Below are 72,089 nucleotides of genomic sequence, written 5' to 3' on the forward strand. Positions count from 1 at the left end.
CGAGTACTCCGATTACTCCCAACTCCCCAGTCGGCCGACTAGACACCACCGAGCGACTTTTACAACACTGATTGTGACTCCTCCATAAGATAGGTTTTGTCTACTGACATAAAGATATACCTGAAATTACATTTTTCCATCTTTGAATATTACAAAGTTAGAGTAATAAACCGGTTTTAGTTCTCACTTCTTCTTTAATTTATAGCCTCTCGTTTCTTTTAAAGATATTGTAATACTCTATTAGATGCTTCACATTAATCTAGACATATCTAGTGTGTTGCAAAGTGAGTAATATCTAAACGAGTATAGACTTGAACTTACATAAGGCTTCTAATTAATGAAGCGTAAGAAATAATCTCATTTATCCTATTATCCTCTAAAGGAGAGCAGTATTTTGTTACATATGTAAGGACCCATTTAATGTTAAACTTATGGAACGATACTATTGTCCCATTGGATCTATCTCGGTATGTCATGATATCTATTACATAAGAGATATCTCTGAGATCTGTTATATCAAAGTTTGTGTTAACAATGCTTTGACTTATGTAACATATACTTGTCAAAAGAATATAATCTATATAGACAAGTTTATCTTAGTTGCTCTCACTCATCTTGAGGTAGGTACATTAATCCACTTGGTTGTTGATGAAAATAATTACGTTAAGATTTCATCACATTATGATGTTTGCATTAACCCATACATAGATTTTATTGGCTTATAGACAAACTGTTCTTTAACCTTAAGTTTAGAACTTTCAGGTTGTTTTATGAACATGTAAATGTGTCATCCAATTATTAGAGAAAATTGTTTTAATGTTCATCTAATGTAGCTTTAAGCTATTATAAGCTACTAGAACAATGATGATCCTCAAAGAAATCTTTGATAATTTATCTCTTCCTAAGTATAACCTTTGACAATCAATCATGCTTCTTAGTGTCTTAACGTTTATATATTAGGATTTGGTTTAGTTATGAACACTTTTAAGTAATTCAATCAAATCACAAACGTTATATGAACACATAAAATCAGTTTTACTAGAAAACAGTTTTATTCCATTTAAAAGATTGATTGACGCTAATGGCTTAATTAGAAGAGATAGGATCGGTAAACTTTTCCAAAATCCATTTCAACTTCAATTAGGGAGGTTATGTAATCATCAAAGTTAGTAGGTTTTTAAACCTAGATGACCTCCTGAGTTGATTATTGGGTTTGTTAGAAGTTTCAGTTTTATGGATTAGCTCTTGGTTAGGTTGCTATCATTTTAGGATTCTAAGTTTGTAAGAGTTGGTGCAGTATGGTGTACAAGAGGTGTAATCGGAGTTAAATTCAAAGTAAAATTTAATGACACTCTTCCCCCCGCCTTTTGTATTCCTTGCAAGTCATGATAAGGACTTTGACTGCTCCCACTGACCTTAGAAATCTTTAGGAACTCAACATGCTTAGGGTTAATATTTAACGACCAAACAAATTCTAATAGAGAAAACATATTAATGACGTTAGTCATTGTAGTTTCTCTTGTTGAGGATTATGTTAGTTTAAGTAAGAAATCTAAGTGTGCCCACAATTGAGCAACAATGAAACTATTGTAAGAGTAGCATTAGATTGTAAGGAGACAAATTTTGATGAAACAGTGCCAAAATTAGCAGTGTCTTGTACAATAGGTGTAAATTGAAGTAACATGAAGTTTTCACTCCCCCACCTCTTGCAACTTTTTACAAGTTATAATTAAGACACCTAATGCTCCCACTAATCTTTAATATCTCTAGAACGCTACAAGAGAAGTTTCAATTAGGTATGTGACGTGGGAACCTATCATATATATGTTAGACTTTAATTGATTTCTTTAATGTCCAGTTGTTATAAGAAACTTTGGGACATTTTTAATAGAAATCTTACTAAGTATATATATGAATGGAAAAATTACAAGTTTTGTCCTTTATCTTTATACCATATTTCAGGCGGTGTCCTTTTCAACGAATTTTGACAGGTTTTGTCCTTTATAGGAAATTTTGTTGCATGTTTTGTCCTTTGACCCTAACCTAGTTAGATTTTCTTGTTAAATCTGGTCACATGCAAGTCACATAGGGGTATTTTTAGTCTTTATACATATAAAGGACAATTTTTGTAAATACATACAAGCCCTCAATTTTGTCTTTTCGCTATTTTTTATTCAACAATCCCCTTTTAACCTCCTTTAGCTTCACCTTAAAAAACCCTAACTCAAATTAATTCACACCAATCCATTCAACAAGTTTATAAATAATACAGTAAAAAACATAACAATTTTTAAGATCCGCAACGACGACGTATCCGGTTCCGTCCTTATCAATAACCTTGAAGGCGTCACGAAGCTTTCGATCAAAGGGCTCCGGTTTGAGGTGCTTGTTCATGAGCTCAATGAAACGGTTAAAGTCAAACGGAGATGTGAGTTTTTCTTCGGAGATGATGGGTTTCAACTGCGCTTGCGTAGGGTTTCCACCGAGTGAACGCATGAGGATTCCGAGCTCCGACGGGGCGATCTTGCCGTCGCCGTCGGTGTTGAAGAGTGTGAAGGCTTCTTTCATGGCGGAGGTTTGATCGGTGGCTGTATTTTTCCCCATTGCTGTGTTGAATCGGTGAATCGGTGACACGTGTTCTGTGTGTGAAACTCTAAATGAATGAATGTCTGGTGTCTGTATGAATGAATGTGTGTGGGGAGGATGATTAATGTTTGTCTGTCAACTGATTTGGGCCTCCAATGTGCGGCCCATTTGGGTAATCGATGAGGTGTACATATTGGTGGGTTACTAGTTGTTGCATTTGGTGGGTTCAGATCAAATATGAATCAAAGGTGTATTGGTAGGCGAGTTTGAATTGGGTGGTGGCAATGGCAGCTGAACATGGTGTGAAGGTGGTCGGAGTCGAAGCAGGTGACAGAGGTGGTGATTGTAGGTTGGTGGTGGTTCTATTGTGGTTTGGGTGGATGAATTTGATTAATTGAGGAGAAAAACTAGGTGGGTTTAAAGACAAAATTGAGGGCATGTATTTATACATCTATCAGTATTTACAACAATTGTCCTTTATATGTATAAAGACTAAACTACCCTCATGTGACTTGCATGTGACCAGATTTAACAAGAAAATCTAACTAGGTTAGGGTCAAAGGACAAAACGTGCAACAAAATTCCCTATAAAGGGCGATATCTGTCAAAATTTGTTGAAAAGGACACCGCCTGAAATATGGTATAAAGATAAAGGACAAAACTTGTAATTTTTCCCATATGAATAGATTTCTTCTAAGACCGTGGGCCATATGCGACAAAATTTAGATACAAGTTGATAGTCTTTTAAATGATAAATGAATTATGTCTGAATATTCCGTTTGGGATAAGTTCCACGAATGTCAATGAATGACTTATGATGGACCCATACTTATTCCTTAAGCCAAGTCATATTTTAGGGCTTTAACGTCATGATTTAAAATCACTTAGAATGAGATTAGATGAAAAAATCATCCTCATTAACCATGTCATGATTTTTGGTTATAATGGATGAAATTTATAAGTCTCAATTTCCTTTTTGTCAAATTCTCATTTACATGAGGACAAAAGTTGTGAAAGTGTAAGGTATCATCTAGTTTTATCTTAGTAATGTTTCAATCCAGATACTTAGAACAAATAAGATGAGAGTTTAAAGTAAGTGTGACTTTATGTTGACTATGCAAACCTCACAACCTTCATAACATTGCTTAATTATGATACTATATTCTGATTAATCTTCAGAATATATAAGGTATCGAAAGACGTTGTTAGAAGACTGCTTATTAAGGTTCTTATAGCCTTAACATTTAATTTTGTCACTAACTCTCATGTTAGTTATTTGTTGACTTCTGGTAAAGAAACGTTTAAAACTAAAGTCAACTAATCATGTGTTAATAGGAATATTAAAAATTATCAGACTTAAATATCATTAGTAAGTGACTACCTAATTAACTTATCCAACTGTTCCTTGGAATAATGGATAGTCTCGTTGCTTATGCCTAGTCTAATGGCATAATCATGTAGTGAGATTTTCCCTTGAAAAACCTTAGAGTTGGGATTTTGTACTTGTATTTTGAGTATGGACCTTAGAACAATCCTCTTTTAAGGTTTTAGTGGTTGTAAGGTGAATAACATCTTATTTTCCAGTTTCAAACATTTATTTCTTTGTACATATGTTGCTTATCAACACACTCATTATACTTTGGTACTTTTGAGTGTTATAGTTGATTTATAAGGCATCAAATTGTACAAGTGAAAATCTTAGTATGTAATGTACTGAAAATTGTACTTATTTCCATGCGTAAGCCCTTAACTTTATGGGTCATGGTATTGTACATTATTATGTATTCACATATACCACTTAACTTTATAGTTTAGAATTTTAAATGAAGGCATGCATCTTAGGAATTCTTGTTATTATTCCACAGATAATAGATTAGTCTTAGGAAAAACTTAATCTGCAATGACCTTTTAGTGACAACACTTATGTTAGAGAGTTCTCGATTATCATAAGACATCATGTTTGATTTGTCCTATTCATCATGCTCTACTTTTCTTCTGTAGTAATCATTATCAGAAGAGAGCAGTAGGATTATCGTGTCTTAAGGGATAATCAAGGATTCAATTTAAGAGCTAATTCTTATAGAAACTTTAAGTAAAGTAAAAACATATTAGGTTTAGAAATTAGAGTGGATGAGATATTGATTTATAGAAGAAAGTTATAGTGAGTAAAATTATGGGTACTAAAAATAAGGCAGACGAAATGATCATAAAATTAATGAAGGATCATTGATATAAGGATCATTATATGAAGAGGTTGTGATATGTCTATTACTAACATCAAAAATAATAGACTTAGTTAAAATTCTACTTAAACGAAGACAAATCAGCTTTGGCCAGAAGTGTAATCATTTAAGCATGTGTGCAAACTAATCGTGACAAATCAGCTTTGGCTAGAAATGAGACAATCACTTTAGTAATGCACTTGTTAAGTATGCTAGACATAAATGAATTAAATCAGCTTTGGCCAGAAGTAAGACATTCACGTTTGTAATGCATAATTAACATAGCTTCTATAATACTTGAACAATAAATAGCTGCATCAAATCAGCTTTGGCCAGAAGTAATACATCAGAAGCTCATTCAAGTGAAGCCATTTTGGTTTTGTAAAACATTATTTGATCCTTATTAATTAACTAAGTATTTACAAAACCAATTATTTAATAGCTAAGTCTTAGTTCACATTAAACAACCTAAAATAATGAGGTTTTGAGTGAGATCTTGACTCAGTTATGAGGTCTCAAGTGAGATCTCGAGTCAAGTCTCGACTCATCTGTAACATTATGAGGTCTCGACTCATTAAGGTCTCGAGTCGCAACCTCGTTGTTCCGAGTCGGAACCATGGTCTCAACTACTGTATTTTATGAGATCTTGACTCATAATGAGGTCTTGAGTCGCAACCACGGTCTCGAGTTTTGAAGATTGAAGCCTTTAATCGAAACCTTAGTGGTCTCGAGTTGAAACTTTATGGTCTCGAGTCGAGACCTTTGTCTCGAGTTGTAAAGATTTGAGGACCTTATAATTTCGAGTCGAGACCTTGTGGTCTCGAGTCGAGATCTGATGGTCTCGAGTCGTAATCTGATGGTCTCGAGTCCACTGTTAACAGCTGTTATTGTGATAAGTTTGATATTCGAATTTTAAGGGATTATGGGATTTAGTTTCCTATTTTAATGTTGATCTAAATTTATCAAAATATTTCAAAATAATATCCATTTAATTTTTACAACAGATTTCAAAATTCTAAGAGATGAATTTTAGATCAAAACTAGGAAAAACACCCAATAATCTAAATTTAATTCCAAAACTTAGGGAATTTTCGAATTTCTCATAAGAACATAAGAACATAAGATGAACCCTAAAACTAAAACATAATTCTGGAACCCGAAACTTGAAAATCAAGGCTTCTATAACAGATTTCGGACATGTTGATTTTAACCATTATGATTTCTAGTCACTGATTTAACATTCTTTTTCCGAAAACAATGATTTCGGGTCATGACTCGAAATCGGCTGATTGTGATTATGAAGTTCAAAATTTCTGTTATCATGATTTCCGAAACACTGACTCGAAACAGTAACTTGAGAACAGAGTTTCGAATTTTATTAAACTTTGAAAATTTATGTTTTCCAGATTTGAATCCCAGAATAATGGATAGGAAAACATAACTGATTAATCAACATATGCTCTGATACCACATGTTGATCAGTTCTGTTTTAAGTATAATGGAAAACATAAATAGCATACCTGATTGTATCAGTACAGGCCAGCAGAGAATCCAGTCAGAGACGCAGCCATGAAGTTCGACATTAGTTGTCAGCTTGATCTGGTTCCCCTTTAGGATGTATCTTCTTGATGGTAGTACCGAGTTCTTTAGGGTTGAAGAACTCGTAGTAATGGAGAGAGATGGGGGGCGATTTTTAGTGTGATGTTATGAATGTCTAACCCTAATCCCTCTCTAGTAATCTCCTTATATACACCCAAGGGGAAACCCAATTAGTTAATTAGGGTAATCTGGCCCATCAACAATTACCAACTAATTATATTATAGGTTTTATATATTTTGATCCAAATAATATAAATGATTATAATGGCTACACAATTAAATATAACCATAATAATTATATTTAATCTTACAGGACCTGCATCTTTTGTCGGGTTCATGGCGGGGAGGGTAGGTGTTAACAAATGATTGGTGAGATGGAGGGTATTAATGTAGGTTTATAGTGACTTCAAACACACAATTTCCTAAAAAAAATAAGTGTCACAATTAATTTTTATGGTTGATTTTTAGGGTTAAAATCTCTTATATAGATTTAACTTTGTAGATATACATGTGATGTATATTTTCAAGTAATACATCCAAAGATACCAATTATGAGAAGCATGGTTGCAGCATCCAAATATACCAATTATAGGAAGCATGGTTGTAGAAGTCCTTAGGCGTTCCTATATCGGCCGATTGGGGAGTTATGAGTACTCTGTAACACCCCGTGTTTCGAAAGTCAAACTCAAAGTCAACTTTGGCTTCTTCGACTCGTAGATAGTCTTTATTGTTTTTACGTTAGTTGTATTATGTGGAGTAATTATTACGAATCGCAATAATCGACGAGTATTTATCGATTAATCGCCTTACGACTGTGAACTATAGGAAGTAACAATGCGATAAAGTTAACTAAACGCTAATCAACCTAATCTAATCAACATCGAATCGCAGTCGAACTCGAAACTCGAATTATGTGTTCTGAATATTGTTTTACGTGTGTGTGCCACTTATGTGTTACTTGTGCATGTTTATTTTTTTTATGTTATATTGTGGTGATCAATTGAAGCGCAATCGAAACTCAATCAAAATCAAATCGCAAACGCTAAACGACGGTAATTTAGGATGATTGTATGTTAGATATAGTAGTTGGGATTAAAAGTAATTTGAATAGGAGAACTCTATAGCATTAGCATCACTCTCAATCGCAATCGAAACAACAAAACTCGCACCGAACACTTGAACCAAGGACCAATCGACCGAGCGACCAGCCGATCGACCAGCTATTCGATCGAGCTATCGTTCGATCGATCAGCCAGTCGATCAGGTTGCCACTCGATCGACCCACACCTTCTACTTTGGGAAACTCTATAAATACCTCCTGTCACCATCCAACTTTCCACTTTTGCTCTCTGACGTCCGACCAGCGCTCCAACCTTACTTTTTCTCCGATTTCTCTCCATTCCGGTAAGATCTCAACTTAAATCTTGTACATCTTTGATCTACACTCGATTCTACACCTTTCTATCTTTTGAATCTTAACTTTTAACCGTGAAATCACTAGATTCGAGGTGTCCTAGGATGATGTCATCATGGTGTTCTTGAGAACTTCATGTTTTGGCTTCAATCCTTCAAGAACAACTTGGATCTGACCGACTTCCACATAAACAAAAAAAGATCTTTCGTAGATCTAAACATTCACGGTGGAAAGGATTGAAATATGGTTTTCCAACTCTCTTTCAACTCTTTTACACTCAATGCACTCAAAACCGATAGAATCGTAACTTGTACCGACTTTCTACTCATTCTTGTGGTTGTGTTGGTTCAAGATTTGGATTCTATCCACGAGATTACCGATTTCGGGTTGAACGTGGAACACCGTCTCGAACAGTTTACTGGTTGGATTTGGGTGATTCCTGTCCGATCAGGAGTACCAAGTATTGACGAGGTTTCTGTTGCTTAACACGTTCTCAAGACGTCTCGATAAAACAACAAACTATCAAAACAACCAAGTGTAAGACGAACGGAACGACCAGGACGGAATGCCGTCCGATCGGACTGTCATCCGAACGGGTTGTCACCCGATCGATCTACACCTTGGTCCCACACTTAACTTTGTTTTCAAAACCCTGAAGGATGAACATTAAACGAAGGGCTGACCGATCAGATTACCATTCGATCGGGCTACCACTCAACCATGTAATGTTTAAACTTCAACACTTAAACAATTTTCAACATGATTCAATATCAGTGGATTGCCAGCCGATCGGACTACTATCCGATCGAATGGCAAACTGCGGTGAACTTGTTCTCACTAAAGTGTCCAACCAATCGGGTTATCGCCCGATCAAACGGTCGTTCGATCGATCGACCTGAAAGATAGTGATACTTCTATGTTTTCCAAATGCTACAACAAAAACTTCAAAAATCAAGCCATCATACACATTCTTCCCAAAGGAAGAAACAATCCACTAGAAGGGTCATCCGATCGGACGACCATTCGAGCGGATTGTCACTCGAACGACCAGCTGTCCGATTGGACTACCATCCGATCAAACTGCTGTCCGACCCACTTGCACTCTGTATCATTTTACGCGTCGCTTATCGTTATACTATCGTTCTGATCAGGCTAACCTTACTCTCTAGCGCTCCCTTTAATCAATCAATCAATCGCTGTGAGTATACTCGATCCCTTTTTGCTTTACGCACTTTTGGGTGTTACATACGTTACTTATTCCAAATCACATCGAACACATTACGCAATACTTTAAACGCTAACCGTTACCGCATGTTATACGTGACTTAACGAATGCTTGTTTGTTATGTTTACACATGGAATGCTGTCTACCTGCCTTAGCAACGATAGTACTATAGTTTGGACTCAGCACCTGTTCGCTCAGGGGTTGTTAAGGACAATTAGTTACATGGCTCACAGTGGTGAGTGTGTATCGCGAACTGCCTTGGGCAGTCAACCCGCAGTCATTGGTATCGATAGGTTCATGTCGATAACTAATATGCCTCATTTCACACTATGTACGTGCTGGTTATGCGTAATCGATTTCGAACTCTATTATATCTATCAAACTTGTATGCTCACCTTTACACATTGTGTATTGACTTTTACTTTAACGTATGTGGCAGGTGCTTAAGAGGCTTATTTGCTTGGCTTGCTGTGTGATGAAATCGAGGCTAGGAAAGAGTCCTATAAACAAATAAACAATTTGTCTAATTTGAAATCTGAGTAGTCAGATCAGTACTTGTTTGTGAGACAATTATTTGTAATAACTGTTTTATTTGATATGTTATGGTATGGGACATGACGTTTAAATATCCGGTAATTAATAGTTGTTATGGATACTCATGAACAATCTGTTTCGCTCAGTGCCACGCCCCGATAATTCCGCCATCGGTTGGGGTGTGACATAATCGGTCTAGGTGAAAAGTACTCAGGCATATTAAATTATTAGAAAATTTCATATAGCTTGTTTTACAACATTGATGAGAAGTAAAACCTCTTGTTTGATCCTTGGAAGTGTTTAAACCAAAATAAATCATCGTGTATTGTCAAGCTACCGAAATCAAGTGCTTGATTACCACTCGCAAGTTGCACCCGAGTTTATATTTTGTAAAATACATTTAGGTAACAACCTTCTTTACAAGTTTGTAGTATACACCCTTAAATTTTACTTCGCTACATTATAATCGATAATAAATAAGATGTTATTTACAAGAAAGAACATTAAAAAAAGTCCATCAAAAAATCATAACTAAATCCTATTCCCACTTGAGTAAACACAAGGTTATGCCAAAATCTTGCTTGAACCATTGGATCAACACTTAATTCCTTACTAAGTATCATCATCATATACATTTCTACAAGTTACTAACCATGTTTCAAACTACACACCAACCACATCCAAATTCCATAGGGTTATTATTGTCATTCCCAAAAAATATAGGGTCACAACCAAACACTCATAAACTTGGGGCGGCTTAATCGATTCTAAAAACCCCCCTTTCTAATCACACCATCAACGGTCTCAACATCTTCAACTTCTTCATCGAAATCAAACACAAAACTCTTCAAATTCATCAATTCATCCCAAAATTCCAACAATTTCCACATCATATCTTCGATCTCTGTTCTCAAATCTCTCTAATTCGTTAAAAAAAACTTCAAATTCACCGTAAATCGTCTCGATTTGAATCAATTTACGAATCGATTCACAAATTGATTCGCAAAATTGAAAATTAAAACCGTTGTCAAACGATTCGGTTATTGAATTTGAATATTGGAGAACGAAAAGGTGATTTGGTGAAGAGCGATGTGGACGTTGACCGCTAGGTTTATGATGTGATATGGCATTGGCGTTGATAATAATAACTTACGATGTCGTTTTACATAGGTCGTGAGGCTTCTAAGGTATTGTTTACTTTACACTAAGGTTGTTTCCTTGTATATGATTATTAGTTATGTGTAGTTTATGAGATTGATTTAATTTTGTGTTGTTTTGTTTATCTGTGTTTTGAGTAGCTTTGGAAGAGAATTTGTGCGGAAACTACAACAGAAATCAATCTTCTTTTGGAGAATTGGAAGTATATTTTAGGCGGTTTAATTTGTCAGGTTTTTTGTTTTCATGATCTTGTAGTTTTGAATGTGTGATGATGATTTTTTGTTCATAGATAGAAGTTGAGAGTAGTGATGAACAGTATTATATCATGGTTCATCAGTTAGGGATGAGCTCGGTATCGTACCGGTACTTTCAGTACCGATCACGAAAATCATAAAAAATAGGTATCGCTGTATTGGTACAGAAAGTGCTTGGTATGATATTGGTACGGTATTCGAAGGTAAATCATCCCAAAATACCGGTACCGTGTCAAACCGGTACTAAACCGAAAGCACTGATCCTGAAAATTGCAAAAAGTGTACCATGGCTTGGTACGGTACCGGTTAGGATTCGGTACCTGGTACCATTTGCTCATCCTTTTACCTAATCAGATTTTTTGTCTTCTTGTTTGAGTGAAGGGTTTAAAAGTTGTTTGATTTTGAAAAGTTGTTTGATTTTGAAAAGTTGTTTGTACTCACTTAATTTGCAGTTTTCTGGTAAATTAGATTTGAAAAGGTGACTATGTTTATTCCTTTTACAACAAGATTGTTTCAATACTGGTGATGTATTGGTTTAGCTAAATTATATGATTTTTTGCTAATTGTCTATGTATTTTAATCTTTTGTGCTAGTAAGTGTTTTTTTTTTTTTAATTTTAACTCAAGTTTTAATATGTTTTGTTCAGTACATTCATGGACTGGCAGCTAGAGGAGTCCATTATTTTCATCATCCGGGACCGATTCTTCAAGATACCGGGTTCTTTCTGCTTCCTGTACGTATAACTTAAAGTTCAAACTTTTTCTTATGTGTGTTAATGCTTACGGTTCACATGCATAAGGCTGAATTGTGGCTAAATGTCTCAGCGTTACACAGAAAAAAGTTGTTAATGGTTATATATGTAATTTTATGGCTTTTAGGAACTTGGGCAAGATAGAGCATACGTCAGTGAGAGCGTATTCACATTCGTCTTTCTGTCCTTTTTCCTGGTAATTATGCTTTCTATTTAATGTGTTGCAAATTTTTTATTAGTTATGATAACGTATTTTGGTTCTGCTTTACTCGGTACTCATTTTGGATTTACGATTGTTATGTGAAGATTGTACTGATTCAGTGTTTTGTACTGTACAGTGGACCTTCCATCCTTTCATATTCAAGAGTAAAAAGATCTACACAGTTCTAATATGGTGCAGAGTCCTCGCGTTTTTAGTTGTAAGTGGCAATTTGTACCAGCATATTTACCCATTTTCACGGTAAATGATTATGCTTTTGTGCTTTTGAATAAAGTGAGCTAAAGGTGTACTAGTCACAAGGACCTTTTTGTCAATAAAATAGTTCATGTCACAATTATCACTAGCATTTATCATGGCACACAGTCATACACATGTATATGGATGTAACTTGTATAAGTATATGTATATGGATGTAACTTGTATAAGTATATGTATATGGATGTAACTTGTATATGTATATGTAGACGCTAGTACGCTTGTACTTATGCGTATGTATGTGTCATGCAGGCTTGTCAAATTCTTCGTATCATAACATTTTATTCAACTATACTGCCTGGTCCAAACTACCATTGTCGCGAGGTATCTGAATTTTTTTCCATTTAGTTATTAAGTTGTTTGTTAACTCTGTAAACATCAAAATGTTTATACAGTCGAATGAAGCCTCAATTTACACCATGTATTTGAAATATTTTTTTGATGATTTGCAGGGTTCACGGCGTGCAACACTTCCTCGTCCAGATAATCTCTTTGAAGTTCTATTAATCAGTAAGTTCTATTTCTTTTCGAAAAATAATATCTTTGTGTCGCTGGTGCCTTTCGGTTAGTTTTTAACGTTGTTATCTGAGCTTGCAGTTCCTCGGGGCGTTCTTTATGGCTGTGGGGATTTAATATTCTCATCTCACATGATCTTTTCTCTTGTATTTGTTCGGACATATCAAAAATACGGTACACGGAGGTAATGTTATTCTATTAAATGTTATAGCAGTTGAGTTGGTATTTTTCTGGAATGACAACCTGTTTAAGATCTTATTTGGTGAAGAATCGGGTTTATAATCTTGTTTATAAAACATAAACAACATGATAATTGCATCTTGTCGAATGTGACATTTTATTTAACATATTTTTTTTATATGTAAACAACTTTTAAATTTTTCTTGCAGATTTATAAAACAGTGTGCTTGGTTAGTTGTTGTGGTTCAGAGTTTATTAATTATTGCATCTCGTAAGCATTACACAGTTGACGTTGTTGTGGCCTGGTACGATAATGCATTTCATATATCCTCAACACAAATGCAATATCTGTCATCGTGTAAGCTGACAAACTTATTTTATTATAATTTTAACCGCAGGTACACAGTTAATTTGGTCGTGTTCTTCGTTGACCACAAGTTACCAGGCTAGTTTCATACAAAGTTATAAATTATATTAAATCTACCACTTTTGACCCGTTAACGTGTCATACTAAAACATACAACTGTTACTTTACAGAGTTGCCTGATCGCAGTCTAGGCACAGTTTTGTTACCTGTGAGCAAAGACGGTCGAATGAAAGAAGAAAACACTAAACTTGTGAACGGAAACTCCGGAGAGCCTGTGGATCGGGTATATTTGTTACTAGTAACTTTCTTTGGATCCCATTATATAAAATAATAAAATTTGGATCTAAACATTAATGTTGGTGATATAATTACAGAGGATGAGAAGTCAGGCCAATGGGAAGGTGAATGAAGATGGTGATAATGTACACATTGAAGTAGTGGATGGTTCATAGCCGCTGCTGCTGATGATGATCAAACCGACTTTCGTTACATGTTATGTTGATTCAAATTCAAAGACCGCTGAACCCTGATTTGTATCTCTACGTAAGAACGAGGGTTTTGTTGCCGTGTTCATTTTGGTTTTGATTTTGATTTTGATTTTAAATCCGCCTTAGTTGTATTATGAACTTGGTTTTTTTCTTTTATTAGCATTTCTTATTTTTCAAACTGTTAAATTATATATATTTGCTTATTCAATGGAATGTCAAGTGTATATGGTTCCACTCTCTTGTTGCAACGCCAAGAATTGATAATAAGAACGAAAAGAATAACTCTTTGAGAAATTTTATTATAACCAAGAAGATACAACTCAAAAAACTTGATTACAATAACTCTTAAACCATAACTCGGTTTCTCTTTGTCTTTTCTCTAAATCTCTCAAACCATAACTCATCTTTTCTCTTGTCTTCTCTAAATAATATTAATGGGGGTGTTTGGGATTCCTTCTCAAAATGACTTATTAACTTATATAAGTCATAAGTGAGAAGTTAGAAATTCTGACTTCTCAAAAATGACTTCTTAAACACACAAAACCCTCTAGAATAAGCTAACCCAAACACTCAAAAGACAACTTATTAACTTTTATAAATCAATAAGTCATAAGTTGCTCCAAAATAAGCTAACCCAAACTAGGGCTGTTCAGGAGCCGAACCGAACCGATCAGAGCTTTGCTCGTGCTCGGTTCGTTTACAAACCGATCCGAACCGAGCGTTTTCAACCGAGCTAAAGTCGAGCGAGCGTCTTTCGATCCGAGCATTTTTCGAACGAACGTCGAGCGAGTATCGAGCGTCGCAGAACAAACAAGGAAAGTGTCGATGGGAGTGCTAGTTATTATAATAAAGTGCAGTTTTCATCCCTGACGTTTCGTCCAATAGAACACAAGTAAAAATTTAACAAATAACAAGGAATAAAAAACTCAACTAGTTATATCGAGATTAGCTAAGTAGGAAGATAAATTGTCGACCGATTGAAACATACCCTTGTTTTATCGGAAGTTTGAAATTGAATGAACAGATTGAAGCAAAACTGTAGCGAGTTGTCGTCTTGGTGAGTGGCGATGGAAAAGTCGAATAACGATGACCAATGGGGGGGGTTTTGATTAGGGTCTTGTACTTCTAATTAAGATTTTGATTGACGCTTCACATTTTAGTATTTGAAATTTTGACTCAATTACTCAAATGAACATCTAAGTATTGGACAATGGACTATTGATATCGGATTTCAATTCTAATTACTTAAATGAGCTCTATTTGGATCTTGGACCAAACATTGTTGATGTTGGTCTATAGTCATTTCATTTAAAATGACACGAGCGCGCGCGCGCGCGCACAGACACACATATGTATATATATTAAAAAATAAATCGAGCCAACCGAGCCGAACCGAACTGAGCGGACCTTTGCTCGTGCTCGGTTCGTTTACAAACCGAACCGATTCGAACCGAGCATTTTTTCAATCGAGCTGAATCGAACGAGCAAATTCCGAGCATTTTTCGAGCGAGCATCGAACGAGCATCGAGCGCCGAACAATTTGAACAGCCCTAACCCAAACACCCCCAATGTCTACCTCTAACACGGTTTATATAGGTTAACTTTAACTTGGTGACTAAGACGTTACCAAATATAATTGTGATGTAATTATATTCCTCGGTGGACCCATTTCATCTTTGGTTTGGTAAGTATACATATTCGGACAGTTTACCACTTTTACTCATTGTTCTATCAATTATGTGGTCGAGTGTACAAATAACTTTTCATATTTAGTTGAAATATGTGAGTCATTCCAATTCTTCGGTGTCGAGAGATATTTTTTTTTCTTCCAAATAAACCAAAAGTTAGCTATGATACATAAATTCACATCATTTACAATAAATAGCCCATATAATGTAACCGGTTATTGAGGAACCCGTTTTTAACTGGTAGGAAACGTAGGTTACAAACCGGTTTGGAGTTTTAGAGGAGAGAACTGTTTTTTTTTCCTAATCCAAAAATGACTGGTTATAGCAGTTGGCAAAAAAAAAAAAAAAAAAAAAAAAAAAAAAAAAAAGAAGAAGCTGTTTTTAAACGACTATAAATCCGTTTATTAAATGTATTATGCTTAGGATCAAGAACATATACAACCCATACTATTGATTGATAAAATTATGATCTAACCTTTTATATTATCCATGTATATTTTTAGAGGTGGCAATTTCTACCACCAACTAAAACAAGATACGGAAATAATTAGGTTTTGGTTTGTCAAAGCTAAATTGTTTAATATACATGTCGTGATTGGCTGACATGCTTATTTAAACGGGTCATGTTTAGGTTGACTTATTTAAATAAACAAATAGGTTGACCAATTAGCCCGTTTAATCCATTTTTATACAACCTGCCAACCCTTATTAACACATTTATACCTTATTACCCGAAAACCCATTCGACAATTTTAGATAAATGTGTTAAATGGTCAGTGTTTGGTTAATGTTTTTACACGAATAAAGATATGGGTTGTGTTCGGATTAAACAATTCAACCCGTAACTTGTCAACCTGACAAGATTGAAACTCTTGTTCCCTAGTGACCATCTATAGTTCCATGTTTTTGAATTGTGATTAGGCCCAGATGATTAACTCATTAATGAGGCCCAATGTTGATTCCAAAGAATATCTTCTTGTAATTCCTCTAGGAAGGATCACAAATGAGTGGTGGATACCTGGGACCCATCAGAATACACCCTCTTATCAGCCTTACATTTTCCATAACCCAATCTCATCTTTTAATAAAACATAATAATTTTACAAAACCAAAACAACACAAATCTAAAATCTCCTCCTTCCTTGCAACCATGGCAGCAACCACATCTTCAAACCTCCTTCACTTCTCAAGCTCCCACTCCATTTCACGTCTATCCCCACTCAAAACCACCCTCTTTACATGCTCTAAAAGACGGTCTGGTTCCGCCTCGGCCACCGCCACTACAGGAGGAATAGTACGATGCATGGCGGTGGCATCTGAGGCGGAATCCGTAAAGAAAACAAGTTCTTATCAAATAATGACATTAACAAACTGGTTGTTGAAGCAAGAGCAATCCGGAGTCATTGATGCTGAACTTACTATTGTGTTATCCAGCATTTCAATGGCTTGTAAACAGATTGCATCGTTGGTGCAACGTGCCAGCATCTCGAACCTCACCGGAGTCCAAGGAGCGGTGAATGTCCAGGGAGAGGATCAGAAGAAACTCGATGTTGTCTCCAATGAGGTTTGTTAATTATGTCAAGACTAGTTAAATTTATTAAATGGCGTAACCAGAACTTTTTTTTCTTTTTTTTAACACGGAGGGTCATGATACAATTAATGGTACAAGTCATGTTTTTCTTTAAGAAAAATCTATGAGACTTTATATATAAAAATATGTGGACCTTTTGTTCCCCTCTGGTTCTGCCCCTGAGTGTATAAAGTTTTATGTGTGAATTGAATAGGTGTTTTCGAATTGTTTGAGATCAAGTGGGCGAACCGGAATCATTGCGTCGGAAGAAGAGGATGTGCCGGTGGCGGTTGAAGAGAGTTACTCGGGTAACTACATTGTGGTGTTTGATCCTCTTGATGGGTCATCCAACATTGATGCTGCTGTTTCAACTGGTTCTATTTTTGGAATTTATAGCCCCAATGATGAGTGTCTTACTGATATTGGTGATGACTCTGCGGTAATTGATTTTCTTCAAATTTCATTTCACATGTTTCGTTGACCAAATATATATCAATTAAAAAATAAGGAAGAGAGACATTTTGACGGATGGTAATAACTTGTCCTTTTGGAAATAAAAAAATAACGGTTTGATTTTCTTATTTTTTTTTTATTATTTTAACATCCAATCATTTTCATCGTCACTAATGGATTAAATTAGGGTAGGGCTATAGGTAGAAAACCCTAAAAATTTGAGAAAACCTTAGAAAACCCAACATCCCGACTTTTTTTTTTTTGAAAAAAATAACACATGTAATATACATGTTTTTAAGAGTTTTGAGCCAAAAAAATCAAAAAAGCGCCGAGTGGTTTTTTTTTTTTTAAAAATAAACAAGTTTCAGCACTTTTTTGTCTAACACATGTTAGTGATGAAAGTTGCTGAAACTTGTTTATTTTTTTTAAAAACATCCAATCGGCGCTTTTTTGATTTTTTTCGCTCAAAACTCTTAAAAACATGTATGTTACATGTGTTATTTTTTTTCAAAAAAAAAAAAAAAAGGTCGGGAGGTTGGGTTTTCTAGGGTTTTCTCAAATTTTTTGGGTTTTCTATCTAGCATTGTCCGATTAAATTAAACCATGAATAAAATATCATGTGCCTAAGTGAAATTTCATTCCCCATTATTTAGTTGAAAAAGATCATTTTTTTTAATACGTGGGGCACGTCCCGTTTGCGGTGTATGCATATAATATTATATGTGGACCTTCGGGAGGCAAAAGTGAATTTGCACTAATTTTAACGTTATTTTTACTAACTTCGTGAAAATAATGTTAAAAGTGGCGGACGGTTAATCATGCATCATGTGGTGGCGTTGACAGCTGAAAGACAAGAAGATACATGCACTAATCGGCCATTGTCCCAATTGCTAAGTGTTATGTGCCGTATGTCCAAGGCTTGATGCAAAACTACTATTGAGCCTAGGGTTTCACTGGAAGCAACCTCTCTATTTCTATGAGATAGAGGTAAAGTTGTCTACATTTACCCTCCTCAGACCCTACCTTAGCTTTGCTATTGGTAGGATTTACTGAGTATGATGATGATGATGGTGATGATGATTTTAATATGTGGGGCCTCTGCCTAGCGTTATGGATCTGCTGCACCATGCATGGATCTCTGTAGTGTCAGAGTGAATTTGTTGTGTAGAATGCCGCGCCAAAGGATCCAATCTGTTAGCTCATATTGAAATATGTTGCGTAAAAAGACACTTGTTATACTCTAATTTATCAGTACTTACTGTCAACATGTATATTTTATTATGTGATCTTCCCATTAAAAAATCAACACACTTTATCAAGATTTTAAGAAATACTAGATTAATCAGTGGAGTTTCAACATTTATTACTCATCGAACTTAAAATTTTGAGTCCAATTGTTTGCTTCATTATATGTGAATTTTGAATTTAATTGACATATTGCAATTAAATGTTGAGTTAAAATGCAGCTAGACAGTGTGGAACAAAGGTGCATTGTCAATGTATGTCAACCCGGAAACAACCTCCTAGCAGCCGGTTACTGTATGTACTCAAGCTCCGTAATCTTCGTCCTCTCCATAGGAACTGGAGTTTATGCATTCACTTTAGACCCAATGTACGGCGAGTTTGTACTCACTCAAGAAAAGATTCAAATTCCGAAATCAGGAAAGATCTACTCATTTAACGAAGGAAACTACCAACTATGGGACGATAAGCTTAAGAAGTACATGGATGATCTAAAGGACCCCGGTCCTACAGGCAAGCCGTATTCGGCTAGGTATATTGGTAGTTTGGTTGGTGATTTTCATAGGACACTTTTGTATGGAGGGATTTATGGTTACCCGCGTGACAAAAAGAGCAAGAACGGGAAGCTTAGGCTGTTGTACGAGTGTGCACCGATGAGTTACCTTGTTGAACAAGCAGGTGGAAAGGGGTCGGATGGACATCAACGAGTGCTTGACATCCAGCCAACCGAGGTTCGTGAAGACTACAAGCTATTTAAATTGTTTTAGAAACCGTGGTTCGACTGCTAAAACTTAGAGGTGTTCATAGTCTGGTTTTAACGGTTTTTAAATCAAACAGTGAGCCAAACCACTAATAACAATTTTTTATTATCGAAAATCGAAACTGAACCGTTGAAAATTATAAGCTGAAGCTTGGGGCCCATATAAAATAGGCACCCGGTTTTTTAGGTTTAACTTCATTAACATTCCAGGTTTTGATTTAAAAAAAAACACTTTTCTATAAAAAAAACCCCGATTTTTTTTTAATATGCTTTAGGTCTCTGAAAAGGTTGAGTCGACTCTGTTTGATTATAGATTGGATGGATCTTATATAACTGAAACTGATTTGGAGTGTCGGTTTTTGTTTTTGCAGATTCATCAGCGAGTTCCTTTATACATTGGGAGCGCAGAAGAAGTGGAAAAATTGGAAAAGTATTTGGCTTAAATGTAAAATATGAAAGTAAATTAAGAGGTGGTGTTCGTGGGGATCTTTGTCATGTTCTATCTAGTTCGTGCAATAATGGTTATGACAACGTAAGTATAATCAGTCAAACACACTTATCGGTCAATAAACTGTAACTTTTCTAAGATTAACTAATACATTAAATTAAACTGTAATGTAAAAGAACAAATATAAACAGCTGAAAGGTATGAGTATAAATTCTGGAACACAATCTGCACTCTAGAGTTGTAGTTTTTTAGTATAGAAAACAAATGAGTATGTATAGATTCTGGGATTTAAAATTAAAGGATTTTTACATATTTCCCCCTCCTAACCTAACTTATTACGTATTTCTCCAGATAAAAAAACAATTACATATTTTCCTTCCCTAACCCATATATATTACATACTAGGTTATAACCCCGTGTATTACACGGGGTTGAATAAATGTAATTTTATATACCAAATAATAAAAAAATATATATCCTTAAAAAACCCCATGTATTACACGGGTTGAATAAATGTAATTTTATATACCAAATAATAAAAAAATTACATCTTTAAAAATATGCGCATTACACGGTTTGAATAAATGTAATTTTCTGTACTAAATAATAAAAAAATATACATTCTTAAAAAACCCCATGTATTGTACGAATTGAATAAATCTAATTTTATATATCAAATAATAAAAAAGTTATATCTCAAAAAACCTCATGTATTACATGGGTCGAGTAAATGCAATTTTGTATAGTGAAAATAAAAATAGTTAATATATTAATACAAAGTTTGGTTTTCGTGATAAAAATAGATTATTCTGTTGTTGCAAAATTTGTTGACGAAGTCTCAATAAATTTGACTCTTTATTTAAAACTACGTAAATGTATAGATGATAAATAATATTAGTTAATTTTATTTTAAGTTTCATAAAATCTATTTGATACCAAACTAAACAAAACGTTCAAATATAATTAATTCAAATAAATAATATTATAAAGAGTAAATTACGATTTTGGCCCCTGTGGTTATATCACTTTTACCCGTTTGGCCCAAAAAAGAATTTTTTTTAACATCTGAGCCCCCAACGTTTTTTTTTTCTAACCCTTTTGGCCCCTAAAAGTAAATGGATGAGGTTAGTGTTAGGGGCCAAAAGGGTTAGAAAAAAGACGTTGGGTGCTCAGATATTAAAAAATTTCTCTTTGGGCTAAAAGGGTAAAAGTGATATAACCATAGGGGTCAAAATCATAATTTACTCTATTATAAATGAGAAGGAGATTAAACTAAATAATAATTATTCATAAGATATTAAACTAATAATATTTAATAGGAGAGTTATCTATAATATAAGATATTAAATTAAATAATATTTAGTAGGGGGTTATCTATAATTAATTAGAAGAGATTAAATTAAAATAATAATTATCTATAAGAGATGACCTAATATGATGACAAATGTGCCGAAAGTGGTTTCTTTTATTATATAGTATAGAAGATTTCTCTTTTTCATTAAAAACTCTTATTAAATGATTATTTTACCCTTAATGAACTATTAAATGAATATTTACATATTTCTCATTTCTAATATCATCAATCAATTACATATCTCCCCAATTCTTCTACTTGCTACTATTCTCAAACAATACCATAATAATCATACTAAAAATACAAACTTTCAAAAATTTAATCCTTACTTCATAATCAAAATTATCATGGAATACAATTAGCAATAAGGTAAAAATGCATTGAAGTTCCCCATCCTAAAACGACAAATGTCTAAATGCTTAAATTGGAATCTCATCATGACTCTATCATTACCTTGAATATCTTAGAAGAATAACATACAAATCTATGATAACCTTTTCCTCTCCATATATATTTGCCTGCATGCACAGAAGTTAATCTTGCGAAAGCGAATAGAGGGATATTGTATGTCGATGAAATTAATCTATTAGATGATCATTTAGTTGATGTTCTTCTTGATTCAGCTGCTTCGGGGTGGAACACGGTTGAAAGAGAAGGTATTTCGATATCACACCCGACCCATTTCATTCTTATCGGGTCCGGAAACCCGGAAGAAGGTGAACTCAGGCCGTAGTTGCTCGATAGATTCGGGATGCATGCTCAAGTGGGTACGGTTCGGGATGCTGAACTTGGAGTCAAAATCGTGGAGGAACGAGCCCGTTTTGATAAGAACCCGAAAGAGTTTCGTGACACTTATAAAGCGGATCAAGAAAAACTTCAAGAACAAATCTCATCAGCTCGGAGTCGGCTTTCTTCTGTGCAAATTGACCATGAACTTCGGGTCAAGATCTCGAAAGTTTGCGCTGAATTGAATGTGGATGTATTGAGAGGCGATATTGTGACGAATCGGGCTGTGAAAGCGTTAGCTGCTTTGAAGGGGAGAGATCAAGTGACAGCCGAAGATATTGCTGTTGTGATTCCAAATTGTTTGAGACACAGGTTAAGGAAGGATTCTTTGGAGTCGATCGATTCAGGTGTACTTGTTATCGAGAAATTCTCCGAGGTTTTTAGTTGAACGAAGTAAATGTGGCTCGTGTTTGTGTTTGTGTTTCCGGTGTGCTGGTTTACATGCGAGTTAAGGTCTATAGTATGATACTATTGACAAATGTAGATTGGTTTGATAAGAGTTGTTTGTTAGTTCGATATGCAATGCAATGATGTATGTTTTGTTCAAAGTCAATTTGAATTCGTAAAAAGAATGAGTCGGTTGGGCTAGGTAACGGGTCAACAATGATATTTTTAGTATAAATCAAAATGGGTTGGCTCGGGCCCCATGATAATTTTGATTATGAAGTACAGATTAAATTTTTGAAAGTTCGTATTTTTATTATGATTAGGGCGGGCGGGCCAGTCCGTGATGGATCCCCTATCACTCGTTATTCTTCCACGAACACCGCTGCCGGTACCACCATCACGCGTGAAAAACTAAACGCGTTGAACGAATAACACGTGGAAATTCAAAAAAGAACCGTTGATTGTGACCGTTTGGGGGGGGGGTAAAAATGAACGTTGGGTATTTTTTTTGAATGTTTATATAAATCTATTTTAACCCAATACATTTCATATACAATTCTCCAACTCACTTCAAAAAATCATACAAGTCTCCATTTGATTTCAAAAATAATTTTACAAGAAACATGGAAGGTTCAAGCAAGAAAGGTGGGGTTCGAAAAAAAGAGGTTCGGGCACGAAGAAAAATCCCGTAAGACCCAAGGTTCGAGCGAATCTTGGCGAGCCGACGCGCTTTAGGTTGCAAGACGAACCCGAGCAAGTCCCACCCTTTCAAACCCAACAATATCCACCCTTTCAATCACAAACGTATCAAAACCAACCGTTCGTCCCACCGTTTCAACCTCACCGATTTCAACCCCAAACGTATCAAACCCAACCCCACTAACTCGACCCACTACTAGAAACCAACACCGTCATCCATCATTTTGCAAACGCGTATCGTGAACCACAACAAAGTCTTGACGACGATGAAGATGATGATTACGTTCAAGAACAACAACAAGAAGAAGAGGAAGATGAAGAGGAAGAAGAAGAAAATGATGACGTTCAAGAAATCGTCCCAACCGTCCGACAACATTGGACGAGCGAGGAGGAGGTGTCCTTGGTGCAGACGTACTTGCACATCTCGGAGAGCAGGAAACATGCCAATGAGCAAAGAAAGGATGCGTTTTGGAGACGGGTCATTAATCATTTTAGGCAACTTCCCGGTGCAAGGACACGAAACATGGACCAAATGACGTCGAAATGGACGGATTTGAACGGGAAAATTAGTAAGTTCAACGCTTGTTTCATTCAAAAGGTATGTTTTTTATTAAAGTTTAAATCTTTTTTCATTCAAAACTGTTTTTTATTAAAAAAAAGAGAAACAGTTTTTATTTAAAAAAAACATAAACAGTTTTTATTTAAAAAAAAACATAAACAGTTCAAAAAAAAAAAAAAAACAGAACAGTTTAAAAAAAACAGAAAACAGTTTAAAAAAACAGAACAGTTTTTTAAAAAAAATACAGAAAACAGTTTTTTTTTATAAAATAACAGAAAACTATTTTCTTTTATAAAAAACAGAAAACAGTTTATTAAAAATACAGAAACAGTTTTTTTTAAATAACAAAAAACTGTTTTTTATAAGAAACAGAAAACTGTTTATTTTTTTAAAAACAATTTTTTAAAAAAAAAACATAACCTTTTATATTTTTTGTAGAACCGAAACCCACAAAGTGGAGCGAGCAAGGCGACAATCATGCGACAAGCCACCAAAATGTATTGCGATCTCTACAAAAAGAGGAGTTTTCCACACGTGGCGGCATGGGAAGTTGCGAGAAATCACCCGAAGTGGGTCCCGGTTGAGTTGGTTGACATGCGTGGTCCTACGGCTCCAAAAAAACGAGGAGGTTTGAAAAGATCAAAGACATCCGATTCGGGGAACTACACGTCTTCCGCGTCGGATAACTTGCCCCAAATGAACTTAAATGACGACCCCGTTGATGAAGATACACCTACAAGGCCACGCCGCAGGAGAGGTGGTGAATCGTCAAGCAAAGGGAAGGAAGCGGTGGCGGAGTCGGTCTTCAGAATCGAAGAGGAGAAAATGACGCGATACAAGAAGGCCGAAGAAAGAAAAGATAAAATTATGTCCGCGAAAGTTGAACGCGAGCAGGCGTACAAGGAACACTTGAAAACGGTTGAAAGAAAAAATGATTTAAAAATCTTGTGTGAAAAGCACAACCATCTCGACGAACCGTTTAAGTCAATTGTCATTCAACAAAAGCGCGAGATTTGCGCAAAGTGGGGTTGGGAGATGCCACCCGTTTAGTTTTTTTTTTCCAATGTTCAGTTGTTTTTTTATTTTGCTATGTAATTTATTTTTTAAGTTTAATGAAATTTATAATTTTAGTGTTTTATTGTTAATTTCTAATTTTAAAATAAAAATTAAAAAAATTTGGGAGTGATGGAATTGTATCACTAGTGACCACCCCCACTACATTTCTATCACTAGTGATAAAATATTGGGTGATGACATGGCATGAGTTGATTGGATATTGGGAGTGATAGAATTCTATCACTAGTGACCACCCCTCATCCCCTTAATATGTTATTATTTGAGAATAGTAGCAACTAGAAGAATTTGGGAGATATGTAATTGATTGATGATATTAGAAATAAGAAATATGTAAATATTCATTTAATAGTTCATTAAGGGTAAAATAGTCATTTAATAAGAGTTTTTAATGAAAAGGAGAAATATGTAATATATATAGGTTAGGGAGGGAAAATATATAATTGTTTTTTTTTATTTGGGGAAATATGTAATAAGCCAACTTAGGAGGGGGAAATATGTAAAAATCTCAAAAATTAAATTTCAAGATGGCAAATAATTAAAAATTAATTTTATTGAAAAGCTAGTATTGGGCTTTTTTAACGTATGTATTGTTACGAACTTGTTTTGGACTAACTTATAGCATTATACGTGAAGTCGTGAAGTAGTAATCGGTTAATTCAATACGATAGTTTAACGTGTGCCAATAAATCGCCACAGGAATCCGGGAGAAACATTCCCTTATCTTTATATATGTGCTCAGGAAGCCCGATGACTAGACGTGGGCAACACATTAAGTAATAAACTATATTCATATGCGTTTTAGTTTTATAAAATCCAATCTTATATTAATAATAATAACTCTTTATTATTAGTTCAGATGCGGAAGCGTGTTAAAACACAAACACGGATAACACTATCAGATTAGCGATCTATTTACGGTCTATTCAGATAATTATATAAAATCACAACCATAGCGGGTTTAGGATTATACCTTAACAAAAACGAAGGATTGCACGATAGATGCAATGAACGGCTCCGCTAGTAAGCCACATCACAAATCTTCAAGAGCACCACGAGAATACACACGCAAGACGGATCCCATCCGAATCACCAAAACACGAACGGTGCAAGGTGGTGGCGGATGTGTGGTGGCACGACAACGGATGGCTGCGTGACGGCGGCACATCGTGGTGGTTGGCCGACGATGGCGTCGCCAGTGATGGCGGTGGCGAAGACACAAAGAAGAGAGAGAAAGGGGGCTAGGGTTTCAGCTTAACGCTTGTGTCTTGTTTTTTTTTTTTTGAACGGTGAGAATCTTTAACTTGTTGTGAGAGAGATCTTACACCCTCTTAAATAGAGGGCCCTAACACTACTCTAGCCAGACTATGTTGTCTTAACCGGGTCCACGCTGGCGTCAGTTGGCTAACGGTGTTCCCCAGGAAACCATACCACCCACTGCCAGTGGCAGGGGCTTGCATCGTCACAAGAGAGAATCTCTTTGGTGTAACGCATGGTGGACTAAAACCCGGGGTGGCTCGGCTCGAACTCTTGACCTAGGGTCTGGGAGAACTATCCTTCATTGCCTTTATCCACCAAATATGACACTAGTGGGGATTGAACTTGGGTCTCCAAGGAGAACCCAAATCTTTCCAACCACTAGACCACAAGTGGTGGATAACGCTTGTGTCTTGTGTCTTATGATTCCTGTAATTAGGGTTTCAGGTTAAGAATCTATTTAAAAATATACTAATTACATTTTAGCCCACTAACAGTTAGTTTCCTCTTCAAGTAATTAATACTACACTAATTACTAATTACTGATGAACCCTTTGACCTTTGTATTATTATCTAATAATAAAACAACTTTCTCTAGTTATTATCTAATAGTAACCATTCCTCGTTTCCATCGAAACTATTATTCTCCGCCAATAAACCACTAATCAAAACCAAATTGACCTTACTTTGTTCTCAATAAAATACACATTTAATTGATTATCGAAATGATGAATTATTACTTGTTTAACCTTCTAAACAACATCAATTATTTCCACTAAATTAATTGTTTCGCAAACAATGAATATCACTAGTATTTCACCAAATACTCGTTCTCCACAATTAATTTGCTTTTGTGATTTATAATATTTAACAAGTAAATATTATTATTTGTTCGTCGTCCAAAGTGTAACTCTTTAGATCATACCTCAATAGTAACGTAAAATAATTGATAATTGGACACCTAAATTTTCAATAGTCTCCCATTTGGACTATTTTCGATTATACCCTTTAACGTAGACATAGTTGGATGCCTGGCTACATTGCACTGCCCCTAGAAAGGTATGACATATTACATTCGTCAACTATTCCTCTGTGATCAAGTAACTCTTTACTTATGAAGTATATAGCCATGGTAACCATATCTATTTATTCTTTCCGTATAGAACACCTGTTGAACATGAGACATGGATCTGATTTCAATCTCATATATTGTTCAACTATTCTTGTACTCACCTCTGATTCAATATGGTGGACAAACTACCTGATGCAGTTTCGCGTGCAATCAAATGGCTCAAGAACAATTGATTAATCAAAGACGATAAAGGAACCCAAAGTTCTTTTCTATTAAAATTCAATCAAAAACTAAATAAAAAATAAACCCTAGCTCCCTACTTATAGGTTAAATCATAACGTAATTAGGAAATAAATACGATAAAATAGGAAATTGAAATATAAATAAATAATAAAAATAAATATTAATATAATCTGCATCATTCTCCCCCTCTTCGAGAAAACTCGTCCTCGAGTTTTGTTTTTGAACCAAAGCCACCTGGGTCGAAGGGAACATCAACCCGATTCCCATTTACTATTATCATCATGACCCGCCAAAACAACCTAACTCTACGGGTCGTCTCGTCCGGTTCCTGACCAGTACCACCTGGGTCAAATGGAGCATTGGACCACCTAGCGTTCGCTATCGACTTGAACCGCTCAACATGTATATTTTGGAGTGGCCTGCTTGTAAATTTACATTTACCCACTGAACCCTTGAGATTGTTGATATTAATTCCTTTACCACATGTATGGATAACCTTCTTTTGCTCACTATTTGAATAAAGGTTATTAGTAATTTTTTCACAAAGCCTCATGGTTGTTGAGTAGCCATTTTGAATCACATCCACCGAACCATGATCGTTTACTTTATGAAACTCAATTTTTAGCTCACCATTTTTACGTAGAAGTCCACGTGTAATATTTTCATGCATAGGATCAATGCACTCTTCCTTATCTTCCAAGGAATCTTTATTCTTATACATGATATTATCTTTTATTAGAATATCTATTCCTTTTTGAAAATTCGTAATGATATGTGGGACTTCTAAACTAATATCAATATGGTGGTTAGAATTACCCACAAGTTTAGCAATCCTAATATCCTTTTTACCTTCAATTTTCGAACTAAAAGCACCATCCTTTTGAAACCCCGTTTCTTCTGGCATGAAAGAAGGACATACCATAGATTGTGATTGAGATCCACCACTAGCCGTCAGACCATTATTCACTGCCATAGAACTACCGGAACCTATTGCATCACCTCCGTTTTCAACCGTAACACCCAGTAAGTTCCGATCACCACCGGTAACCCAAGAATACCATTCCTCGTCCCCATATTCATCATACACGGGAGAGGAATCATACATAGTGTCGCCATTGGTAGGATGCTCCTCATCCCCGGATAACTCATCCCTGACGGGTTTTTCCGGTTCCGTTTCCTTCCACGATGACGAGTCCTCAAGATCCCGGATCCTTTGCTTGAGTCGTATGATCTCGTGTTGTAACTCGAGATCTCTGACTTGTTGCCGAAGTCGCATGATCTTAAGATCCCATGGGTCGGAATCAACTTTGTCGTTGCCTCGGTCGGCGGTTCTACGAACAGGGTGTCGATCTTCTCCACGAGCACGTGAAACAAACATACTTCTGTCGTTGCCTCTGTCGGCGAATCTACGATCGAGCAAGTATCTTCCTCCACGCAGAGCCATTTGAGAACCAAAGCTCTGATACCACCTGATGCAGTTTCGCGTGCAATCAAATGGCTCAAGAACAATTGATTAATCAAAGACGATAAAGGAACCCAAAGTTCTTTTCTATTAAAATTCAATCAAAAACTAAATAAAAAATAAACCCTAGCTCCCTACTTATAGGTTAAATCATAACGTAATTAGGAAATAAATACGATAAAATAGGAAATTGAAATATAAATAAATAATAAAAATAAATATTAATATAATCTGCATCACTACCTTTAGTTCGAGTGTGGCCACACATTCATACTAGTTTGAGTCTACGATGGTGCCAAAATGTTCAACTTCTTAAAACATTAAGAAACACATAATCCTTTTGACATCATACAGCTCCCACTTAGCTTCCGTTTTATTCCTAATCAAATATCATTATTACTACCCTTTCACGATGTAGCTTTAGATAAGATCAAAGAACAAACTTACACTAATGTTAGTTCCAGTATGACTCTCAGGTCTAAGGATACAAAGATCATATCATTTCACAACTTCTTATAGCGCTGATCCATGAAGATAGTTTTGAAGCGAGTAACGTCCGATATCATTCTCCAATGCGTATCCATGAATATTGGTTCTCAACTCCTTGAGCCTTCATCTCATGAACAACCAATCCTTCTGAGTAGTCTTACCTTGCATTAATGCTCATGAATTTAAACGACCGCGGACATTTAGAATACTTTATTCAAGGATACTTAAACGCACAAATATTCAAACATAGGAACATTGCTTATATGACATTTAACCGTTAAATCCAAATAAATACATAATGTTTCCTTATCGTTTGAAAAACATCAAATACCAAAATTTTAACAACATTTGCCATAACTTCTCCATATTATAACACCCTTACTAGATAAATTAAAGTTTTATACAAAATTTCTTTTATTTATAAACGATTATACAAGATTACCTTAACCAAAATATCAAGTTATCAAAAGGGTTCATGTTTAAAAGAACATTAACTAAACATATACGTTATTACATTTACATAAACCATTTAAACAAAAGCGGAAGCTTGATCCTTCTACGTGTTTGATTCTTTAAAGGTAGCTTGATCATCATCCAAAAGTGATTTCGAACAACCTAGCACTAAGAGTTTACGATTCATTAGTAATAAAATCCAAAAGAAAACAATAATTGTGACTTATGTTACAAAAACAACAAATCAACATCATAATGCGGTGTCGGCGATGACAGGTAGTCGCGTCGGCGACGCCTGCTCCATTTTGGCGTCGAGGCTGATTCACGTAGATAGAAAACTATGGCGTCGGTAGGATTACCGCGTCGGCAACGACCCCAATGGGCGTCGGCGACGCCTCTTACTGCACCCATTTTGTTGCTGAGTTGTTTTAGTTGTCCGTTTGACCCGTTTCAAGTCCTGTACTTAAAAGTTATGACCCAGGACTTTCAAAAACACTCTAAATTATAAACTTCTTATTCTTAGACTTGTAACATTTTTATAACGTAATTTATACCAAGTTTACATCGTCGGAAATATAATCACACATAATTATTTATTTGAAACGATTTCCGATTTACCATTCTAAATTCACAAAATACATATTCTTATGGATAGAAATTTATTCACAACTTGTTGACCCATTTCCGAATTAATCTACTAATTGCGCTCCCATTCCCGGTATGCGACTTCAAAACTTTTGTCTCTTTAATAATCTAAGTATATAGACTTAGACCATTTACATGAAAATACTTTGAAATCACACAATCATCTTTTACCCAATCCAGGTTCATATTCGCTTACGCTACCATAACAGGTTCGCGAGTTTAATCAATAACTACGCATTACCCGGGTTTATCATTCAAGTATAAAGTGCTACCGTTACTCAGTTCGCACTTATCCATAATTTACCCGTTTGATTTACTTTCATGAATTTCAAATTTCGAGTAAATCAAACACACAATTTCCTATTTCTACATATCACCATATTTCAACAACAAGAAATTTAAACTACAATGTTAACGAAAGGGTTAAGCCGCGTACCTTAAAGCTTTTCCTTCAACCGCGTGTCCTTTCCTGCTTGCCACTTGACGTTTTGCCCGATTTGCCTATAGGGTTTAAATCAAATTTACCCCTTTTAGAACCCATATTACCATATATCACACACAAATCGTTTAACTTGTCAATTACGTGTTTCTTTCATAATTTCAACAATTCAAATTCACTTAGGCATTTCATCGAGCATCATGCAGGCAGAATTTTACACTATGTTTAGCAAGTTCTAAACTTTGCTATTAGCTATGTGTTCACGTCATCACAAGTCTCTATGTCTGGCATGTATGATTACCATCAAGACTTTAACATATTAACATCAATTCTTCCAATTACACTATCATTATTTAAGTGTTCTCCACATTCATAAAAACCCATTTATCACAAACATAGTTAGCAATCTAAACACTTAATTTATGGTACTTAGATCACTAATTTCCACATCAACGATTTGTTCATAAGCTTACTTACATCATATAGCTTACTTTAATTTCCATAACCCTTGTAAGAGTAGAAATTCATGGATTTCATATTTTTTCATAATCACCATGAAACATTAAATTTTGACATACCTTATGATCTTTTGATTTGGGGATCACAATTATGGATTCATGCATGAATTTAGACTTCTTATTAGGCTTCAATTTGATCTTTTGATGAAACAAGGGTTTTGGTGTTCTTTCTTTTCTCCCAGTCGCCCCAGAGCACACACACAAGTGTGTGTTCTGAATTTTTTTTGTTTCTTTTATTAATCCAGGTTTTGCTATTTGTCTATTTCAGCCCCTCATGTATTAAAACATATAAAAAGGGACACTTTAAATGCTTTGTTATTTATCAATTAGCAACCTAACCAAGTTAAGTTATACTCCCTCCGTCCCATTAAATGTGTCTTATTTTGAATTTTCAAAGTCTTTATTTATAAACTTTGACTTTAATTATATATTTTTTGTGTTATATAAAACTTGATGAAAATTAACCCGATAAAAACACTTGTAAAATACACTCAAATCATATAACTTTCATCAACTATTATCTAACACAAACAAAATTATTTAAGGTCAAAGTTTATAAACAAAGACTTTGAAAATTCAAAATATGACACTTTTAATGGGACGGAGAGAGTAATATCCCACATATATTTAATATTAAGGTAGATATAAGTACTAAATATTTAATATATTTAGGGGTGTTACACATATGCATATAGTATCTTCACGAGGATACAATTAACGGATTTTCTAAAATTTAATCTACCCAATTTTGTCTTATCAAGATGTTATCCTCAATATTTCCATATTTGGAAGTATTGGCTCCAAGCCTCATGTGACGCAAAATCTCTGTTGTCACATAACGTCTTGATTGGATACCAAACTCTTGGTGCCTTTTCTAATGTCATACATGAACCTTTCATATTTACCATTTGTAATCATACTTTTTCATACAACTAATTGTATATTCAATTACTCTTGTAAGATTTCTAGGAGTAATTGCTCTCTATGATTATTCCATTTATTGAATAACATTTCTCAATAACGTCTATGTCCTGCATAGATTTTCCCTATTTCTTGTTTTAGGAATCGGTTTTACAATAAAACTTTGAGGTGATTCATAAGCTTTGGAACTCTTTCTTGACTCCTAAATAATGATCCATTAATTATAATACTCTTTGATAATTGCTTGTTCATCAACCACCAAATAAGTTACGATATCGCCACCACAAAATAAATACCAGCATTGTTCATCACTGGAGAGCAACCACCTTCTACGCCACCCCTTACTTTGAACCATAACCACCACCGACACCATCTCTATACATATTCACCACCAAGAAACTGAGTGAGATCAGAAGAAGTTTTGTGAGATAGATTAGTTTTGAAGTGGGTTAAAAAGCAAACATCATAAGATTTAATCCCAAGATTCAAAGCTACTTTTGAATTCTTTTCAGCATCAATTTTAGACATCCAAACATGGCTCATTCATATAACCAACAACTTTTTCAAATCTAGACATCAATTCACCAATAGCTTTCTCTCTCTAGAACAAATACATACTCATTTCCACCAATAACTGTTTGAATGCATAATTTGATCGTAGAGAGAAAGGAGTTTGGATTTTGAGATGAATTACAAAAGAGTAATCGTAGAGAGAGAAAGAAGTTTGGATTTTGAGATGAATTACAAAAATGTAAAGTGAAATCTAATAACTAAATTATTATTTTTATTATTATTATTATTATTATTATTATTATTATTATTATTATTATTATTATTATAAAAACAAAAAAAAATTAAGCTCAGGGACACAATGAGAACATGTTATAAATCATAGGGATGCAAACAGATGGGATATAAGGGTAATATAGTCATTTCGGTGACAAAAACTAACAGAGTTGGCTATAGGGACTCAAAGTGTAATGTTTTTCAGACTACAAGGACTCAAGAGATGAAATTTTCATTTCAGGGACTCACCTTGAACCGCCCACTTACCTCATGGACCCAAATTGCACTTTACTCTTGATTCATTGATATAGAATCTATGATGATTAATATCTTTCTTTTGATATTTTTGATCATTCTTATTCTGCTCGAACAACAACAAGAAAGGCCGCAATTTGTTAACAGTGGATTTAAAAGGCTCGAGTTGTCTCAATTAGCCATGCTCGTAAAAAGATTCTCTAAAGATGAAATAAAAGATGTGGTTTGGAGTTGTAGTGGTGATAAGACACCGGGACCTGACGACTTTACGTTTCAACTCCTAAAAACAATTTGGGATTTATTTGAAGCAGATTTTTACTCGGCGTTGGATTATTTTTATGTCCATGGAAAACTAAATCGGGGATTCAATTCTAATTTCATCACACTTATACCGAAGATCTCAAGTCCTCAATCGGTCAACAACTTCTGCCCCATAAATGTCACACCCCAACCAATGGTGGAAACATCGGAGTGAGACGAAAACGAGATTGCAAGAGACTTCATAATGGCTAATTGTGACAAGTATTTAAAATAACTGACGTGATGTTTGTGCTTACGAATTTTTAGTATATTTTAAGTACCCCTTTTACTCTTTTATCAAGTTTTAAATTTATAAAATATGATATGTCACTATCACTCTCTACAATACGTTAGTGCAAGTGCACCCATCGTTGGTGTAGTATAGTGATGGTAAGATACCGAGGTCGTCAAAGGACACAAGAGCTTTTAATACCGGAATAGCGTCGACGTCTAATCTAACCAAATTTTGAGTAAAGATTTTTAATAAGTAAAAAAAAGAGAAACTAGGGATGGCAATCAAACCCGAACCCGCTGGGTAAACCCGAAACCCGACACATTTGGGACGGGTTTGGGGTCGGTTAATTGGGTTTGGGACGGGTTTGGGAATAGTTTTTATTTTTTTCGCGGGTTTGGGACGGGTTTGGGATTTAGTGATATACCCGTTTACCCGACCCAATTACCCGATAAAGTGTACCCGTTTACCCGATGTATACCCGATATAATTTTTTATATTATTAAATATGTATATATATGATACATCCATTTTTTACACATATAGGTATTCTATTCCGTATACATTGTAGTTATTTAATATATATTTTTATAATGACAATACAAAATGTAACCGGTTAGTAGTTACCCGATAAATACCCAATGAGTTTTGAGATGAGTATATCCAACGAGTAATCTTTTTAAATTAATGGGTTTACCCGAAACCCGCGGGTATACCCGATACCCGATGGGTATTTACCCGCTAGAAACCCGACGGGTTTTGGGATGGGTTTGGGACAAGCTTATCTAACCGGGTTTGGGTTTGGGATTACCTAAACCCGTCCCAAACCCGACCCATTGCCATCCCTAAGAGAAACTAATAAATAAAAGAACAAACAGACAAGATAGAATCACTTGGTTCCGACTCGTCATTTATGTATCCTTTGATGATTTCTGCACTTTGGGTTTTTAAGAGATTATCTTAGTTATAGTGGCATGTCCCTCTTTTGGAGTCAACGCTACCCTCAGCCATATTGGTCTGAGCCAGCAGAGATACAGTCCTGCAAGGCCAGAATATTAAAAGATAATTAAGTAAGTTGTTAATGCAAAATTTGGCATGTCCCTCTTTTGGAGGCAACGCTACCCTCGGCTATATTGGTCTCAGTCAGCAGGGATACAATCCCGCAAGGCCGGTTTAAAGTTTTAATAGTAGTTTATTTATAAGAGATTCGAGCCATTCTTACTTCCCCCGATTTGATGCTATCTGCCTCAAAGGAAGTCCTAATAAGCTTGAATCAAGTCCTCGCAGGATCTATACACTGAACGAGGCAAGAACTTTACCCAAACCACCGTTCTAACCCCCTTCCAGGCAGTTAACACGCTTTATGTAGACCGTAAAGACACGAATGAGTGAATCAACAAAACATGAAGAGATGATATAATAAAGTTCACTTTCAATATAAAAAAACTAGTTATTAAAGTCATTAATACATACCCAATTAAAAAGTTACCAAAGCTTGGAAATGAAAAGTAATACATAAATGATTTGTCTTCACCAAGTGATGTAAGAGATTAGCCAAGCATGGCCTTTGTTTGACAAAAGCTCTCACGATCAATCTTGGATCCCGAGACTACTACACACACTCTAAGGATGGATGATGGATGAATGTGGTGGATGATGGTGGTATTATGGTGGTGGAGTGGTGGCAGGTGTGAGAGAAGTGGTTTGCCAAGGGATGAGTTGCAAGTGAACCAAGCACCTCTATTTATAGCTGAAAATAGAAGGTTTACACGGCCCCGTGCCTGGTAGGCATGACCCCGTTCCCTTCTCCTTCTCTTTCTTCATTTAATTTGCTTGTTAGTCTAGATGCTCACACGGCCCCGTGTTTCAACGACACGACCCCGTGGTCCTTGTACTTGCTGTATGATCCAAGATTTTCAAATCTGAGAGTTAACCACGGCCTGTGTCCCTTGTCTGCTTCTGTTTGTCTTTTTCTTTATGGAATCTTTGGTGGGGCAAGGCCCCATGCCCGGCCAGTACGGCCCGTGCTTGGCTTCTGTTTTGTTGCTTTTGGTCTTGGGGTGAAGCTCGGAGGGACGGTATATTGTATCAACTTCCCTTTCTTTGTATTCATGCTGGTTTTTGCCGTTAATTTGTTCCTTTTGTACTTTTAAGCTCTTTTAATCCTGAAAAACAAAAGTATACAAAGAAACACACTTTTTCCAACATTAGTACTGAAAAGGGTTGTTTTTTTACCTTATTTGATATAATTTATGTGTTGCATTTGGTGCATATCAATAACGATATTTCATTTCATGCTAAAGGTAATACATCGTTTCAAAGGGAAATACAACACTTAGAACATAACAACCTAAACAACAAAAACATAAATTTTAACTAAGTGAGTATCTAGTCCATCCTTCTAAATTTCTTTTCAACGCATCAACAAAAAGCTCCTACAATATATATTAAAGTAACATGTCAACACAAAAGAATTGGTGAGCATACGAGTTTAGTGTACTAGCATATGTATAAAAGAATTTAACGAGATCCACAAGGCAAAAACGTATACTAAGGCATAAACATAACATGAACTAGCATGCATCACATACGTGTCAACTCAAAGATTCCACTAGCGTAATCTTGTTGTCGCAACGACAAGACCGTTTGTATGATTACTTAACATAGACCCAACACGGGCAGTGTGCCACTCCTATAGTGCTATACATGTTAAGGTAGGCTTGTACGAAGTTAATGACAAAGTATAGTGCAAGAATGGCTTCTAGCATGCATGTATTCCTAAAGCATAAATGTATAAAGCATGTATAATTGATTCGTTTGCATGAATTAAGTATTTGCATATGTATTCGAAACTTGAAGTCTGTGTTTGGATTTAAAACAATGTTGTTTGTAATGTTTTGAAACTTAATTTATGGATGGACATCATGGTTTTATCATATAGATGTTTGTTATGGTTGAATGCAATGATATTAAGCAAGTCACACATAATCACGCTTCCGTAAAAGTCAGAGTGTGACACCAGAACCAAGTGTGGGAGCACCTTTTATGTATCTGAAAATCCTTTTCACAGCAATGAGGTTAGACTTCCTAGGTGCTGATAGGTATCTTGCACAAACACATGTTGCAAACATGATGTCTGGCCTAGATGCAGTTAGGTACAATAAAGACCCAATCATGCTTCTATATAATGTTTGATCAACCAAATCATCCTTTTCATCAGACATGACAAGCTTTGTGGTTGCCATGGGTGTTTACAATCATTCATCTTAAATTTGTTTAAAAGATCTTTTACATATTTGCTTTGATGAATGAAAGTGCCATTTTGCAGTTGCTTAACTTGAAGACCAAGAAAGCATTGTAGTTCACCCATTGCACTCATCTCAAACTCAGCTTTCATGAGTTGTCTGAACTCTTCACACATTTTATTGCATGTGCTTCCAAAAATGATGTCATCCATATAAATTTGGACAATCATCAAATCTTTTCCTCTCCATTTTAAAAACAAGGTTTTATCAATTTTACCTCTTGTGAAACCAATAGAGATTAGAAAAGTGGAAAGAGTTTCATACCAGGCTCTAGGTGCTTGTTTCAAGCCATACAAAGCTTTGTTTAGCTTGTAAACATGATTTGGATTAAATGGATCCTCAAAACCAGGAGGTTGACAAACATATACCTCTTATTGAATCTTACCATAGAGGAATGCACATTTGATATCCATTTGAAACACCTTGATGTTGTGGTTGACAGCGAAGGCTAAGAACAGTCTGATAGCTTCCAATCTTGCTACATGGGCAAAAGTTTCATCATAGTCGATGCCCTCTTCCTATCTAAAGCCTTGAACCACAAGCCTAGCTTTGTTCTTGACAACAATGCCCCTTTCATCAGTTTTGTTTTTGAAGACCCACTTTGTGCCAATAGGACTTACACCCTCTGGTAGTGGTACAAGTTCCCATACTTGTTGTCTCTTAAACTGTTGGATCTCTTCTTGCATAGCTTCCACCCAATTGTTGTCTTTTAGTGCCTCTTGGTACTTGACTGGTTGATGGAGTGATAGAAAGCCAGCAAAAAGACAAATGTTTTGGGATTGACTTCTGGTGAGAACCCCTTCATTGATGTTGCCAATTACTTGGTCTGGTGGATGAGATTTAAGAAAGATCAGATCTCCCTTATATGGAACAATGGCATTTAATGGTGAGGGCTGCAGATGTGAATCATCTGAGCTAGCATCTGTTAGTGACTTTGATGATCCAACATCTGTTTGAAATGGAGGTGGAATAAGAGGCATGGGTGTGGCACAAAGTTGGTTTTTTATCCACTATTGGAGGATTTTTATCAACAGTGGTTGGGGATGATGTGGTGATAGAGGTTGAAGGGCTACTTTGGTCAACAACTGTTGATGCATCAGTGGATGAGCTTTGACAGCTATTTTGAACATCTGTTGCTCTGGTGGTGGATGTGATTTTATATTGTTGGATCACAACATCATATCCATAATCTTGTGAAGGAGGTTGTTGAAAACCTACAGGGTTAGTCTTGACAGACACATTTTCAAAAGTAAATTTATCAAGATCAAACAATTCAGCAGGGTTTGCTGGGATTTTCAGTGAAAAACGTTCATTGAACTTTATATTTAAAGTCTCTTCCACACATCTTGTCCTTGTGTTAAACACTTTATAGGCCTTGGCAGGGTTGAGTATCCCAAATGATAACCACATTCTACTTGGGCTGCAAATTTTGAAATAGAATCTTTCAAGTTTAAGATAAAACATGGGCAGCCAAAGATTTTGAAATATGAGATCAGTGGTTTGATTTTTAATAGAGTTTCATAGGCAGTCTTTTGATGCCTAGGATTGATCAAAACTTTGTTCTGCACATAACAAGCAGTGCTTACAGCCTCTGCCCAAAAAGTTAAGGGTAAGCCGGAGTCTACAAGCATTGTTCTGGCATCTTCAATCAAAGTTCTGTTTTTTCCTTTCAACCACCCCATTTTGTTCTGTTGTTCTTGGAATGCTGTATTGCCTTACAATCCCTTTTGACACACATAATTCATCCAACTCCTTATTTCTGAACTTTGTTCCATTGTCACTTCTAAAGATTTTTACTGGCAGATCAAATTGCTTTTCAACTTGCTTGACAAAGTCTTACAAAATACCTGCAGTCTCATCTTTAGAATGTAAAAAGTAAGTCCATGTAAACCTAGAAAAATCATCTACAATAACCAAATAGTATCTTTTCTTTTTCAAGCTCATGATTTTTACTAGGCCAAACAAATCCATGTGCAGCATTTGCAAACACTTGGTTGTTTTGGACTCTTCAATGGACTTGTATGAGCTTTAATGTTATTTACCTTTTAGACAGGAAATACAATGCTCAGAACAAGTAAACAATTTTTGTGGAAGACCTCTTACAAGGCCTTGTTTTGATAAAGTAGTGACTGTCTTGAGATTTGTGTGCCCAAGTCTTCTGTGCCATAATTCTGTCTCTTTGTTAGAGGCAGCTGAGAACAGACAGGCATCAATCATTGGGCTCTTTTTTTGACAAATCAACTACATACACATTGCCACTCCTTTGAGCAACAAGTTGTGTTTTTCCTTTGGCTATTATTTCTTCAATCTTTTTCACCATTTCTGGTCTAACAATCTTGCAACTCTCCTTAGTAAAGAATGACCCATAGCCTTTGTCACTCATTTGTGAGACACTAAGGAGGTTGAACTTTAGATTGTCAATAAGATTGACATTTTCAAACTTGATTTTTCCTGACTGAACTGTTCCAGACCCCAACACCTTTCCCTTAGTATTGTTACCAAAGGATATATCACTGTAACACCCCGTGTTTCGAAAGTCAAAGTAAAGATTGAAGTCAAAGGGAGAAAAGATTGCCAATTGTGATCTGTCTCTCCTTGCTCAATTCCTGTTTTGACTTCTTTGACTTGTAGATAGTCTTTCTATGCTTTTACGTTAGTTGTATTATGTGGAGTACTTATTAATAATCGAGGTTTAATTGATGTTTATCGCATGTTTTATCGCTTTATCGCTTATCGCAATCGCATTCGCAACTCAAATTACGCGTTATGGTTATTGTTCTTATGTGTGTGTGCCTTTTATGTGTTATTTGTGCATGTTATTTATGTTTATGTGTTGTTATTAATCGAAACGCAATAGAAACTCAATCGCAATCGAATCGCAAATGCTAAACGCAAGTTATTTAGGATGACTGTATCTTAGATATAGTAGTTGGGATTAAAAGTAATTTCAATAGGAAACTCTATCGCATCGCAACGCTCAACACACGAATCGAAACTGCAAAACTCATCGCGCAAATCACTCCAATCGAGTGACCAGCTGACCGAGCTGCCACCCGATCGAGGTGCCACTCGATCGAGCTGTCACCCGATCGGGCTACCACCCGATCGACCAACCACCTTACCCTCTTTCCTTTTATGGAAACCCTATAAATACCCCTGTCAACATCACAACTTCATCTTTTGCACTCTCTCGTCCGACCAGTGCTCCTTGCCCACTTTTCTTCAGATTTCTCGCGATTCTTGTAAGTTTTCCACCTAAATCTTGTACTCTCTTGATCTACACACACTCCTACACCTTTCTATCTTTTGAATATTAATTTTTAACCATGAAATCACTAGATTTGAGGTGTTCTAGGATGATGTCATCATGGTGTTCTTATGAACTTCATGTTTTGGCTTCAATCCTTCGAGAACAACTTAGATCTGAACGATTTCCACATAAAGGAGCAAAGATCTTGCATAGATCTGAACATATTCATGGTGAAAAGGGTTGAAAGGAGGTTTTCTAACTTTCTTTCAGCTCTTTTACACTCAATGTACTCAAACCGATAAAATCGGACCTTGTTCTAGCCTTCTACTCCCTCTTAGTGTTGTGTTCGTTCAAGATCTGGATTCTATCCATGAGACCACCGATTTCGGGTTAACCAAGAACAACCGTCTTGAACCGGTTAACTGATTGAACTTGGGTGATTCCTGTTTGATCGGGTCACTGGGGTCAAGATGGGGTTCTGTTGATTAGCACGTTGTCACACCGTCTCGATAAAACTACAAAACTATCAAAACAACCAAGTATAAGACGATCAGGTCGACCAGGACAGATTGTCGTCCGATCGGATTGCCACTCGATCGGGTTGCCACCCGATCGGCTTGCACCTTGGGTCCCACACTTGACTTTTATTTCAACATTTTAGAGGTTTGAACATGGAACGGATTGCTGACCGATCAGATTGCCATCCGACCCTGTGATGTTTTGAACTCAACACTTAAACAATTTCCAACATGTTCAATACAAACGGATTGCCACCTGATCGGACTACAATCCGATCGAATGACAAACTGCTGTGAACTTGTTCTCACTAAAGTGTCCAACTAATCGGATTGTCGCCCGATCGAACGACCGTTCGATCGATCGACCTTAAAGGTAGAGATACTTCTATGTTTTCAAATTGCTACAACGAAAACTTCAAAAAACAATCCATCATACACAAACACATCCATTCCAAACGAGGTAACAATCCAATCGAATGGTCTCCCGATCGGATGACCATCCGAACGGATTGTCACCCGATCGGATTGTCACCCGATCGGATTATCGTCCGATCACTGACACCTCTCACCGATTTACGTATCACTTATTGTTATGTTATCGTTCTGATCAGGCTAATCTCACTGATGCGTGTGTGGTGTGATATATTTTTAAGTATATTTTTAGCCCTTTTTAACCACTTTAGTCAAGTTTTAAATTTATAAAACACGATATTTACTAACACCAAACACACATATGGGCAAGTGCACCCATCGTGAGCGTAGTATAGTGTTGGTAAGGTACCGAGGTCATCCAAGGACACAAGAGCTTTTAATACCGGTTTATCCTCAATGTCTAATCAAATCAAAAGTTTAGAAAAAGGTTTTAAACTAGAAAAATAAAAACTAAAATGCTGAAAATAAAAATAAAAGCAGATAGACAAGATGAATCACTTGGATCCTACTTGCCTTTAGTGTAACCTTTGATTATTTCCGCACTTTTGCACTTTTTAAGAGATTATCTTAGTTATTGTAGTAGGCCCCTCTTTTGAAGGTGACGTTACCCTCAACCCAGTAGTTTGAGTCAGCAAGGATACAATCCTAAAGGGTTGGATTATTGAAAGATAATTAATTAAGTTATTAATGCGTAATGTGGTAGGCCCCTCTTTTGATGGTGACGTTATCCTCGGCTAAGTAGTCTGAGTCAGCAGGGATACAGTCCTAAGTAGCCGGGTTAATATATTAATAGTAGTTTACATATGAGGGGATCAATAAATTCGGACCCCCGCCATCCAATACCAGTGGGTATTGAAGGAGATACTACTAAGCTTGACCCAGGTCCTTGCAGGATCTATACACTGAACAAGGCAAGACTCTTACCAAACCATTCCCTTAACCCCCGACCAGGTAGCCAACATATCTCCATATAGACCGTGGAGATATGAATGGTGTAAATCTTTTATTTTATATAGACAGTAAAATAACGCCAAGACACCATGGACAAATGGTAAGGAAGACTCACCTTCAACATAAGAAACTAGTTATTAAAGTCATTAATACATAACCAAATAAAAAGTGCGAAAAGATTAAAAATAAAAAGTATTACACTAAATGCTTGTCTTCACCAAGTGATGTAAGAGACTTAGGCAAAAATGGCCTTTGATTGTCAAGAACTCTTACGATCAATCTTGGATCTCGAGACTACTACACACACTCTATGATGGATGATGGATGATGGTGGTGGATGATGGTGTTGTGGTGGTGGTGGTGGTGGAGTGTGGGTGAAGTATGAGAGAGGTGGTTTGCCAAGGGATGCCTTTCAATTGAACCAAGCTCCCATATTTATAGCTTGCACAGAAGCCTGGATACGACCCCGTGTCCACCCTTTTTCTCTTTCTTCATTAATTACAATTTGTCTTTATTAGCTCCACACGCCCCCGTGTCCGCTGGGCACGGCCCCGTGTGCAGAAGCGTATCTGTACTATCAAGATTTGCAAGATTCTGCGAATCTTAGCGTTGACCCCGGCCCCGTGTTGAGCTGGGCACGCCTCCGTGTCAGGAATAGAAGCTTCTATAGCTTTGTCTTTTCTGCAGAAGCCTGGACACGGCCCCGTGTCCGCTGGACACGGCCCCGTGTTGAGCTCAGCACAGCCCCATGCTCAGCTGGGCATAGCCCCATGCTCAGCTTTCTTCTTGTTTTTTGCTTTGGGAGATGCTGTTGAGGGGTCGGGCACGCCACGTTACTTCCTTTTCTTTGTATTTATGTTGGTTTTGGCTGTATATTTGTTCCTTTTGTTCGTTTAAGCTCATTTGATCCTGTAAATTCAAAAGGAAGACAAAAACACACTTTTTCCAACATTAGTACTAAAAAAGGGTTAGTTTTATGCCTTATTTGATTTAATTTATATGTTGCATTTTACACACATCACTCACTCTAGCGCTCCCTTCAATCCATCATCGCTGTGAGTATATGATGTGCACAAAATGCAACATATAAATTAGATCAATTGTGGCATAAAACTAACTCTTTTTTAGTACTAATGTTGGAAAAGTGTGCTTTTGTCTTCCTTTTGTATTTTTAGGATTAAATGAGCTCAAATAGACAAAAGAAGCAAAAAAGACAGCTAAATCTAACATAAATACAAGAAAAGGAACAAACGTGGCATGCCCGACCTCCCGACAGCATCTTCCCAAGCAAAACAAGAAGACAGAAGCCTGAACACGCCCCGTGCTTAGTGAGCACGGGGGCGTGCCCAAGTGTCACCAGAAAAGACAAAGTGGTAGAAGCTTCTATTGCCCACCACCGGGTCATGCCCAGTGGACACGGGGCCGTGGTCAACTATAAGATTCGCGAAAGCCAGGCAAATCTTGATAGTACAGATATGCTTCTTCACACGGGGGCGTGGTCAACTAATGCAGACAAAAATGCATTTAATGAAAATGCATTTAATGAAGAAAGAGAGTAGGATGGGCACGGGGCCGTACCCGAGCTTCTGTTCAGCCTATAAATAGGAGTGCTTGGAGCTCTTGCAACTCATCCCTTGGCACACCACCTCTCTCACACTTCACCCACCACCCACCACCATCACAACACCATCATCCACCACCATCATCCATTGTCCATCATAGAGTGTGTGAGTCGTCTCGGGATCCAAGATTGATCGTAATAGTTCTTGACAATCAAAGGCCATGTTTGCCTAAGTCTCTTACATCACTTGGTGAAGACAAGTGTTTAGTGTAATACTTTTTATTTTTAATCTTTTGCACTTTTTAATTGGTTTTGTATTAATGACTTTAATTACTAGTTTCTTATGTTGAAGGTGATTCTTCCTTATCGTTTGTCCGTGGTGTTTTGGCATTATTTTACTGTCTATATAAAATAAAAGATTTTCACCATTCATATCTCCACGGTCTATATGGAGGTATGTTGGCTACCTGATCGGGGGTTAAGGGAACGGTTTGGTAAGAGTCTTGCCATTGTTCAGTGTATAGATCCTGCAAAGGACCTGGGTCAAATTTAGTAGGACCTCCTTCAATACCCAATGGTAGTGGATGGCGGGGGTCCAAACTCTTTGACCCCCTCATAAGTTAAACTACTATTAAAACTTTAACCCGGCTACTTAGGACTGTATCCCTGCTGACTCAGACTACTTAGCCGAGGGTAACGTCGCCTTCAAAAGAGGGGCCTACCACATTATGCATTAATAACTTAATTAATTATCCTTCAATAATCCGACCCTTTAGGATTGTATCCTTGTTGACTCAAACTACTGGGTTGAGGGTAACGTCGCCTTCAAAAGAGGGGCCTACTACAATAACTAAGATAATATCTTAAACAAGTGCAAAAGTGCGAAAATAATCAAAGGTTACACTACACACGAGTCGGATCCAAGTGATTCATCTTGTCTATCTGTTTTTATTTTTATTTTACTTTTCAGCATTTTAGTTAGTTTTATTTTTCTAGTTTAAAAACCATTTTCTAACATTTTGATCTGATTAGACGTTGAGGATAAACCGGTACTAAAAGCTCTTGTGTCCTTGGACGACCTCGGTATCTTACCAACACTATACTACGTCCACGATGGGTGCACTTAACCATATGTGTGTTTAGTGTTAGTGAATATTGTGTTTATAAATTTAAAACTTGGGTAAAAAGGGCTTAAAATATACACCTAAAACATATTACATCTAACGCACGTCAAGTTTTTGGCGCCGTTGCCGGGGACACAAGGATTTTAAGAAAGCTTAAAATCGACGGCCTAATCAGTTTTTCAAAACCTTTTCAAAATGCGTGCACATTTTTCTGCATTTTAGTTTAGTTTTGCATTTACAGTAGCCTGAACACGGGGCCGTGTTCACTGAATACGGGGCCGTGCTGCATATTTTTCATAAAACACCCAGATACAGAGTCTGAACACGGGGTCGTGCTCACTAAACACGCCCCCGTGCTCAACAAAACCGGTAACTTTAATTTAAATGCCCAGATACAGACCCTGAACACGGGCCGTGTCCACTGAACACGGGGCCGTGTCCAGCTTCTGTTTCTGTCTTTATTTTTGTTTTCTGGTCCCGAGACTCTGTTGTGGTCTGCTGAGTGATTCTTATGGATCAATACTCAGAAGGCTACAACTACACCTATGAGGAGGATGATTATATGGGAGACTATTGCACTAATTGTGGTAACCCGCACTCGGTACAATATTGTAACTTATTTCAACCATCCAATTCATACAACTATTATGAGGAGCCCAGGTACGAGCCATCAACTTCATACACATCCTATGAAGACCAAAGGTATGAACCTTCTCCCTCATACTCATATTTTGATGAACCAAGGTATGAACCTTCATACTCATACTTTGAGGAATCAAGATATGAGCCACCACCTTCATACTCTTATTATGAGGAACCATGGTGTGAACAACCCACCTCATATGAGTACTATGAAGAACAAAATTACGACCCTTATCCATCATATGCTTATAATGAGGAACAATGGTATGAACCATCTACTTCATATGAGTACTATGAGGAACCAAGGATCGAACAACCGGATTCAAGCTTTGAGGATCCCGATCCTTTCTCTATCACCGAAGTGGCCGATAGTATAATAGAAAAACTTAAAACTATCGAGCGATACATAAAAGAATCTCGCGCAAGGGAAGAGGAGTCCCGCGCAAGAGAAGAATTAAATAAAGAAACGATAGTTGAGGAGTCAAAAATGGAAGAACAAATAAGTGAAGAACTTACACATGAGTTAAACAGCGAAAAAGGTGAGGATGATAACGTTAAAATTAAAAAAGAGTCTAATTTTGAAAAAATTAATCTCTTGTCACCTTCTTTTGAAAATCATTGTTTAGTACCAACTCATGCTAAGTTTTTAAAAGAGTTAAACACTAACACTAAAATTGAGGAAATTGTGACAACTCGGACCTTAGACTTACTTTGTGTAACGATACGTGTTTACGAGAACGCTATTAATTGAATGAATACATGATATGTTATATGAATGTTATGTGTTACGTGGTTATGTGATTGCGAGATATGTTTGCTTAAACCTAATAGTATTCGATTACACAAAAACCCACTCGGTCCATTTAGTGGACTCGAGACCATGAGATCGCCCAAGTGGGGTTTCGGCCCACTTCCCTGTTACGTATATATGCATACACATCCCTTTAGGGTTTAGTTTTTCACAACCTTGCAACCAAGAACACACGCCGGACATCCCACCTCCATTCTTTGAAGTTTCGGACTAACTCTTGTTCATCTTCTAATCCGGTTAGTGTATTATTGTCGGTTTGTATTATTTGGTTTTGAGCCATGCATGCTCTATATGATGAATATGATAGATAGTGCATAAACTGTTAATGTGATGTTCTTGTGTGATCTTGTAATCAGTTCATGTATGATTGGGTAGGGTTTATATAAATCAAATAGATTGAAAACATATAACTGATTTATGATGATGATCCGAATAGGTAGTTCACTATCTTGAACGATTTAGTGTGCACAGGAACTAGGATGTTTGTTGATGATCCGATTTCTTGTACTTGTTGATGATGATAATCGGCTGCATATATGAAGTGATAGATATTCGGTCCGAGTATAACCGGTTAGGTTGCATGCTAGTCTAATAATATGATTCATGATTCGGTTTAGGTTTGTCTAATGATATGTTCTTGATGCTGTTACGTATGTGTTTAATGATGATGATTTGAAGGTGTTATGAAATTGCTAAAAGTGTTGCTTGATCTGATTTCGAAACTGCCTAAACTGTTTGCAAGAATTACGGATTAATTGCTGCTAATGATTTTGGAAATTAGGAAGTTGGTTACATTCTGATCTGGACACGGGTTGCGAGTCGAGACCAGCCTTTGCGACTCGAAACCTCAACACTAGCACAAGCAGCACAAGTCGCAACCGAGGTTGCGAGTCCTGTTGCGACTCGTAACCAGACCATGACAAGCCGAAATCACTGTTGCGGCTCGTAATCCCTTGTTGCGACTCGAGATCGCTGGTTGCGACTCGAGACCGGCTATGCACGTACACTGTTTTACACCTACACTATCACGGGCCCAATCGATTGGGCCAAGTAATTGGACCTGTTTTCTTATCTGCTTATTGGACTGCTTGTGTTAATTGGGCCGAGACCTTTATGTTGAGTCTCTTGTAAGTTGGGCCGGGTATAGTTCGGGCTTAGGCATTTGAATCGTACAAGTGGTGTACTTAACGTGCTGACTGTTTACGTGCATACGTGTTTGTTTTGATGTATACGTGCATTACTTGAACCGAACCTGACTTATGTGATAACCCTGTTAGGACGTGGTTGACCACTGTTAGTTCAAGAACTCTCTCTCTCTTTGTGTATCTGCCGAGCAACCCAAGGTGAGTTCACACAGCCAAGGCATGGGGTTCCCAGGGTGGGAATGGGATTGAATGAATTATACGTACATACTTAGTTAATGGAACTTAAGGATACGAGTCCTCAGGGTGAGGATGGTGAATGATAATATACGGCTAGACAAGTATACCTACTTGAACAGATCTTCGCACACACGCCAAGGGTTGGCTGCGATAATTATGACTGATCTTCGCACACATGCCTCGGGAAGGCTGCGAACTAAACATATTAGAACTTCGCACACATGCCAGGGTGGCCAGCGATACAAATATACATAGTCTAGGATATTTGGGAGTATTAACCCAAATCTTCGCATACATGCCGAAAGGGCCCGCGATGGAAACCAATACTATACATGAACAATGAACGAACTAAAACAATGCATGATTAGATGAACGAACGCAATGCTTGCTATACCATTTCTATTACTGAACTTACTTTCTGTGAACTCGCTCAACTAGTTGTTGACTCTCTGCTGCATGCCTTGCAGGACCTTAGGTACAATATGGAGCTTGCACACGGAGGAGCAGGTCGTTGTGGGCAGAGGATCGTGAATGCTAATTCAAAACTTATGATGATTCATACATTAATATTTATGTTTGGGTTACTTAAATGCTTCCGCTATACTTAACTATAATACACGTTCAATATGATTGGTGGTTAAGATCCTGGTCAGTCACGCTCCCAAGCGGTGATACTCCGCGTGTGGGATTTTGGGGGTGTGACAGATTGGTATCAGAGCCATTGGTTATAGAGAACTAGGTTTTAATATGGGAAAACGTTTTTATTAAAACCAGACTATAACCAGAACAGTGCTCTCAACGATCCACAACGACGCTTCGCTCCACGTGCAAGACTCGACATCCTAGGTAATAAGGTTTATGTTTATTGCCTGTTTGCTAGAACTGCTTAGAACTTTGCTCGCATTACGTTTAGATACACATGATACTATAGCATGAGAATCCCTACATGCTTACACTTTTCTGTTATCGCCCTACTCGCGAACCACTCTCATTTACGTTACTTTTACTATGAAGATCATGTCTGGACGAATCAACATGACTCAAGCTCAGCTAGAGGCTCTCGTTCAAGCTCAAGTTGCTGCGGCACTTGCAGCTGCTCAAGCAGGTAGTATACCCTGTAGTCATAACTTACGCTAGGATCTTTAGATCTTACATTCCTAAACTAGCCCTTGTATTTAAACTTTGCCCTATTCGTACACAATAGGTCAACCAGCACAGCAAGTTTGCACCTTTAAGAACTTCATGGACTGTCGTCCAAGTACTTTCGGCGGCACAGAGGGGGCAGTAGGACTCCTCCACTGGTTTGAGAAGCTAGAGTCAGTCTTCGAAATGTGTGAATGCCCTGAGGCTCGCAGGGTGAAATATGCCACTGGCACGCTAGAAGGAATAGCACTAACTTGGTGGAACGCCCAAGTTCAAATCTTAGGGTTGGCAGCTGCTAACGCCACACCTTGGAACGACTTCAAGGAACTCATTAAGAGGGAATATTGCACGCGTGAAGATATTCACAAGCTGGAAGACGAGTTGTATAATTTGAAAATGGTTGGATCTGAGATCGAAGCGTATACTAAACGGTCAAACGAGCTGGCCGTGCTGTGTCCAACTATGGTAGACCCTCCATACAAGCGCATCGAGATGTATCTCAAGGGATTGGCGCCAGAGATCCAGAGCCATGTTACCTCGGCTAATCTCGACAACATCCAGGATATACAGCGTCTCGCTCACCGCATCACCGACCAGGCAGTGGATCAGAATAAACTGCCTAAGCGTGTCAACGCTACTGCTACAGTCACTCCAGCTGCTACTTCTGCTACACCCAACGACAACAAACGGAAATGGGATGGGGATTCCAGCAGAGGATCAATTCCCGTTCAGTCTCAAGCACAGCAGCGCAGGACGAATGACTACCAGAATCCGAGTCAGCAGTCATCTGGCAATCAGGAGCAGGGTGGATACAGGGGAGTACACCCACTATGTAACAAGTGTAACAGGCACCACAGTGGAAGGTGTCGCAAGGAACGTTGCCAGAGATGTCTCAAGATAGGGCACGAAGCCAAAGATTGCAGAAGCTCGCGGCCAACTAATCAGAACCAGCAACTTCCACCACCAGCTCCTCAGAACCCACAGCAGCAGCAGCCACAGCGTGGAAATCGGGGATGTTTCCAGTGTGGGGCAGAAGGTCATTACAAGCGCGATTGCCCTCAGTTGAACCAGAATCAGAACCACAACAATAACCAAGACAATGGGAACAACAACAACAACAATGGCAACGAGGCAAGAGGTCGAGCTTTCGTGTTAGGACGAGGAGACGCAATGAACGATATTTGAACTTATAACTTGTTTTGGGTTTTCATTATTATGTCTCTGTTACTCAAATAAAGTTTGGTTTGAACATCAATCGTATTGGGTTTTATGAATTATTTTAACTACTATACTTTATGGTTGATATGATGGATGGTTTGATATATTTGAACGCACCTGCCGTATTTAAGGACCTTATGAACAGGGTTTGCAAACCCTACCTAGACAAGTTCGTCATAGTATTCGTGAAGTCCACTTCTTAGGCCACGTAGTGAACAAGGATGGGATTCATGTCGATCCATCCAAGGTAGACTCGACCAGAAACTGGCCTGCACCACGTACTACAGACGGTTTACCAAGGATTTCTCGGAAATTGCTCAGCCGCTTACGCTACTGACACAGAAGGGTGTCACCTACCGTTTGGGAGATCCCCAGGAGACTGCTTTTCAGCACCTAAAGGATAGACTTCGCAGTGCACCTATCCTCTCTCTGCTAGAGGGCACAGATGACTTCGTGGTTTATTGCGATGCATCCATTCGGGGACTTGGATGCGTGTTAATGCAGCGCGACAAGGTTATTGCTTACGCTTCACGTCAACTTAAGATTCATGAACGGAACTACACGACGCACGATTTAGAGCTGGGAGCTGTTGTTTTCGCGCTTAAGATATGGCGACACTACCTGTACGGTACCAGGTGCACGATTTACACCGATCACAGGAGTCTCGAGCATATCCTCAAGCAGAAGGATTTGAACATGCGTCAACGGCGAGGGGTTGAACTACTTAGCGACTACGAATGCGCCATCAAGTACCATCCAGGCAAGGCCAATGTTGTGGCGGACGCCCTCAGTCGGAAGGACACTCTACCTCAGCGCGTGCGAGCGCTACAGCTTACGATCCGGTCTAGCCTCCCTACACAGATACGAAATGCTCAGGTAGAAGCATTGAAGCCCGAAAACGTCAAGGCTGAAGCCTTACGCGGCTCACGACAGCAAATGGAACAGAAGACGGACGGCGCCTACTATGTAATGGGGCGTATTTGGGTCCCACTTTACGGCGGTCTACGCGAACTTGTGATGGATGAAGCTCACAAGTCTCGCTACTCGGTACATCCAGGGTCGGATAAAATGTACCACGACATCAGCACTACTTATTGGTGGCCTAGTATGAAGGCCCACATCGCTACATACGTTGGAAAGTGCTTGACCTGTGCGAGAGTCAAGGTTGAATACCAGAAACCAGCGGGCCTACTGCAACAGCCTAAGATACCTCAATGGAAATGGGAAGAAATTTCCATGGATTTCGTTACAGGCCTACCTAGATCCCAGCGTGGGAATGATACTATATGGGTGATCGTGGACCGACTCACCAAGTCTGCACACTTCCTACCTATGAAGGAAACGGATAAGTTCTCCACTCTCGCAGACGTCTACCTTAAAGAAGTTGTTTCGAGGCACGGGGTGCCCACATCCATCATTTCGGATCGCGATGCACGATTCACGTCAGAGCTTTGGCAAGCGATGCACAAATCTTTCGGCTCACGGTTAGACATGAGCACAGCATATCACCCTCAGACGGATGGGCAGTCTGAGCGTACGACCCAAACACTTGAAGACATGCTTAGGGCATGCGTTATCGATTTCGGCAACGGCTGGGAAAAGCATCTCCCTTTGGTGGAGTTCTCGTATAATAATAGTTATCACACCAGCATCCAAGCCGCTCCATTCGAGGCATTGTACGGGCGTAAATGCCGGTCACCCCTCTGCTGGGCAGAGGTGGGGGATAGTCAGATCACGGGTCCAGAGATTGTAGTGGACGCCACGGAAAAGATTGCACAGATACGACAACGCATGGCGGCAGCACGCGACCGTCAGAAAGCCTACGCGGACAAGCGTAGAAAGCCTTTGGAATTTCAGGTCGGGGACCGGGTTTTACTAAAAGTCTCACCCTGGAAGGGTGTGGTTCGTTTTGGCAAATGGGGCAAACTGAATCCGCGATACGTCGGACCATTCGAAATCATAGAAAAGATTGGCAAAGTAGCATACAAGTTGAACCTACCAGCTGAACTCGGGGCAGTTCACAATGTCTTTCATGTATCGAACTTAAAGAAGTGCCTATCAGATGAAACCCTCATCATTCCTTTTAAGGAACTCACTATCGACGAGCGGTTGCAGTTCGTCGAGGAACCAGTTGAAATCACGGACCGGGATGTGAAGGTCCTCAAACACAAGAGAATCCCTCTTGTTCGAGTTCGTTGGAACTCCAAACGTGGTCCAGAGTACACCTGGGAACGCGAAGACAGGATGACAGAAAAGTACCCCCAGTTATTCGGAACCAATGCAACCACCACTGAGGCTAAAGCTACTACTTCGAAATTTCGGGACGAAATTCCAGATCAACGGGGGGAGGATGTGACACCCCAGGAAAAACAGTGAACGATTGAACTTACCTAGCTTCCTCAGTGAGTGCATACCAAATTTCGGGACGAAATTTCCAATTAGTTGGGGATAATGTGACAACTCGGACCTTAGACTTACTTTGTGTAACGATACGTGTTTACGAGAACGCTATTAATTGAATGAATACATGATATGTTATATGAATGTTATGTGTTACGTGGTTATGTGATTGCGAGATATGTTTGCTTAAACCTAATAGTATTCGATTACACAAAAACCCACTCGGTCCATTTAGTGGACTCGAGACCATGAGATCGCCCAAGTGGGGTTTCGGCCCACTTCCCTGTTACGTATATATGCATACACATCCCTTTAGGGTTTAGTTTTTCACAACCTTGCAACCAAGAACACACGCCGGACATCCCACCTCCATTCTTTGAAGTTTCGGACTAACTCTTGTTCATCTTCTAATCCGGTTAGTGTATTATTGTCGGTTTGTATTATTTGGTTTTGAGCCATGCATGCTCTATATGATGAATATGATAGATAGTGCATAAACTGTTAATGTGATGTTCTTGTGTGATCTTGTAATCAGTTCATGTATGATTGGGTAGGGTTTATATAAATCAAATAGATTGAAAACATATAACTGATTTATGATGATGATCCGAATAGGTAGTTCACTATCTTGAACGATTTAGTGTGCACAGGAACTAGGATGTTTGTTGATGATCCGATTTCTTGTACTTGTTGATGATGATAATCGGCTGCATATATGAAGTGATAGATATTCGGTCCGAGTATAACCGGTTAGGTTGCATGCTAGTCTAATAATATGATTCATGATTCGGTTTAGGTTTGTCTAATGATATGTTCTTGATGCTGTTACGTATGTGTTTAATGATGATGATTTGAAGGTGTTATGAAATTGCTAAAAGTGTTGCTTGATCTGATTTCGAAACTGCCTAAACTGTTTGCAAGAATTACGGATTAATTGCTGCTAATGATTTTGGAAATTAGGAAGTTGGTTACATTCTGATCTGGACACGGGTTGCGAGTCGAGACCAGCCTTTGCGACTCGAAACCTCAACACTAGCACAAGCAGCACAAGTCGCAACCGAGGTTGCGAGTCCTGTTGCGACTCGTAACCAGACCATGACAAGCCGAAATCACTGTTGCGGCTCGTAATCCCTTGTTGCGACTCGAGATCGCTGGTTGCGACTCGAGACCGGCTATGCACGTACACTGTTTTACACCTACACTATCACGGGCCCAATCGATTGGGCCAAGTAATTGGACCTGTTTTCTTATCTGCTTATTGGACTGCTTGTGTTAATTGGGCCGAGACCTTTATGTTGAGTCTCTTGTAAGTTGGGCCGGGTATAGTTCGGGCTTAGGCATTTGAATCGTACAAGTGGTGTACTTAACGTGCTGACTGTTTACGTGCATACGTGTTTGTTTTGATGTATACGTGCATTACTTGAACCGAACCTGACTTATGTGATAACCCTGTTAGGACGTGGTTGACCACTGTTAGTTCAAGAACTCTCTCTCTCTTTGTGTATCTGCCGAGCAACCCAAGGTGAGTTCACACAGCCAAGGCATGGGGTTCCCAGGGTGGGAATGGGATTGAATGAATTATACGTACATACTTAGTTAATGGAACTTAAGGATACGAGTCCTCAGGGTGAGGATGGTGAATGATAATATACGGCTAGACAAGTATACCTACTTGAACAGATCTTCGCACACACGCCAAGGGTTGGCTGCGATAATTATGACTGATCTTCGCACACATGCCTCGGGAAGGCTGCGAACTAAACATATTAGAACTTCGCACACATGCCAGGGTGGCCAGCGATACAAATATACATAGTCTAGGATATTTGGGAGTATTAACCCAAATCTTCGCATACATGCCGAAAGGGCCCGCGATGGAAACCAATACTATACATGAACAATGAACGAACTAAAACAATGCATGATTAGATGAACGAACGCAATGCTTGCTATACCATTTCTATTACTGAACTTACTTTCTGTGAACTCGCTCAACTAGTTGTTGACTCTCTGCTGCATGCCTTGCAGGACCTTAGGTACAATATGGAGCTTGCACACGGAGGAGCAGGTCGTTGTGGGCAGAGGATCGTGAATGCTAATTCAAAACTTATGATGATTCATACATTAATATTTATGTTTGGGTTACTTAAATGCTTCCGCTATACTTAACTATAATACACGTTCAATATGATTGGTGGTTAAGATCCTGGTCAGTCACGCTCCCAAGCGGTGATACTCCGCGTGTGGGATTTTGGGGGTGTGACAGAAATGGTAAGTGTTAAGTTAACTAATGATCAAACTTCGCTAATAAAAGAAGACCCTTTTGAAATTAACATTACACCGGTTCCATGTTTCTTTCAAAATTCATTTATTAGTAACGTCACCATTGATAAAGATCTTTGTGTTAGCTTAATGCCTAACTATATTTTCGAAAAATTAAGTATTAGTGATTTTTCTCCACTTCAAATACCCATTTTTCTATCCGATCGGAAAATAATAAAATCAATCGGTGTGGTTGAGGATGTCTTGGTTCAAACAAATCAAATGGTAATCCCAACCGACTTTGTCATCCTCGATGACGCTCCTCTAGTGTTGGGACGACCTTTTGTAAAAACTCAAGAAGCTTTGAAAAACCGGAAGTTCAACAATCTACCTCTTCAACTAGGGGCATTCAAAAGGAGCATAGATCTTGAGCACTCAATGAAATATCCTTTTGGCAACAATGACCCCCTAATTGAAGATGAAGATGAGCCACCCGATATAAGTAAAAAGATTGACCGCTTTGTTGAAGAAGAGGTCGCCATAAAACAAACTTTTAAAGTTCTTGATGAGCAACCAAATAAGGAGTCTCCTAAAGACCCACCTCTTGAGCTCAAAGAACTTCTGAAAGGTTTGGAATATGCTTTTCTAGACAAAGATGGTAAATCACCTGTAATTATTTCGTCTAAATTAAGTAGTTTAGAAAAAGAAAAATTAATTAAACTTTTGGAAAAACATAAAAATGCGATCGCTTGGAAGCTTGTAGATATTAAAGGAATAAGTCCTTCCATGTGCACGCACAAAATTTTAATGAATGATGACTACAAATCGGTAATACAACCACAACGTAGAGTAAATCCAAATGTGCAAGAAGTGATTAAAAACGAAGTCATCAAATTACTTGACGCTGGACTTATCTACCCTATCTCAGATAGCCCTTGGGTAAGTCCCGTCCAAGTAGTTCCAAAGAAAGGAGGTATGACGGTAATAACGAATGAAAAGAATGAATTAATACCAACGAGAACCGTCACAGGATGGAGAGTATGTATAGACTATAGACGATTAAATGAAGCAACAAGGAAAGATCACTTTCCTTTGCCCTTCATTGATCAAATGTTAGTAAGATTATCCGGTCATAAATTTTATTGTTTCTTGGATGGTTTTTCAGGTTACTTTCAAATCCTGATAGCGCTCGAAGACCAAGAAAAGACAACTTTCGCATGTCCCTATGGAACTTTTGCTTATCGACGCATGCCATTTGGTCTATGTAATGCCCCCGCAACATTCCAACGTCGTATGGTGGCCATCTTCCATGACATGATAGAAAAGACAATGTAAGTCTTCATGGACGACTTTTCTATCTTTGGAGACTCATACGACCAATGCCTCGATAACCTTGAATGAATGCTATCCCGATGTGAGGAGACTAACCTCGCCCTTAACTAGGAAAAATGGCATTTCATGGTAACAGATGGAATAGTGCTCGGTCACAAAATCTCAAGCGAAGGAATGGAAGTTGATCGAGCAAAAATAGACACTATTTCTCGATTACCTCCACCATCCTCCGTTAGAAGAATCAGAAGTTTCTTAGGGCATGCCGGATTTTATAGGCGATTTATCAAAGACTTTTCTAAAATTTCACGACCTCTAACAAAATTACTTGAAAAAGATGCGCCTTTCATCTTTTACAAGGATTGCAATCAAGCATTTCTAACCCTCGAGGAAATGCTAGTCAATGCACCTATCATGATAGCGCCTGATTGGAAATTTCCTTTCAAAATCATGTGTGATGCAAGTGACTTTGCAGTTGGAGCAGTCTTGGGACAAAGAAAAGAAAAACATTTTCACCCAATTTATTATGCTAGTAAAACACTTAACAATGCACAAGAGAATTACACAACAACTGAAAAAGAATTACTAGCTGTGGTATTTGCTTTTGATAAATTCCGTTCTTATCTTGTTCTTTCTAAAACAATAGTCTACACAGATCATGCAGCCATTCGATACCTTTTCAAGAAACAAGACGCAAAACCCCGTTTGATCAGGTGGATTCTACTCCTCCAAGAATTTGATATTGAAATCAGAGACAAAAGAGGAGCAGAAAACACAGCAGCAGATCATCTTTCGCGTTTAGAAGACCCAGCTTTGGAGGCAACTAGGGATGAGCAAATCAACGAAAAATTTCCAACAGAATCCCTAGAGATGGTGGAATACAAGGAAGAACCATGGTATGCCGACTATGCTAACTACTTAGCTAGTGGTATAGTCGCCAAAGGATGGCCACGTCACCAAAGAAAAAAATTCTTTGCTAATGTGAAGCATTACTTTTGGGAAGATCCTTATCTTTTCAAAATGTGTGCCGACTAACTCATCCGAAGGTGCGTACATGGTAGTGAAGCAAGAAGAATTCTCCGCCATTGTCATGAAGGTCCATGCGGAGAACATCATGGTGCCGCTAGTACCGCACGAAAGGTATTTGATTCAGGATTTTATTGGCCGACCATTTACAAAGACGCGCAAAGTCTAGTTAAGACATGTGATGCTTGCCAAAGATCAGGTAATATTTCTTCCAAAAACGAAACACAAAATGGCATTCTCGTTTGTGAAATTTTTGATGTGTGGGGACTCGATTTCATGGGACCTTTCCCACCGTCAAAAGGAAACAAACATATACTTGTGGCAGTTGATTACCTGTCTAAATGGGCCGAGGCCGAGGCACTTCCAACAAATGATGGAAGAGTCATGGTAAGATTTCTGAAAAAATTATTCTCTCGTTTTGGAACACCTAAAGCATTAATAAGTGATAGAGGTACCATTTTTGTAATTATCAACTCGAAAAAATCTTAACAAGATACGGGGTCTATCACCGGGTCTCAACAGCATATCACCCTCAAACAAACGGACAAGCCGAAGTGACTAATAGAGGTTTAAAACGAATACTTGAAAAAACCATAGGATTGAATAAAAAGGGATGGGCCGATAAATTAGATGATGCTTTATGGGCTTTTCGAACTGCCTATAAAACAACTATAGGCACAACCCCATATAAGCTCGTCTATGGAAAAAGTTGTCATTTGTCGGTAGAAATAGCTCACAAGGCCTACTGGGCAATAAAAAATGTAAACTTGGATTTAGAATTTGCAGGTAAAAATCGATTTTGTCAAATAAATGAATTAGACGAATTAAGGAATTATGCATACTCTAACTCTGAAAATTTATAAGGAAAGAATGAAAAATTTGCATGACAAACACATTAAACCTAATGAATTTCGAGTAGGAGATCAAGTTCTATTGTTTAATTCACGACTTCGATTATTTCCGGGTAAACTAAAATCTAGGTGGTCAGGACCTTTTTCCATCACCCATATTTTTCCTCATGGAGCAGTAGAAATTAAATCTCGGAATGGTATTCCATTCAAAGTCAATGGCCAACGGCTGAAACTCTATCAAGGATTCATTGAGGATGAGGAGGAAGAAATCTCGCTTCAAACGGTTGACGAGTAAAGGCATCAACATCATACCTGGTAAGTTACGAACAAGCGGATGAACATCGAAACTGGTAAGTCTTCTAACCAAGTTTAGGGAAAACAGGGCACTCACACGAGCACTATTAAAAATTAAAAAATAAAAAAAATTCAAAAACTTTGCTCGGCACGGGGCCGTGTCCGCTGGACAAGGGGTTCGTATCGGCGCAACTGTCGGGATAAAACCCTTTTCAAAACAGTTTCTTCATTTCAACATGCCTCGTTTCCCCGCAAAACGCTCTGGTCCAGGCGATTTTCCGCAGATTTTCGACGTCTCCTCTCATTCTAACAACATCAAGGTATGATTCTATCATCATTATTAGTTAGATTAATTACTTGCATGTAGTTAAAATATCAAAAATTTGGGGAAAAATCTAGGGTTCTTAAAGTTCATCCGGATCAAACCTCAAATTTTTGCTTAGATCTGATAGCATTAGTATAGATTAGTGTTATGGAAAGTAAACCCACTTGTATTGTTGATAGATTTGCCCGATTTCTCACAAAAACCCCAAACCCTTGTTTTTGAACCGAAAAAGATAAAATCGAAAGGGTAAACGGTTGTTTTGGGAAAAACGACACTTGGGGTTTCATTTTCGGGGGAAGCCGCACATACTTACAAAAAATTTTCAAGTTTTTGGGACCGGGTCGAAAAATGGAATTTTTGAGTAACAGACGCCTGGACACGGGGTCGTGCCCGCTGAGCACGGGGCCGTGTCCAGCCCACTGTTTTCAGTTTTCTCCGAAAAGTTTCCTTATTGCGTGCTAACTTTTGATGTATTCTTTCAGATGTCGAAGAAGTTCAGAAGATTCAACGCAAATGAGCTCGATGCTAGGGCCAGATATGACATACTTCAAACAAGACCGGAAGAATACCCAAGACAAGTGTGCACGAATCTCTTAGCCATGGTGAACCAACTTGACCGGTTTAACAACCTCGTTACCGGCCCACTAAGGATTGCCCTAACCACTAGACTTCGTTCCGTCAATGAGTGCAATATGGAATTCTAAAGCACCTTCACTTTCAATTCAAGGTGCGACCCTTTCGACAATAATGGGGTGGCATTCCGATGTGGTGGAACAAAGTACTCGATCTCAATGACACAATTCGGGGCAATAGTAGGGCTGTATACGGAGGAAGATTCGGGGAGTGAAGAGAACACTGGAGGGGTGCGAGACTTGGATGAGAACGAGCGCCAAGCCGCATGGGCTCAGATTGGTGAAGGGCACTACAACCCAAGCAGCACAAAGAGTACCAGGTTGAGGGACCCACTCTACCGATACATCCATAAGGTCCTCGGTTACTCTCTAAGCCAAAGGCATGATAGTGGTGGCATTGTTGGGTTGAGAGATCTGATAGTCCTTCACTGCATTCATACCCGAAGACACCTCGATGTTCCATTTCTCCTACTCCGAAACATGCATCTGAACCGGCTAGCTCATGCACCAACCCCTATCTTCTTCGGGGGATGGGTGTACCGCCTCTTCAAGCACTTCGTGAACATACCTAGATCTTTCGAAAGGAGCCCATGGTCAGGACGAGTCGATGTACACATCTACCGCTGCATGAACCTAATCTATGAGGCGGAAGACGGGTCGGTTAGCTTTCAGAGGATGCAAGGGCATGCATGGAACCCGCAAGAGGTGCTAGTCCTTCACGCTCCACAGTTTCAACAACCTCCCCACTACCTGTACCACCCTCACGGTGATCCAGGCCAATCCTCCTCACAAGGAGGTGGTTTTCCTAACTTTCAGAGTTTGCATGATCTTTTGCAGGAAAACCTTATGTGCACCAGGAACACCTACAACCTCGCCAACAACACATACAACCGGGTCGGGGCAATTGAAAGAAACATCTCCGATATCCAAGATAACATCGGAAGCATCCGGGAGTACATGCCGGGGCATGGAGGAGGAGGTAAAGAGGAGGGCAGTGATGATGACATGGACTAGGCGGGTGGAGTAGGAGCAGGAGTAGGAGCAGGTGGTTGGTGATCCCACAGGTTAAACCCCCTTTTTCTATCAAACAATTTCCGGCCTGCGTGCCGAGTGTTAAACAATTTACTTTCCCTAACTCTTTTTATTTTTCTGCATTTGTTTTTTTTTTTACTTTGTGACATGGATGTTGAACTTGGTAATCTAGGATGTTTGGTATTGTTTGGTGTGGTATTTATTGATAAAACAGGTACATACGAGGCTTAGAGTACTGAACATTAGTACTACTAAAGCCGGAACAGGAAAACCGGAGCTAGAAACCTGTTTTTCAACCTTGCAGACTGTCTACACGGGGTCGTGTCCGGCCGAAACGCCCCCGTGGCCACCTCCCAGACCTGCTGTTTGTTTACTTTCTGCAGATTTTTTCCAGACACGGGGTCGTGTCTAGCCAACACGCCCCCGTGTCCACCTTCTGTAAGTTTTCATTACTGGCACCTGAACACGGGGTCGTGTCCATCCGACACGGGGCCGTGTCCAGATCGCCAGTAACATAAAATTTTGCTTTTAACACCCTTTTACACATTCAATCAACCTAAAAACTTATTTTTGGGACACATTGAGGACAATGTGTAATTTAAGTGTGGGGGGATGCTAAAACTTTGAATCTTGCAAGTCCTAATTAACAAGCCTTACACAAAACTCTATTGGAACCGCTAATCACACCAAATTTTTTTCAAAAAAAAAATTTTCATTTTTTACTTGTCTAAGTTTAAAGTTGGGAATTTCAAGTTCTAAAACAAGGTTATATTTTTACAAGTTTACAACCGATAGCGTCGTGATAAAAAGAACCAACATAAGAAAATTATGAAACGGCATGACAAGCTTAGTTAAAATTTGATTATATATACTTGATCACATAAAAACTCATTCCCACAAAAGTGAGTTTTGAGCCTTTATTGAGCATACAAATACATATCTTTACACTAAATGCTCATTTTTCGTTTCTTGTGTGAATAGCCGCTTGGTTTGTACGACTCTATAACTTGCCACAACAATGCATTCCCGGTCCTTACCAACTTAAACCCGAGTAAGTAAATGATGGAGGCATTAGGACTAACCTTTTTTTTCTTTCGACACCATTATTTTTCATCTTTTTTACCCCCTACCCAAAATCTCCCTAGTTAACCCCTTTGAGCCTAAACCTTTTCATTTCTTAACCCAAAACAATCACCCTTTTTACCCATCTAAACCTTTTTATTTTAACCCTTCTTTTAGTAACAAAGCTCGGTTTTTCTTATGACTTCAAAAAAAAAATTGATGATGATGATGAAACCAAATAATACAAACAAGTTCATCAAAAATAACTTTGATTGAAATGGTTCATCAAAATAAAATAAATTGTGAAAAATAAAAAGTCTTTCAAAAACCGATGCTTTTTACGCTTTTCGCCCTTTTACTAACCACTAACCCAACCACCCACCTTTAGCCTAAGCCTAACCCTTCACCCAAAAAGTCCTCTTGATATTTACAAAGGACTATAGTTAAAAAGGAGGAGGATTGATTGTTTGGCAAGCTTATGGTAGGAGTAAGTTCCATGCCGCTCTCGAGTGATTCACTAAAAAAATACACCTTCGGCCGAGTGTTGAGTGATCCCCCGTGAGGTATGTGAACTTGTATATAAATGGAATTTTAAAAAGGCATGTTATGCCCTAATAAGTAATTTATCTTATGAAATGTTTTTAATAAATCATGACGAATAAGATTGTAAGTAAATAAAAATAAAACTTAAATAAAGAATGTTGGAAATCCCGACACTCTATGACAAGCCCAAAAACCTTCTCTTCAACCCATTCCATTTGGGAAGTGAAAAAGCCACATTATAAAGAGTTTTGCTTGAGGACAAGCAAAGATTCAAGTGTGGGGGTATTTGACGTGCACAAAATGCAACATATAAATTACATCAATTGTGGCATAAAACTAACCCTTTTTTAGTACTAATGATGGAAAAAGTGTGCTTTTGTCTTCCTTTTGTATTTTCAGGATTAAATGAGCTCAAATAGACAAAAGAAGCAAAAAGATAGCTAAATCTAACATAAATACAAGAAAAGGAACAAACGTGGCATGCCCGACCTCCCGATAGCATCTTCCCAAGCAAAACAAGAAGACAGAAGCCTGAACACGCCCCGTGCTCATTGAGCACGGGGGCGTACCCAAGTGTCAGCAGAAAAGACAAAGTGGTAGAAGCTTCTATTGCCCACCACGGGGCCGTGCCCAGTGGACACGGGACCGTGGTCAACTATAAGATTCGCGAAATCCAGGCAAATCTTGATAGTACAGATATGCTTCTGCACACGGGGTCGTGCTCAGTGGACACGGGGGCGTGGTCAACTAATGCAGACAAAAATGCATTTAATGAAGAAAGAGAGTAGGATGGGCACAGGGCCGTGCCCGAGCTTCTGTTCAGCCTATAAATAGGAGTGCTTGGAGCTCTTGCAACTCATCCCTTGGCACACCACCTCTCTCACACTTCACCCACCACCCACCACCATCACAACACCATCATCCACCACCATCATCCATTGTCCATCATAGAGTGTGTGAGTCGTCTCGGGATCCAAGATTGATCGTAAGAGTTCTTGAGAATCAAAGGCCATGTTTGCCTAAGTCTCTTACATCACTTGTTGAAGACAAGTGTTTAGTGTAATACTTTTTATTTTTAATCTTTTGCACTTTTTAATTGGTTTTGTATTAATGACTTTAATTACTAGTTTCTTATGTTGAAGGTGATTCTTCCTTATCGTTTTTCGTGGTATCTTGGCATTATTTTACTGTCTATATAAAATAAAAGATTTTCACCATTCATATCTCCACGGTCTATATGGAGGTATGTTGGCTACCTGGTTGGGGGTTAAGGGAATGGTTTGGTAAGAGTCTTGCCATTGTTCAATGTATAAATCCTGCAAAGGACCTGGGTCAAATTTAGTAGGACCTCCTTCAATACCCAACGGTATTGGATGGCGGGGGTCCAAACTCTTTGACCCCCTCATAAGTTAAACTACTATTAAAACTTTAACCCGACTACTTAGGACTGTATCCCTGCTGACTCAAACTACTTAGCCGAGGGTAACGTCGCCTTCAAAAGAGGGGCCTACCACATTATGCATTAATAACTTAATTAATTATCTTTCAATAATCCGACCCTTTAGGATTGTATCCTTGTTGACTCAAACTACTGGTTGAGGGTAACGTCGCCTTCAAAAGAGGGGCCTACTACAATAACTAAGATAATCTCTTAAACAAGTGCAAAAGTGCGAAAATAATCAAAGGTTATACTACACACGAGTCGGATCCAAGTGATTCATCTTGTCTATCTGTTTTTATTTTTATTTTACTTTTCAGCATTTTAGTTAGTTTTATTTTTCTAGTTTAAAAACTTTTTTCTAACATTTTGATTTGATTAGACGTTGAGGATAAACCGGTACTAAAAGCTCTTGTGTCCTTGGACGACCTCGGTATCTTACCAACACTATACTACGTCCACGATGGGTGCACTTGCCCATATGTGTGTTTAGTGTTAGTGAATATCGTGTTTATAAATTTAAAACTTGGCTAAAAAGTGTAAAAAGGGCTTAAAATATACACCTAAAACATATTACACCTAACGCACATCAGTATCTCGATCCCTTTTGCTTTACGCACTTTTGGATGTTACATACGTTACTTATTCTAAATCACATCGAACACACTACGCAATACTTTAAACGCTAACCGTTACCGCATGTTATACGTGACTTAATGAATGCTTGTTTGTTATGTTTACACATGGAATGCTGTCTACCTGCCTTAGCAACGATAGTACTATAGTTTTGTGATAACCCTCATAGTTACATGTATCCGTACGATTTACTAATGTTAATTAAAGTGCTTGATGACTGTGTTGAATTACTTAACTGCTTTCTAATTACTACGTCATACTTACACGTGCTTTTTAACATACTAGTCTTGTACTGAAAATTGACTAAATGGTCCTGTATGCATTCCTGAGTGTTGGAAATTAAAAGTGTCACAAAAAGATATATAAAAGACACTTTACGGAATAATTAAACACTTTAACGAAACGGTATCTAACCGAACAACCGGGCATTACCCAGGACACCAAAATATTGCAAGAAACATTGTTTAATTATTTCTTGGCTAGTCATGATCCCCGTACACCATAACACCCACTAATTTCCCTAGTAACTAACTATGGAATCATATTACTTGGATTTGAAATAAAATTAACCAACTAGTTACAAACTTACATCCAACCCCCTCCCCCATACCCGAATTCGGTCCCAAGGGACCCACCATATTTCACCACTCATGCCTCCAAGATTACATCTTATTATTATATTAGATAGTTTGCTTGTGGTGTTGAACAAGATATTATAAGAAGGATTATAAGTATGGCCAACATCTCTACATATCTTCACAAAGATTACACCCACTCCTTCACTCTCTCCTCTCTCCCTCTCGGCCACCCTTAACCGCCACCATCACCACCATTTCACCACCATCTTCTTCCATTTTAAAGCTTCATCTAAGTGCTAGAAGGTGAATCAAGGGTGCTTGAAGTTGTAGATCACTAAGGAGCTTCATACATTGCTTTTCACCATCATTTTTCTTCATCTTTTTCTAGAGATTCTTCCCTAGCCTTTGTGCTAGTAGTAAGTTCTTGTTAAACTCTTGTTCATCTTGTCTTTGTAGTCAAAAGTTGTAGTATGATGATTATGTTTAAGACACTAAAGAACAAGAACTAAAAATATGAACATGAAGCTTTACATGAAAGTTTACATGAAGATGAAATCTTACTAGGAGGATGTTGTTATGAACATGTTGTTAATTTTATGATGATTCTTGGTTGTGTGATGTTAATCACCATATGGATCTTGTTAAATAATATTTAGAAATATGATTTAACAAGATTAGAAAGTGGTTATGTGCTACATAAAATGACCACCTTCTAGCTAGATGTGAACTTGGTAAAAAAATGATTTTTCATGGAATATAATTAAACAAGTGAGTTGATGATTTGTAAATCCAAGAGTTACAAAAGATTTTTGTAAAGAAACCAAGTTAGAGAAGCGGTTTTTGGAAAATCATGACTATTACAAACACTTACACTATTTTTAGAAATAGGACAAGTATGAGAATATTTTATTTACAAGAAGAGTTCAAAGTGGTTAATTTTTGTAAAAATTGTTTACAAGTTGTAAACACTAAATATTTTCAAGAAAATGATCTTTAAAGAAATAAATACGCTTCGGAAGGTAGCTAAGTCCACTAAAAGCTTTACCAAGTTACTACGCGTTTTCGAAATATATCAAGTTCATGATTAGTGTGTAACTCATATATTTTTGCTCTTGGTGATGTAAAATGGTTCAAGGATTGATTGTTGATTAATTTCGAAAAGAAAATGATATGCTTAATAGCATGGACACCTCCGATTTTAGGGGAAACTCTGGCGAAATTTTCTAAAAATTTCAACACTTAGAAAATATTTTTCCAAACAAGTGTTACAAGTATATTTTGTAACTTGTGTTTCAAAATAAACTTCGCCAAAGGTTTTGTTACAAAATACAAAGTATCGGAGGTTGACTTTTACAAGAAAAATGGATTAAAATATATTTAGAATTTATATTTTATACTAGAACACTTGTGTGGATACCTTGTTTATTTTGTGAAATAGTTATATTATTTTAGGGTAAAATAATATAACTTAACAAAGTACCTTGACATTAGAATTGTGTGGTATGTGATAGAAGTAGTGAGTAAATAAACCGTACGTAGGATACGTGTTGTGCATGAGAAACTGATTGTTATCTGTACCTTATTAGGACGTGCTTGATTTCCTGATTATTAGAGTGATTAATCTAACCGAGCAAACCGAGGTGAGTTCACACACTTTATAAGGCATGGGATTCCCGGTGGTTTGGGAATGGGTTAAAGAACTAAAACGGAACCTACATATCCTCCTTGGGTAGGATATGTACCGCCATCCTCCATGGGTAGGATGCCAATATAAATCCTGCGTATTCTCCTTGGGTAGAATACGTATGTTCGTCCTCCTTGGGTAGGACAACAACCTTAAAACTTACTAGACAAAACTCTATCATGAAGTCCCTCATTTTATATCGACTTAATCGCCGAGGCCAATGGCGAGCGGGTCATTTGTTAATAGCGCTATTAGGTTTAACAAACCTCACACCGTGCCAGTCGGACGGGCGTGTACTAATGGACTATGGCAAACTGTCAGTGATGATAGACACTGACGTAGGGCACAACTTATTTTCGTTAGTAGTCGATATGGTAACGGTCTAGTAGTTCACATGGGGAAGCCCCCACTGATTATGGATATGGTTTGGGTAATAAAGAAGGAACTGGTTAATCGTACATTCAACTATGGGGTAACCCCCACAGCAAGTAAGCCAACGAAAGACAAACCATGTTTTCGGAAACAACTTAAAACTAAACAACCAACCGTGAACTCACTCAACTTTATTGTTGACTCGTTGTTTCATGCCTTACAGGTCGTTAGATGCTTATGGAGCTTGCACGAGAAGGAGGTCGTTGTGGGATATGGACTATTATGTCCCGTGCTTAATGAATAAACTTTATGAACTTATGGAACTTATGTTTTGGTCTATAAACTTATGACCTATGAACTTATGTTTTGGACTTACGTTTTATGCTTCCGCTGTTAACTTAAAGATGGTTACTTTATTTTGGTCACCAATTGTATTGTGGTTGGTTTTATTTACTTAATTACGTTGTTCAATATGATTGGTGGCTCGATCCTGGTCATGTCACGCCTCCAAGCGGTGATACTCCGCATGGTGGATTTTGGGGGTGTGACAAGTTTGGACTCAGCACCTGTTCACTCAGGGGTTGTTAAGGACAATTTGTTGCATGGCTCACAGTGGTGAGTGTGTATTACGAACTGCCTTGGGCAGTCAACCCGCAGTCATTGGTATCGATAGGTTCATGTCGATAACTAACGTGCTTCATTTCACTCTGTGTACGTGCTGGTTATGCGTATGCGATTTCGAACTCTATTATATCTATTAAACTTGTATGCTCACCTTTACACTATGTGTATTGACTTTTACTTTAACGTATGTGGCAGGTGCTTAAGATGTTTGAATGCTTTGCTTGCTGTGAAATTGAGGCTAGGAAAGGTCTAGAAACAAATAAACGAATTGTCAGTATTTGAAATCTGAGTTGTCGGAACAGAACAATTTAACTAGATTTTGTCTGTAATAATTGTATTACTTTTTATGTCATGGTATGGGACATGATGTTTTAAATAATTGGTAATAATAGTTGTTATGGAAACTTCTGGACAATCTGTTTCTCTCAGTGCCACGCCCCGATGTTTCCGCCATCGGTTGGGGTGTGACAGATTGGTATCAGAGCCATAACTATAGGGAATTAGGCAAGACTCGACCTAGTCCGGGTCGATGTCTTAGAAACGACCTAGTCTATAGTTAGGTACCAACAGACCGACTTGTACAAATCCTTAGGGGTTTGGTACGAGCTTACTTACTATATCTCGCTATTCTCGCTTGCGCTACACTATCACTGCACTCTAATTTTCGAAAATGAACGAGTGATTTGGTCGTGATTAGGTGTGAAAACCGCAAACTCTCGACCAAATTGCTTGTTCGACCCGCATTTTATCTATAAATACGAGAATTTGCGTTGAATCAAGAGTGAAATCCGTACTTTAACGCAGATTTTCGTCTCTATTTTTATCAAAACAGGAACAAAGTTGTTAAGTTAGGGGTGAAACACAAACCTTGATGACTTATTCCGCCCTATTTTGGTTTTACAAAACTCTCACCAAAGTCTCGACGGACTCCAACGACCTGAAGTCGCACTATAACTGGAAGGATGAGCGCCATTCGCCCAGATTCGAGGCGAGAGCGCAGTCCCGAAGGCCAAAGTGTGAACCAGAGTCTTTGTGAATAGTCGAACCACTTTGGTTAGTCAACGTCTAATAGCTGCAGACAATCTATTTCTCGATTTTTATGTGTTTCGATTCTGAGCTCGCTATTACCGACTCTGATATTTGTCGATTTTATGTGGACTTTATGTGTTTTATGTGACTTTATCTGCTTATATGTTACGATTTTTGGAATTTATTCGATTTTCGCTTTTGGTCGACACACACGACTTGCACTGCACCTCTATCTCAAAATGCTGACAAATCGCTACCACATAAGGAACGACTTTGCGTTGTGTTGCTCGCTATATGTTCGCTAATTGCAATCGCTATTCTCGAACGCTCGCGGACTTTGAATGATAGGTTGTTGCACTTGAACCTGAGAGACTGGGGCTTGGACATACTGGATTTGTGGAATAGGGGTTTGAACATATTGCATTGGAATAGTTGTTACAGGGTGTGCATAATGAGCAGTGTTTACATGAGCAGCAGGGGTATATTGGGAATAGTACACAGTGTTTTGTGTATTTTGAGGTCTAGGGCTAGGATGTGTAATGATTGGTTCATTATTTTGACTTCTACATTCTCTAGCAAAGTTTCCTAGCCTCTTACACTTGTAGCACTTAATTTTTGATTTATCCAACCCCACTTTTAGATTCCCATGTAACCCTAGAAATTTTCTTTCTGTTCTCTTATAATACTTGCTGGTTCTTACACTCAGCAGTGCCAGTTGGTGCAAAATGTCCATTTCCTCCAGATCAGTGGGATCAAAGTGCTGAGGTCATTGAGCTCAAAGGATAAGTTGTCAGAATTCTGGTTTTCGCCACTTGCTGTAAAAGCATAGTTGGGTGAGTAAGATTCAGAGTTGTTAAAAGCTCCACCAGCAGTTATGTCAATGTAATGATCATAACTCTGATCCTTACTACCACTAGATTTTTCTTGACCCAGAAGTGCTGTGTTACCAAAGGTGTAATCATCAGCAACCTTCCCAGATTCCTATAACTTCTTTTTCTGGTTCAACCCTTTTTCATAGGTGAGGAGTCGACCATGAAGTTGGGTCAAACTTAGCTCTTTAAAACCCACAGAATTTCTTGTTACAAAAGCTATAGTGTCCCATTTGTCTAGTAACGACCTTAGAAACCTACTATTTAAAGTGGACTTTGCAAATTCAACATTAACCAGTTTAAGTTCACTAATTAGACAGCTAAATCTTTCCAACTTTTGGGTTAGAGACTCTCCTTTGACATAACAAAAGGTTTCATACTATTGATTCAAAACCTCCCTGTTATTTTCGATAACCTTTTCTATTCCACCGAACTGCTCTTTCAGTGCATCCCACAGCTCTTTGGCACTGTTATAATGTAACAGTCCAGCATAAATATCATTTGGGAGAGCTAAAGCCACTATGCTAAAAGCCTTTGCATCTAATTCAATTTTTTGAAAATCTTGTTCTGAGTAATTTTCAAGGCTTTTAGGCACTTGGCCTTTAGGATCTTCTGTGCTAGGCACCATTGGAACATGTGGTCCAAAAATGACTGACTTCCAGCAGCCGATGTTTTGCTGAGCTAACACATGGCCCATCCTACGTTGCCAGATATTGTACTCGGATCTGACAAGAATAGGTTGCTTGGATAGTGTTCCGGTGTTGTGAGGGTCCTGTGAGTGTGACATCATCTTGGTTGTTTTACAGATGTTTTTTGAATAATCAACTTTTATACGTGATTACCCTTTACTCTGTTTTTCAACTAAATACGAACAACTTAAGTATCAATGGATTTGAGCTGAACTTTTATGTCAAATTGATTGTTAGATCGAATTTGATTGTCCTATGCTCTGATACCAATTGTTAGGATCTGAGTTTCTTTGATTGTGTTGTTTAATTGAGAGATTAATGTAAGAAGGTAAAACAGAGATGAATTGTAGCGGAAATGTAAAGTTAACTTTATAACACAATCACAGAAGAATAGTTTTCAGCAAACATGATTTCATTAATCGAATGATTGTATGAATTACAAGATTCAACTATGCATGCATGCAACACTAAACTCCCCCTCAGTCTGAGCTCACAGTTAGTTCCTACAAGATGAGTGTGTGCAAAAGAGCTAATATAACAGTACATGTACTGTTCTATTTATAGTACAATCCTAACCACTGAGCATCTAATGCTGACATCACCTAGACAGTGACATCTAACAGACTAACAACCTCTAAACACTGATCTATACAAAGCACTGTTACATTAAACAACTGATACATAAAACACTGATGTTGCTTTCCACTGTTGTTGCCTAAGCACTGATGTTGCAGATCAGTGCTTTATTCAATGGTTGATCAGGCCTTGAATCAGCAGTGCGTAGTCTTCATCAGTACTTTGACAAACAACAGTTGTTAGGTCTTCAGTCTTTATAATCAGCAGTTCTTTGAAGAGCAGTTGTTGAGAGATCAGTACTTGGAGTCATCAGCTGATAAAAGCACTGCCATTGGAGGGAACTTAGGACATGCATTGCTTATTGATGATCAACTGTTGAGAACCAGTTTTGGCTTTCAGTATCATCTATTCTTCTGGATTTGATTACATGGGCCAACAAAAAATCCTCTAATTAATCCAATGATAAACGGTTAAAACACAACGGTATTAGTTTGCTTGCTGCTAAAACACAACGGTATTAGTCTGCTTACTGTTAAAACACAATGTTAAGAAATCCTCCAACATTAATTCAATATCGTAATCATTGTTAGAGAAATCATACAATAACCACAAACACATCAAACAAAAATTCAAGGTTATGCAATATCATAAAACTTTACCATCACCGCAATCAACCATAACATTTGACTCCATGATTTTGATCAGTAAAGATTTTATGAAGAACCAGATGCAATACGAATGCTCTGGGGATATGTTGTATCGATTGTATAATTTAAACGAAACCGTCGATTTGATTTCAATAAGATATTTAGTTTCCTTAATTATCTGGTTAGTTAGTTAGTTAATCTATTAATATAATCCATAATTAAAATAATAATTAAATTACCTTAATACCCTTTTGATAAAAAACTCTAATTGCCACATATTACATGTAGGAGGCTTTCTACACTTTGTAGGAAAAAATGGCTTTGTAGCCAACTCCTACTCCTCAAAACATTAAAAATGGTGTAGCTCAAAAAAGCTAGGCCCAAATGTGTACTTATCATGAAAAAAGGGCCGCATTCATTATATTGGGCTATATTGGCTTCGACCCAAAAGTTTTCAACCTAAATAGCAAAACTTAAAAAACCGAACTGAACCCATCCTGAAAAAGCAAAATACCAAAAAGAAAAAAAAATAAAACTGAACAGTTTTCAAAAACCAAAATTTTCAGTTTATTGTTTAGTTTAAGGCTAAAACCGACCTAAAATGAACCCTAGAAACCAATTACCAATCCAACATAGTGGAAATGTTTTTACCTAAATTGTTTGAGTTGGCTTTTCAGAATTTGGTAGCTGTTATGGTGGGTCAATATAAAGTAAACATATCAAGGAATAAATAAATAAAAGGAAGAAAGCTGAATGTGGAAGCAATAAAAGGAATCATAATAAGATCGTAAAAAATAGTAATTATGAAACTTTTGAAAAAGGTTAATACCATACAAACTAATATACTATTTTATATTAAAAAGTTTTTTTAACCTATTTTAATGGACCAAGTTGATTTTTATTTGGTGTTATTAAAATGTTAAAACTGTCAGGCAATGAATCAACGACCATTTAGATTGAGACAACGAGCTCAAGGGAACGAAAGACAATGAT

At 37.8% G+C, this 72,089-nt stretch overlaps 3 protein-coding genes, 1 long non-coding RNA gene and 1 pseudogene across 4 annotated transcripts; 3 read left to right on the forward strand and 2 right to left on the reverse strand.

The window, feature by feature from the left end:
• Window positions 1–2,191: 2,191 nt before the first annotated feature.
• LOC110944664 (probable calcium-binding protein CML13) lies at window positions 2,192–2,621 on the reverse strand. Its single transcript, XM_022186315.2, has one exon. The coding sequence runs from the start codon at window positions 2,602–2,604 to the stop codon at window positions 2,230–2,232; it is 375 nt and encodes a 124-aa protein (XP_022042007.1). The 5' UTR covers window positions 2,605–2,621; the 3' UTR covers window positions 2,192–2,229.
• Window positions 2,622–10,312: 7,691 nt separating this feature from the next.
• On the forward strand, window positions 10,313–14,001 carry LOC110865322 (phosphatidylinositol:ceramide inositolphosphotransferase 1). Its single transcript, XM_022114565.2, has 12 exons — window positions 10,313–10,767; window positions 10,879–10,968; window positions 11,639–11,725; window positions 11,871–11,939; window positions 12,082–12,162; window positions 12,471–12,542; window positions 12,671–12,728; window positions 12,816–12,918; window positions 13,124–13,219; window positions 13,313–13,359; window positions 13,452–13,564; window positions 13,656–14,001. The coding sequence occupies exons 1-12, from the start codon at window positions 10,735–10,737 to the stop codon at window positions 13,731–13,733; spliced, it is 927 nt and encodes a 308-aa protein (XP_021970257.1). The 5' UTR covers window positions 10,313–10,734; the 3' UTR covers window positions 13,734–14,001.
• A 2,536-nt stretch (window positions 14,002–16,537) lies between these two features.
• Window positions 16,538–20,068, forward strand: LOC110865321 (fructose-1,6-bisphosphatase, chloroplastic). Its single transcript, XM_022114564.2, has 4 exons — window positions 16,538–17,021; window positions 17,242–17,466; window positions 18,947–19,453; window positions 19,854–20,068. The coding sequence occupies exons 1-4, from the start codon at window positions 16,608–16,610 to the stop codon at window positions 19,923–19,925; spliced, it is 1,218 nt and encodes a 405-aa protein (XP_021970256.1). The 5' UTR covers window positions 16,538–16,607; the 3' UTR covers window positions 19,926–20,068.
• A 1,727-nt stretch (window positions 20,069–21,795) lies between these two features.
• LOC110944663 lies at window positions 21,796–22,575 on the forward strand (annotated as a pseudogene).
• A 7,185-nt stretch (window positions 22,576–29,760) lies between these two features.
• On the reverse strand, window positions 29,761–31,573 carry LOC110863937. The gene is made up of 3 exons (XR_002549479.2): window positions 31,428–31,573; window positions 30,847–30,911; window positions 29,761–29,933 (listed from the first exon to the last, which is right to left on the reverse strand). It is a non-coding gene; the product is annotated as an uncharacterized LOC110863937 (long non-coding RNA).
• Window positions 31,574–72,089: the final 40,516 nt, after the last annotated feature.

This window comes from Helianthus annuus, chromosome 6, assembly GCF_002127325.2.
Source record: "Helianthus annuus cultivar XRQ/B chromosome 6, HanXRQr2.0-SUNRISE, whole genome shotgun sequence".
In the NCBI taxonomy this organism is placed as follows: Eukaryota; Viridiplantae; Streptophyta; class Magnoliopsida; order Asterales; family Asteraceae; genus Helianthus; species Helianthus annuus.

Coding starts and splice junctions, on each gene's coding strand:
- LOC110944664 (XM_022186315.2), bottom strand. CDS start 2,604: ATGGGGAAAAATACAGCCACCGATCAAACCTCCGCCATGAAAGAAGCC.
- LOC110865322 (XM_022114565.2), top strand. CDS start 10,735: ATGTCGTTTTACATAGGTCGTGAGGCTTCTAAG. Junction 11,940..12,081: donor TCTTTCTGTCCTTTTTCCTG/GTAATTATGCTT, acceptor TGTACTGTACAG/TGGACCTTCCATCCTTTCAT. Junction 12,919..13,123: donor CAAAAATACGGTACACGGAG/GTAATGTTATTC, acceptor TTTTTCTTGCAG/ATTTATAAAACAGTGTGCTT.
- LOC110865321 (XM_022114564.2), top strand. CDS start 16,608: ATGGCAGCAACCACATCTTCAAACCTCCTTCACTTCTCAAGCTCCCAC. Junction 17,022..17,241: donor TCGATGTTGTCTCCAATGAG/GTTTGTTAATTA, acceptor TGAATTGAATAG/GTGTTTTCGAATTGTTTGAG. Junction 19,454..19,853: donor TTGACATCCAGCCAACCGAG/GTTCGTGAAGAC, acceptor TTGTTTTTGCAG/ATTCATCAGCGAGTTCCTTT.